General features: G+C 35.0%; 4 protein-coding genes across 17 annotated transcripts; 3 read left to right on the plus strand and 1 right to left on the minus strand.

Moving 5' to 3' along the window:
* The first annotated feature begins 22,121 nt into the window (after positions 1–22,121).
* Positions 22,122–27,836, plus strand: LOC148252963 (uncharacterized). The gene is made up of 4 exons (XM_088208493.1): positions 22,122–22,438; positions 22,531–22,690; positions 27,577–27,639; positions 27,735–27,836. Exons 1-4 carry the CDS (start codon positions 22,122–22,124, stop codon positions 27,834–27,836), a joined length of 642 nt encoding a protein of 213 aa, XP_088064619.1.
* On the plus strand, positions 27,258–37,843 carry LOC110826204 (auxin response factor 19-like). 3 transcript variants are annotated; one of them, XM_088208307.1, is made up of 13 exons: positions 27,260–28,118; positions 29,509–29,621; positions 29,743–29,838; positions 31,368–31,424; positions 31,522–31,677; positions 31,782–31,866; positions 32,382–32,472; positions 32,560–32,724; positions 32,806–33,001; positions 33,339–33,477; positions 33,707–35,715; positions 36,765–36,955; positions 37,041–37,843. In XM_088208307.1, exons 1-13 carry the CDS (start codon positions 28,076–28,078, stop codon positions 37,216–37,218), a joined length of 3,519 nt encoding a protein of 1,172 aa, XP_088064433.1. In that variant the 5' UTR covers positions 27,260–28,075; the 3' UTR covers positions 37,219–37,843. The 3 variants fall into 3 exon arrangements, with proteins under 3 accessions (XP_088064432.1, XP_088064433.1, XP_088064434.1); XM_088208306.1 differs by having other exon boundaries at positions 27,258–28,118; positions 32,560–33,001; XM_088208308.1 differs by lacking the exons at positions 27,260–28,118; positions 29,509–29,621; positions 29,743–29,838; positions 31,368–31,424 and having other exon boundaries at positions 31,552–31,688.
* Positions 37,844–38,070: 227 nt separating this feature from the next.
* On the minus strand, positions 38,071–40,238 carry CPN20 (chaperonin 20). Its single transcript, XM_088208309.1, has 6 exons — positions 40,078–40,238; positions 39,531–39,715; positions 38,930–39,109; positions 38,680–38,835; positions 38,468–38,545; positions 38,071–38,349 (listed from the first exon to the last, which is right to left on the minus strand). The coding sequence occupies exons 2-6, from the start codon at positions 39,711–39,713 to the stop codon at positions 38,176–38,178; spliced, it is 771 nt and encodes a 256-aa protein (XP_088064435.1). The 5' UTR covers positions 39,714–39,715; positions 40,078–40,238; the 3' UTR covers positions 38,071–38,175.
* A 3,305-nt stretch (positions 40,239–43,543) lies between these two features.
* LOC110817695 (uncharacterized) lies at positions 43,544–55,953 on the plus strand. Of its 12 annotated transcripts, none has more exons than XR_015813047.1 (4): positions 43,544–44,060; positions 48,911–50,166; positions 55,189–55,490; positions 55,782–55,953. XR_015813047.1 is itself a non-coding variant. In XM_088206904.1 (3 exons), exons 2-3 carry the CDS (start codon positions 49,692–49,694, stop codon positions 55,829–55,831), a joined length of 525 nt encoding a protein of 174 aa, XP_088063030.1. In that variant the 5' UTR covers positions 43,544–44,060; positions 48,911–49,691; the 3' UTR covers positions 55,832–55,953. The 12 variants fall into 12 exon arrangements, 2 of the variants coding, with proteins under 2 accessions (XP_088063030.1, XP_088063031.1); XR_015813048.1 differs by lacking the exons at positions 55,189–55,490; positions 55,782–55,953 and adding exons at positions 54,467–54,537; positions 54,600–54,973; XR_015813050.1 differs by lacking the exons at positions 48,911–50,166; positions 55,189–55,490; positions 55,782–55,953 and adding exons at positions 47,284–47,354; positions 47,439–47,687; positions 47,998–48,481.
* The last annotated feature ends 8,168 nt before the right edge of the window (positions 55,954–64,121 follow it).

Here is a 64,121-nt window from a genome sequence, read left to right on the forward strand (position 1 = left end):
GCGATTCAATCTAAACCGTTCGTGCGCAATGCAATCTAGGTTGTCCGTGCGCGTTTTTAATCTGGATCGTCCATGCGCAGGGGAACGGATCTCAGCCGTTCGATCGCACGCACGCAGATCGCCCACGTGGCTCCCCCTCGCGTGGCCTCCCGCGTCAGCGTCTCTGCCACCTGGCGCATCCTGGTTGGTCGAGGCTGCTGACCGGGCAGCTAACGTGGCGTAACTTTTCTAAATTACATTTTGACCATCCGATTTCTGATTTTTCTTTCAAAAATACTCATATAACCCAAAATTTTACTAATTTTTTCCAAAATTATTTTTAATTAAATCTCTAATCAATTTTTTTACTTTTATTATTATTATTATTTTCATTAAATTAAAATAATATAAATAATAATTATATTTATATAAAAATAATAATAATAATTAATAAAAAAAATGAAATGTTGGGTGTTACAGTAGGAGCCCTAATTCATTAAATTTACTATAAATATATATATGTAACTATGTTTGGAACACGATCTAACATATACAACACATGAGTATTTTGTTCAACTCATGGTATATATTCTTAAGAGCGAAAGATCAGGGTTTTTAGTCTTGTTCTTTTTATTTTTTCTTTCACTTGACTCTTAAAATGTCTTGTATTAAAAGAAAAAAAAAAGATAAATTCAACAATATTGATGATATGTTAGCACAATGAAAAGATTGATAAAGAAAAATATAATATTAACCACCAGCAATCAATAATTTGGAAAGATAAAAAAAAAAGAAAGTTTTGGGGATACCCTCCAGCTTTAAAATGTGAATTGATCAAATTCAAATTGTAACCAGCACCATTAAAATACATTGCTGAAATCAATATATAAAATTAAAAGTACATAATACAAATTAAAATAAGAATGGAAATACATATATAATATTGATGAAGATGATAAGAACCAGTAACAAAGTTGGGAGGTCCCACAGCGCATCATGAAGGCTGAAAGTCTATGACCTCACATGGTCCAGATTAATTGTAAAGCAGCTTGAAGAGTTAGAAAATATAGAGAAGGATCTTAATTAAGTAATTAATTAATTAACTTAAATTTAACTATAATGATGACGTGTGAGGATCTCCCGCTTTTGCGGGTAGTGGACTGTCTGTTGCGTATAAAAAGGAAAATATTCTACTCCTTTTTTTTCCAACGTAATTAATAAGTTAATACAATATTAATTAAAAAGATAAAGTGCTATTTCTTTTTATTTTCTTTCTTATATTCTCAAATAAAACCATCCCAAGAGAAATAAAATAAATAAAAAAACAGTTAACTGTGGAAAATCTGAATTTAATTTTACCATTGCAGGAAACTATGGTCGCATGAAAATAAAAATTCTATTAAACAACTTGATTTAATTGAATAAATAATTATTCTTGTATAATTTTAGTATAGAGAGATTCGGTGTACTCTAATTTTTATCTGGATAAACTGAACTTCACCCCCTCGTGATGATGATATACATAACTCAAAATATTTTTTAATGGATACAACATTCAAATAATCTAACTCCTTTTAATAATATTTTTAATGAAAGACTAAATGAGATTTGATCATAAATTTTTTATGAAATATATTTTGAGCAAACCCATTCCCAATATTCCTTCATAGAATGGAAAATACTATAATGCATATGACCACTCTTACATTCTAATTACCCTTCCATCCTGCCACTATTATTAGGGATTAATCATAGTCAGTTGAGTAGTTAGTAGTTAGTTGTTGTTAATTATTTTATAATTACAAAATTCTTAGCTATAAATTAGTTAATTAACTACCGTCAGATTCTTAACTACAGAATAATTAACAACAATTAATTACTAATTACTCAATTGACTATAGTTAATCTCTAATTAAAGTTTGTTGACAATGGTTACTCTAATATAAATTAGTAAGTTCAACATAAAGGAAAAACTGGACTCATTTTCTTTTTAGATCCCTAAGACCATCTTTTCTCAAAGTTAAAGAACACATTGTCAATGTTCCCTCCAAGTGTATTCATGCTTCCACCAACATTAAGTAATAATGTCATTTAAGAGGAATAAAGTAACCAAACACTTGAAATGTGGCAAGTAAATCATAGAATCACAAGTTAAGACAAATATGTCATATCAATGTACATAGAATTAAAATGGTGAACAAAATTTCACTAAGATATTACATTTTCTCAAGACATTTGTTACAAGCTGACTAGGAAGCCAACTAAATAGCAAACTCCAGCCTTAGTTTATTGATTACTCATATTACTCCATTGATTTCTATATATCCACTTATTGCAATTAACCGAAAGGAAAACATCATGGACTCTCAAGGTAAGGTGCATTGCTAAAGCTATTAAGTAAATGAATAATCACGAAATACAAGGATCACTTTCTCTCTACGTATGTTATATAGAATATAAGTAGCATCAGTCCATAATTATTCTTAAATATTGGAAGATGTGATATGTTACATTTTTATCTTAATTTTAAATAAAATTTGAGTTAAAAATAAATTTATGAGTTAAGTTTTGATGCAGGTTGAATTATTGAAGAAAAGAGAAAAAATAGGCCGAAAAAAAGAAGAAGCCAAAAGCCAAACTTGAAGCTTCCAAGCCCAAAACCGTGGCAACAGCCTAGCACCAACATCTGAAACGTTTCCATTTTGATACCTGAAAACCAAAAGCCAACAATGAAAAAATGATATTGTTTTGAAGAATGAAAAAAATATATGCAAAACATAAATAGGTGGTAAGTCTTTAAAGAAGAAAAGAAGTGAGGTAGAAAAAGGAAAAAGGGAGGTGTGTAAAAGAAGAAGACGTGCCTCTCGCCACCTACAAAGGGAACAGAACCTTAGCTAGTGAAGTAGAAAACTTGTGGAGAGAGACATAAATACTAGAGCGGCAATGAAAAGCATAAACAAAGATATTTAGCAAAGGAGAATCACAAAGACAAAGAAACGCGAATAGAGGAGACTAAGTGAGATCTGGGAAAAAGGCTTGGTCGGAAATAGATTAGGAGCAATATCCAAAGCGGTAAACTGGTGGAGTGAGCTTGCAATGCCAAACCGCAGAAGCAGCCAAGCTAAAACGGGAAGGCAAAGAACTTAGAGGGAGAAAGTGAGAAAGATATTCAAGTAATTTAATTTTTTTAGCTTTTAATTTGCATTATTTGGGGATAAAAGTTTTAGGATTTTCTTATGATACTTGAATGCTAATTTTTGGAATTTATTAGAATTAATTTTTTATTATTACATGATTATATTTTTCTTAATTATAATTACTGTTGCTCAATCTATCATGTCTGGCTAAATTTTCTTCGCCGGAGTGATTGATGTAGCCTGAATCAAAGGTAAATTTATTGTTTAATTTTTAGTTTTCTCCTAGTCACAATTTAGCAATATTGAACTTGATTCAAGCTGTGAGAATTGATTAAATCATAACTTTATTTTATAATTAATGGTTTTAAAGAAGCGGAAGTAAAATTCTATTAATTAGACATATACTGTTAAACATAAATTAAGATTTGAACATGAGTAAATAGTCAAGTTATGTGGAGAAATCGAATTATCACATATTTAATTGAATCAAAGTAATAATTATTATAAAAAGTTAGTAATTGTTAATTGATAGATCTAGAGAATACTAGAGAAAAACTGAAAGTACATTAGGATAATTTGACCATTGTATACGATATTAAATTTATTGCAAAATTAAAACACGAATATATAAAAGATTCAAGTGAAATCAATTACTCTAGTATGTTTCCGTTGATAAGTTATGATCAATTTAATTATCATGTTTTGTTTAATTTTTCTTTCATAAATTTAATTTTGATTTCTCGATAATAGTAGAATTTCTACAATTTTATTACTTGATACACAATTTCTATGGACGATACTCTACTTATCGCTTTATTAACTAAACAATTTTGTGCACTTGTGAATTCGTCTATCGAGATGCGTAAGAACTATATAGTGAAGTTAAAGTCGTAAGAACAATTTTATCTCCTAAAGGCCTTTTCTATAGTTTATCCCAATTTCTTTCAGAACAATTTCTCCAACATTTTATAAATAAATTTCCATGAGAATCTATTAATGACGTTAACCCCATAAAACCTAAAACTCTTGGACACTTAAAGGAATGTTAAAATGTTTATTATTAAATGACTACTGAAATAGAAATCCAAAAGTTCTAAATCCAAACTCCTATTCAAAAAAGGAAAATATGAAATGCCTAAAGCCTCCATGCCAATAAAAACAACAATCAACTTTCTCTGTAAGTTTTGAATTCTCAACCATTTGTCAAAACTAGAAAAAAAAAGTTTTTCTCCATATTTTAACAAGTACTTTAATGACCAAGTCTCTACATGCATGATGTTTCTCCAAATAGTATAAACTTTTCAATCCTTTATAATTAAAAGCAATTTATCACCATCAAGGTGTTTTTTTAGTAATGGTTAATATCTAAACCTATTCTTTTTTCTAATTGCATCCACCCTAATTTCACTACCAAAATATCTTTCACCCATCATTCTCTCAAAACATTAAATTTATTTGGGGTTATTGCATTGGAACCTCAACATCTGCTAGAGAGATTATATTCTTATAAAACTCATATAAATAGAATTTCATGAATGAATGAAAATCATGTTTAGCAATGGTTAGATTTCATCTATTACTTTGTTTGAATAATCTATTTCTTATAACTTTCTCAAGGTTTATTTTCAAACAAAAGTTATAAAATGGTATATGGAAGAAAAACATAGTCTACAATCATTTTTATTTTCACCAACAAGTTTAAACACATCAAGGTTTTTCATCTTTAACTCAAAGGAAAGATTATAGAGAATTTCATAATTAATCTCCATCCTCAAGGATATTCTTCTCACTTATAAATTCCAAGGTGACATCCGACATTTCAAGCATGAGCGACAAGAGTTTACCAAAAGGTTGTGAAAAACTATTTTTGAACCTTCACTTTATATTTCTAACTAAATGTTATGATCTTATTATTTTTCTTCAAAATTAATGTGTGAATTTCTTATAAGAAAGAGACTGTGATATTAAGCTTAATAGGGACCAAATATAGAGGGAGTAGTTGTGCTTAAACTATTAATATGCATGATTCTAAGCTAGTAGGAGTCTAAGTCTATAGAGTTAGTATTATAGAAGGCACTAAAAAGGAAGGAAATTCCTCTTAACTAAGTCATTCCAAATGAAAGAAATTACTCTTAACCAAGTTATTAAATAATTACCCTTTTAGTCTACTAGCCATTAAAAATATAATATGTTGGATATATATCTACCCACTAAAAAGAATTATGTAGTTTTCATTTTAGTAAACAATCTCAAATCTTTAAAAAAGTAGTGTTTAGATAGGGTGTGATTGTCTGCAACTTTTTGTTGTAGTTTTTATGTTTAAAAGTATTAATGTGAGCTGTGAATGAGTAATTATAGGAATCAAAAAAATATTGTGCATAGATTAGTGTGATTAGTTTCTTCCAAATTAGGTTCATGTGTAGATTATATATAATCCTCTTTTATTTCATCTTTGACATAAAAAAAAAATATTTTTTTTTCAATTTTTCTTCTCTCTCTAATATGGTATCGAAACAGAGATTTTAGGGCCATAGAATTTACAATGAAAAAGAGAAAGAGGGAAAGCTGAAACACCTACCACTAAAATGCAAAGACACAAATGAGAGAATTTAATTCTCACAGAACTTACAACAAAAATGACACAAGCATTAAACCTTAATCAAACACAGAACTAGGTCTCAAGTTATGAATCTGCAACACAGATTGGAATTAAGTTATATGGCACCAATTATTCACTATGGTCCTAAATTGTCGAGATATCTATCTCAGGTAAAGATAAGTTGGGATACATACATAAAGATATTCCAGAGCCTCCACAAATAAATCTTGCATTTAAAAAATAGATAACAAAATACACAGTGCTAAAGGGATGGTTAGTTAGTTCTATGGATCCAAAGTTGGTGAGTAACTTTATTAGATTTTCAACAGCCGAGGTTGTCTAAGATAATATTGTTACAACGTACTTTAATGGCACTGATACATCACAAATATATGATTTCGAAAAAAGAATAATTTGACACAAAACAAGCATATGACTCAAATAAGGAGGATTTATAAGACATACTGCAATAATCTGCAAGGATTGTGGAAAAAAATCGATTTCACCAATCAAATCCTATTAAATGTGATATTAATATACAGAAATATAGCTCAATCTTATAGTAGGATAGAGTTTATACCTTCTTAGAAAGCTTTGATGATCGTGTTAACAAGATTCAAACAGATGTACTCCAGATACAACCATTCCCAACTGTGGACAAATTAATGTGTTAGTCTTAAGAGAGGATTTTAGGCAATTCATAATGATGGAAAAGGAGGATACCATATCTGGTGATGCTATACTTTTAAAGGGAGACAAAAATCTCAACATCAATTATCTTTCCGTCTACCTTTAAATGAAAAGCTAGTTACAAAACAAGTTGCAAAGGGAAAAAGAATGTTGCACACATTATGGGAAGATGAAATATACCAAAGAAACATATTTTAAATTGCATGGTTATTCAGATTGGTAGCATGAACTCAAAGCAAAGAAAAAACATGAAATAAGTTGGGGAGACAATCTTGGTTATGCAGCTCTTATGAGAGTATAACATCAACTATCTCTTATACCATAATAAGAATTTTCTAGTGAAAAAATTGCTTAGAATGTGTTGGTAATATTAGAGATAATTGTGCAAATAGTGCTTAAAGTAAGAAAAAAATAGAGAAGAATGAAATGTGTTTTTATGTAATATATGTTTTTTATTTTATGTTGTATTTAATGAATTACAAACACTTATTTATACAAGTAAAGGATAAATTACAACCATAAATATTTCTACCGTTATAAATATTTTATATTTTATATTTTATATTTTATATTTTATACCATTTAAATTTTGTATAATCTAATTATAGTAATTATGAAATAATGGATGAGGAATTTTCTTTATTTTTTAACACTCATTCTTAAAGAAATTTCTCTAAACACAAAGTTTATTTCTAAGGAAATCAAACGTCTTTTTTGGAAGTGCTTTAGTGAATATATCGGCTAGCTCTTCTTCTAAGTTGAATGGACTAGACTGATTTTTCCTTTACCTTTAGCTTCTCGAATGAAATGATATTTAACTTTAATATGTTTAGTCTTTCTATGTTAAACTGGATTCTTTATAATAGTTTTTGTTGACTTACTATCACAAAATATCTTGGTGGGTTATTTTTGAATTGCACACATTTCATATAAAATTCTTTTTAGCCAAATTATCTGATTTACTGCAACACATACTGCTATATACTCAGCTTCGGCTGTTGATTGAGCCACAATATCTTATTTTTTACTGAGCTAAGAAAATATACCAATTCTAAGTTAGAATACATAACCTGAAGTACTCTTCATATCATCCCAAGATTATGCCCAATTATTGTCTGAATAACCAATCAACTCTGAGTTTTTAATAGGATGGTACCAAATTTCATAGTCTGAAGTTCCTCTTAGATAGCAAATAACTCTTTTAACTGCTTGTAGATGTACTTGGGTTGGCTTATGCATAAATTTAGATAACATACTTACAGCATACATCATGTTTGGCCTTGTTATTGTTAGGTACAATAACCGACTAATTATACTTATGTATTTCTTCGTATCAGCATCTCCAAAGTCATCTTCTTTAGAAAATTTACCATTTTGGGCCAAGGGTGTTGAAACAAGCTTGCAATTTTCTATTTTAAAATTTATTAAAATATTGTTGCCATATTTCTTTCTTATATATAAAGATCCCTTTATTAGTTTGATTGATCTCTATGCCAAGAAAGTAATTCATCATACCAAGCTCAGTCATCTCGAACTGTTTCGTCATATCTTACTTGAATTCTTTTATCATAGATGGATTGTTACCCGTAATAATAAGATCATCCACATATAGTGAGAGGATAAGAATATTTGATTCTTCTGACTTAATATACAAAGTGGCTTCATTTAGACTCCTTTTAAACTTTTATTAAATAAAGCACGTATCAATTCGACTATACCATGCTCGAGGAGCCTGGTTAAGACCATATAATGCCTTTTTTAGCCTTAAAACATCATCTTTTTTCCCTTAATCTCGAACCATAGGGGTTGTTCAACATAAATTTCTTCTTGAAGAAATCCATTAATAAAGGCAGACTTCACATCAAGTTGATAAATCTTCCATCTTCTTTCTTGCTATCAGAACAACAATAATTATGATTGTATCTTATCTTGATACTTAGAGCAAAAGTCTCGTTGTAATCCATGCCAAACTGTTTTAAATGTCATTTAGCTACCAATTTGGCTTTGTACTTTTGAATTAAACCATCTAGATTAAGCTTTGTCTTAAATATTCATTTCACACCCATAACACTTTTATTTGGTGGTTTTTTTTATAGTTCCCATGTCTGATTTTTCCCAATCATGCGAATTTTTTCCTTCATGGCAGTTCTTCATTCTTCATGTTGAGATACTTCCTCATAGAAATTTGGTTCATGAGTTGCAAAACAACAAAACTCATATTGTTCACCATCAAGATCAGAAATTTATTGAGTATCTCTATATAATTATGACAATCTCTAAAGCTTCTTAGGTGGTGTGTCAGATAAACTCTCATACTCATATCTAGGAGAATCAGTATCGTCAAAGCCACTACTAGAATCTTCCTGAGAATGTTGAGTTGCTTGGTTGACTAGTATTGATGTTGGTAATGAAGCTTCTTCTTGTTAAAATGGTTAAGTTGTGATATACTTTCTATCAATAATATTATGCTCCCAATTCCAAGAAGCATTTTTATAAAATAAAACATCTGTATTAACTTGAACTTTACAAGTATATGGGTTGTACACTCTATATCTTTTTAACTAAGAACTGTAGCCAAGGAAGATTTATTTATTTATTTTTTCATCAAACTTATGTCGTTTTTCTATCGGTATATAGATGTAACAAATACACCCAAATAATCTTAAGTGATGAACATATGGTTTATGTTCAAACCATGCTTCAATAGGTGTACATCCTTCAACTATTTTCATAGATAGCCGATTTTGGAGGTAAATTAATGTATATACTACTTTAGCCCAAAACTTGTTAAGTAAACCTTTATCCTTTAGTATCGATCTTATTATATTCATCATAGTTCTATTCTTTTTTTCTGATACCCCGTTTTATTGTGGAGTATATGGAACAGTAAGTTGATAATGTATACCTTCCTCATCACAAAAATTATTGAATTATGAGGACATATACTCCTTCCTATTATCACTTCTAATATTCTTAAGCTGGTAGGAACTTTCTTTTTCAACAAAACTCTTAAATTTGTAGAAAGTTTTGAAAATGTCAGACCGATCTTTCATGAAATAGACTCATGTCATTCGAGAGTAATCATCAATAAATAAGATAAAATACCTGATATTGTCAAGTGAAGGGGTTTTCATAGGACTATACACATAAGTATGCACTAACTCAAGTTTCTTTGATGCTCTCTATACTTATCCCACTGGAAATGATTACCTTGTTATTTTTCCCAGTTGACAACTATTACACATGTCACTTGTCTCTGAAATGACAGAAAGACCTTTCACCATATTTTTCTATGAAAATAGTTTTAAACTTTGAAAGTTACTGTGTCTACAACACTTGTGTCATAATCATGCTACATCATCCATCTGAATATACATTGATTTTTCCCTTGTAGCATACTGTAATTGTATAGGAAAACATTTTTATTACATTTTCACGCAAGCAATTGAGTTTTTCTTTGGATCAAATATTGAACAAGAGTCATCTTTAAACTAAAGAGAATATCCATACTATATTATTTATGGAACACTAAGTAAATTATAATCAAAATTTGGGATGTATAAGACATCTTTTATCAATCTTGTGTATTTCTTTGTCTGTACAACAATAGTACCTTTGCCTTCAGATTTTACTATGGCTTCATTGCTCATTTTAATAGGAATTTTAGCTAACATATCCATTTCACCAAAAGCTTGAGAACACTTAGTCATATGATTAGAGCATCCACTACCAATAAGTCAATCATCTTTCTGTCCAGATATGTTCTGATAAGCATAAAACTGTCGATCTTCTTCATCCATAATCTCTTACACGCTTGCTCGTTGCCTTTAAAATTTGCATTGGTGTTCCACGTGACTAACTTTCTTATAAAAACTACATTATGACTTTCATTTATGCCAACAATTCCTTTCTTCGTGATTTTATTTTTTACAAATTTTACAAATTTTACAATAAGGTAATTTACCTTTCTTGTCTCCTTCTTTGCAGCTCTCCAAGTTGTATTACCTTAGACTTTTTATTTTCATTTGTTCTTGAGGATGAATGTTTATGCTTCAACTGAAAAGCTCATTCTAAAGATGTTTCATGTCTTCTTGACATTTTATTTTCATGAACTTGAGGAGAACCAGTAAGTTTTGATATGTTTACCATGGATAGGTATTTTGATTCCTCTAGGATAGTTACCATCATCTCAAACTTTTATGGTAAACTGACCAACATTTTCTCCACTACTTGTTGATTAATAATGCTATCACCATATCCCTTTAGTTGATTTACAAGCTCTATTGCTCTTAAAGAATAATCTTTGATGGTTTCTCCATCTCTTACTTCCAAATTCATAAACTCACGTCTTAATTATTGAAGCTTGACTATTCTTGTCTTTTCTATTTCTTTAAATTCATTCTTCAAGATATCTCATACTTATTTTACTAAAGTGGCTTTCATTATATGTGAAAATATTGTATCTGAGGTGGCAAGATGAATTTTGGCTAATGCCTCTGTATCCTTTTTTGGCCAATTTATGGTAACTGAAGTTGATGTATTAATATTACTCTCAACACTTAGTATACCATTTTCTACTTCTTCCCATAAGCCAGATACACGTTAAACAACCTTCATTTTAATACTCCAATATTCATAGTTTTCTCCATTAAAAAAGGAAAAGATTTGTTATTGGGTTGTGTTTGCGAAAGGCATAAATTATATTGTATTATATCCTCCTAGATCATTGAGACTTTGATACCACTTATTGGTAATATTGGAGATAATTGTGCAAATAGTGCTTAAAGTAAGAAAAGAAACGAAGAAGAATGAAATGTGTTTTTATGTAATATATGTTTTTTATTTGCTGTTGTATTTAATGAATTACAAACACTATTTATACAAGTAAATGATAAATTACAACGATAAACATTTTTACATTTATAAATAATTTATATTTTATGTCATTCAAATTTTGAATAATTTAATTATAGTAATTATGAAATAATGGCTGAGTAAGTTTTTTCTATTTTCTAGCAAAATGACTAAGGTAACTTAGGTTATGTTTTTTCGTGCTCTAAAACGGGGAACCATGGTGGTTAGACCATTAACTCTGGGGCAACTGACCATATGTCATTCGATCCTTATGACTTCTCTTAAACCACCCAACTAAAAGGGATATGCATTGGCAATGCCAATGGAGTAACATATCTAACAACATATGTTGGAAAAATTGTTTTTTTACCTTCTTTTTCACTACTAAACACTTTACTAGTTTCATCACTTTCTGATAAATTGTTATCTATAGAAGAAGTGACTGAGGAATTGAATTATTATGCTCTAATGTATCCTAACTTCTATTTATTTCAGAATATTCTCACCAATGAGATTATTGGTCGTGGTGCTAAAAGAGAAGGGTTATATTAAATAGATGATTTTAACTATAGTAAAGTGAATAATATGCATTTTGCATTAGTCAAAGAAAATAGATTTGGTTATGGCATAATCAGTTGGGGCATCCCTCATTTTAATATTTGAGATATTTATTTCCAAATTTATTTATAAATTTTAATGAGTAAGATTTTAAATTTAAAACTTGCATTCAAGCTAACAGTCATTGTGAACTTTATCTGGTCAATTTGAATAAGTTTGATACTCTACTTTTTATCATTCACTTTGACATTTAGGGTCCTGCTCCTTACTATTTCTTCTAGTGTTAGATAGTTTGTAACCTCTGTCAATGATTATACATGAATGACTTGGTTATATTTGCTGAAGGATAAAAGGGAAATGTTTGAAGTACTTTTATTATTTCATAATATGATTCTAATACAATTTTCTGCTAAACTATAAATTCTTCGATATGATAATTGTGTAAAGTATGATAATGTATAATTTCATAGATAATTTCAAGAATATGGTTTGCATCAGGAGGCATGTTGTTCTTAAACACCGCAATAAAACAACATTGTAGAGTGCAAGAATAGACATATCTTAGAAATCACTCAAGCTCTTTTGTTAACAACATATGTACTTAAATATTTTTGGACAGATGCAATAATGACCATTGTATACTTGATAAGCCAACTATCATCGTGAGTTTCGAACTATAAAACTCCTCTTCAACTTTTAGCGAAACATGTGACATTACCATCAGTTCTAATGCTTCTTCTAAGAAAGTTTGATTATGTTACATATGTTCATCTACACAAAAATCAAAGAAGATAACTAGATCTACGTGTTGTTGGTTGTATTTTTCTTAGTTATAGAGCTCAAGAAATGATATAGATTCTATCATCCAACTATAAGACGCATTTATACCACCATGGATGTTTCTTTTATTGAATTAAAGAATTTTTTTACCCCTCAATCTTCCCACTCCTCTTTTTAAGGGGAGATGATGAGTGAAAAGCATAACTAGGAAAATTGGTCAAGCTTCAAAGAAACTTCAAATGATGTTAGGATGGGGGTTCAACCAAGAGTACTAATGATAATGCTAATAAACAAAGAGGAGAAATTAGTTATAAACTTATACCAATCTCCTAAGAATATTCCTGAGGTATAAGTTTTAAACTCTCTTCACAACATTTCTATTAGTTATAAATTACCTTTTAGGCATAATCGCGAGCAACGACCACATCGCTATTCACCCGATCATGGAACCAGCAAGTAAAAACATCCAATTGCAAACTATATCTCACTTAACAACTATTCAAACCTCTCAGATGATTAATTTATAACTTATATACAGATGTTATTCCTCATATAGTAAGTGAAGTCATGAATAAACCCAAGTGGATCTACGTGATAGAGGAAGAGATGAAACATTGTGGAAGAAATGATACTTCAGCGTTTATGCCATTAACTGAGGGAAAGAAAACTGTGGGATGTAGATGGGTGTTCTTTATCAAACACAAGGCAGATGGATCTGTTGAAAACTATAAACTAAGGCTCATTGTGAAGGGATACACTCAGAAATATGAGATAGATTATCAAGAAAACTTTCTCACCTATAGCAAAATTAAATATTGTAAGAGATTAATCTCCCTTGTCGCAAACATGGATTGGTCGTTGCACTAACTTGACATAAAAAAATGCATTTCTCCATGAGGATCTTAAGGAGGAAGTCCACATGGATATTCCATATGGTTTTGTTTCTTTGACATAAGGGTATATGGTTTATAAGTTATAAAAAGAGTTATGCAGATTAAAACATTCCCTTCGAGCATATTTTGGATGATTTATCATTGCAACAAGAAAGAATGGTTTTAAGCAAGTAATTAAGATCATATTCTCTTCTTGAAGCACCAATAAGGGAAGATAACAGCTCTAATAATCTATATTGATGATATAATAATCACAAAGAATGATAAGAAAGAAATCTCTAAATTGCAAAAACATTTAGCAACTGAATTTTAGATGAAAAATCTTGGGGAATTGAAGTACTTTTTGGAGATTGAAGTAGCTCGGTTAAAACGAAATATATTTCTATCCTAAATGAAGCACATGCTTAACTTGTTTGAAATAGGAAAGTTTGATTGTAGACCTACTGATACTCTAATTGCTCAAAACTATGGCTTGGGAGAATTTCTTAATCAACTCCCTACCAGTAAAGATAGGTATGAACATCTTGTGGGAAAGCTAACCTATTTATCTCATACACGAATGAATATTACTTATGCGGTGAGCTTCGTGAGTCAATTCATGCATTATCCTAGCAAATATCATATGAGTGTTGCAATTTGTATTTTATGTCACTTGAAGTTTTCGCTAGGAAAAGGACTGATGTTCATGAAAAACCAACATCTGCACATTAACGGCCATACAAACTCAGATTGGGCATGGAACATTACTGATAGAAAATCTACCTCTTGTTACCTCATTTTTGTTTAAGGAAATCTACTTACTTGAAGGAGTAAAAGATAAAAGGTAGTTGTTTTATCCACTACAGAACCCGAGTTTAGAGGTAGGGCTAAAAGATTGTGTGAGCTAGTATGGTTAAAAAGATTATTGGAGGAAATTAGGTATTCATCTGAAGATACAATGAACCTATTTTATAATAATAAGACAACCACATCAATAGCACACAATCTATTTTAACATGACTCCACTAAACATGTTGAAGTGGATTGACATTTCATCAAGCAAAAGTAATTCAGTTTCCCTTTGTGAAGTCAGAAGACCAACTAGTAGATATACTTATAAAGACTATCTCTAGAAATATTTCAGAACTCACTTAACAAGTTGGGCATTCAAGATATCTACATACCAACTTAATGAAAAATATTGATGTCCATTGTGAATGAATAATTACAGAAATTACAAAATATTCTAGTCACCAAGTTAGTTTTATTTGTTATAAAGCATCCAAGTACTTTTCCTAGATTAGTGTGATTAGTTTCTTTAAAATTAGGTTTATGCACATATTATATATAGTTTTCTTATGTTATATCTTTGACATAAGAGAAAAAAAAAACTTTTTTTCCAATTTTCTTCTCTCTCCAACAGAAAGCACTTTGTAACCAAATGGATAAAATCTACAACATTTTTTACCAAAACCAAAACTAAAATCTATTTGTAATAGGTATAAACATAGAAGCTAAAAATAGTATCTTTCAAAAATAGTTTGTGTTTGCAACATTTTCCAATATCATCTTTTAACTAAACTAAAAAAATTGCAAATTATTTTTTCTTTTGCTTTCTCTAAGTGCTATCGTCTACCACCGTCATCGTCTGCTACTATCACATGTTGTTATTGTAATATCTAGACTTAGAATTTAGCCCGTGATTTATTTTGACAATTTAAAAATAAATAAAAAATTTATTTATAAATTAAGTTATTTTTATTTTATTAAATTATTGGAAAAAAATAGGTTATGGATGTAATCGAAAATAATTTTAGGAAAAATGGGTAAAAATTTGGGTTTAGATGGTATTTTTGAAAGAAAAATTAGAAATAGATGGTCAAAATGCAAAAAAAAATTTCAACCTCGTAAGACGACCTACTCAGCAGCCTCGACGAACTGGAGCACGCCGCATGAAAAGACACGCTGATGTCGGCGCCACACTGGAGGCCACGCGGGCGATCCTTGTGCCCAGTTATTGGACGGCCCAGGATCGATAACGTGTGTGTGGACGGCTCAGATTCATTCCCTCCTTAAACACGATCGGACGGACGAGATCAACCGCGATAAACGATCTAAATTTATTCCCTCTTTAGGTTCGATCAGACAGACGAGATCAATCGCGATGAATGGCCTAAATCGACGCAGGATGGATATAAATACTTTGCATCGTATGAGAACCCAAAACCCTAGCCGCCAGCCCTACCGGAGAAGAAAAACCAGGCACCAAAGAAGGAGGTTAATTGCCAACCGTTAACCGCCGCCGCCGCACTGGAGCTACCACCGGCTGCCAAAAAAGGTAAAAATTCTCTTTACCCCATCAGAATTCAATTTTGAGCATCCTTGTGGCCAAATCAGAGCAAGAGGGATGGCGAATGAGCCATAAATCGCGAGCAAATCCTAGCGAAGCCGCCACGGCCAAAATCCAAAAATTCTTTTTTCCCTTTCCGTTTCACACGATTTTGCAGTCATTGTATTCACTATCATTTTCTGTGCAGGTTAGTCAAAGAAAGAATCTTAGTCGCGAAGGAGGACCGACAGAGCCGCCGCGCCCGAAGATCTCCCCTGCCGGTTGGTTCAGTTTTTGTGATTTCTTAGCTAACTTGGACCCCATAACGTGTTTTTCTGCAGAGATACTTACAAAACTAGTCAAAATCGGCCAAAACCGGCCAAAATTAGCTAGGCCAAGGTGAACTGCTACCGTGGGCGGTGGAGCCACGTCAGAGCACGGCGGCGTTGCCGTGCCGGAACCCAAAATTGGCCGAAAAGAGTTTTGAACACTGATTTTAGCTTTTGGGATATTTTTAGGTATGTGACGAGTGTTTTGGATTTCACAAGAAAAATTTAGGAAAGCTGATACCCATTAGGAGGCGTAGATAGCGTGATGTCTCGAAACACCAATTCGGGTAAGGATTCCTCACCCTATTTTCTGTTATGATAAATTGAGGTTTAATGTTGTATAATTTCATATTTTTATGAAAAATTAGAGAATTCTAAAAATAATTACAGGTCACTAGTGGAACAAGAACTAGTTAGTTCATGATTGTCCCGATTTTCTATTTATTTTCTTGTACTACTCTATTTGCTTGTAGTAATATGGTGCATATTCTAAATTTATTTTTTATATAACCTTATCGATTTATCTGATTTATTCGGTTATATACTGTCAGCATGAATGTAGGTTAATTGATCTATAAATTTAATATTTGATAGTGGTTTGCGTAGTTGATTGTTTTATTGATGGAAATCTTTATGTGAAAGACTTATTAGGTACCCAAAAACATGGCAGACTGACTTGGTACATAGGGAACTCTACCGTGAAGGTTACCTTAGTCGAACAGGACTAGGAAGTCCCTTACCGAAAAAATTTAGGAGACATAATTCACCCTTATACCGGACGGTGTATCGAGGTGATGAAATGTTTGGTCTTCATTACTGGACAGGGTATGGAGACGACCAGTTAATTATTTAGATTGGATATTGAGTTCACGAGTAGGGGAACATCTCTATGGACCCCAGGGGTACCAGTAAGCAAGTAAGAAAGGAAAGTTATCGTATCTTATTCTCTTATGCGTAAAAATAAAAAGTGGTATAAATATAAGTCTTCATAGATTATTTTTTGAAAAACTCGTTACGTAAGTACGGAATAAATAGTTTTCTTTATATTAAATGAATTTACTTCAATTAAGCCATTAGTTGTGTTATGATCTTTACCAATCTTTAGTTTTTCGTATCTGTTATTAGTATGATATTCTTACTAGAGTAGTGCAGTTCACCTTTTTATTAACCATTTCAGATCAAGAAGACCAAGATTCAGATCCCGATCAGTAAGAGGATTGTGAGTAGGTCACCACCCAAACTCCCTTCAAGTACTAGTGAAGGTTGTTCTATGATGCTTATTTATTGGCTCTTTTTTTTTATTTTTTAATTATCGTTTGTCTTTTAAAAATGATATTTTTGTAGCCCTATTGGACATTCTAAATTATTATGTAAGGAATGTAAACTCTAACTCTATTAATCGCTTTCGTATTTAAATTATAAATTCATTTTCTTTAAAGTTTCGGGTCTTTACAGTTGTCGTCCACAGTCCTCTGATAACACATTAGAAAAACTAAAAAATTAATTAAATAATTTTTATTTACTATATTATTATATAAATAATGGTTTAAAACTAAAATCTTCTTTTCTTAATTAACTTTTTTTGTTAAGTATATTTAATATATTATTTGTGTATATATACATCAATAAACAATATATGATATATATAGTTATATATATTAACATAATTATTATGTATATATATTATATATATTGTTGCATATTATGTCTCATATGTTTATATATATTAACATTCTTGTATAAATGATAATTTAAATTAATTTTCTTTAATTTTATGTTATTTTAACTAAATAAAAAACTTCTACTTCTAAGGTAATATTTCTATAACTATTTTTATTAACTGTCTACCATTTTTTTATTAAAAATGTCTTTGTTGAAAAACTATTTTAATAGTATTTCCACATTTTACAACATAAACTCTAGCCTCACACACTTATAGTGGATCTTGGTTATTTAAATTTTTGTAATTATTATATTTTTTTCTTTAATTTATTTTGCATCCATTATTTATTATTACTCTTGTGAAATTTTTAAAGTACATAAATCATTATTTGATCACCTCTTTTAAACCTCACCAATTGACCTAGGCATATTAACTTAGTAATTATGTGTTCCTATATTCTTATTAAATGGTTGGAAATAATAATTTTGACGAGTTTATGTTTTAAGCCGCTTAATCTATAAAAGAATACAACACAAATGAAAAATAAATAGAAGCAACTCTAAATTCAATTTGTATTTTGATTATACAATTAATCATCATGAGAAAGAAATCTTTCTAGTTTATCCTAAAAATTAATCAGGTTTACATTTCTAATTATTTGCATACCAATTATTATTTGTTATAATTATATTTAATTCAACAGATAAGTAAAAAAATCACTTGAAGGAAAAAAATACTCTCTCTTGGCGATATCTCTCTCACCGTAAAGGGCAAGGCATCGCCGTGCCCGGATGATAATCATTCGACCAAGAAGGTAATCAGCCACCTAACTCTAGATGGAGAGGCGGAGACAGAACATACTGCGGAGGAGAATATGGAGGAGGCTAATGATATAGATATGATAGAATCTAAGCATGAGGACTGGGAGACTTGTGCACAAAATAGACCAGACCCCAATTGAAGCTGGGGATAGAACAGGATATCCTTCAATGATAAACTTACAAACACAAAGTCCATAGAGAAGAAACAAGAGGAATTAAAATTAAGGAAGAGGATGTGATCCTTGCTACGACTGAAGACTTTCCAACGGTTGCATTCTCTAACAGGGTACACAATTACCTCTCATAATCCATGAAGAACTTGGTGATCATAAGATTACTAGGCAAAGCCATCGACTATCAGCCTCTACTCGACTGCCTCTAAAGCTTTTGGCATCCTACTTGCACATTTCAACTAGTGGACCTAGAGAACAATTTCTATCTCGCTAAATTCAGCGATTCCCAAAACTTCACGCACTCTTTCACTGGGGCCCACTGGGTCATTTACGAACATTATCTAACGATGAATCTATGGACATCGTCCATCTATGTCGACGATGATAGGGTGACATCAGTAGTTACATGGGTTTGTTTTCCTAGCTTACCAATTCAATACTACCACAAAAGTGTGTTATGATCGATTGCCAAGGTGATCGGAAGGGTATTGCGCATTAACTACAATACAGAAGCCACAAAGCAAGAAAAATTCACTCGATTGCCTATCTCAATTAATCTTACAAAACCACTTATATCCAAAATTCTTAATGAAGGACACTTATAAAGAGTGGAATATGAAGGCCTACCGACGATCTGTTTTGATTGCGGCTGTTATGGTCACCTCCGAGAATAGTGCCCTAAGACAGCCATGGCTGTTACTGTTGATGGGGGAAGAGCAACGGAAGAGACCAACAGGAAAACTCCATCGTCGATGGCACTAGAGGAAAAGTTCAAGTCGTGGATGCAAGTGACCTATCAAGAAAAAAGGAACAACAAAGAGGTAACATACCTACAAACAAGGAAATTGTCATAATCACCGGATGTAACGGTCCTGGATCATTATTTGACCTGATTGTCGAAATGGGGGAAGATGATTTGGAAGGCAATAGTTTGATTGCAGATTCGGTGAGAAAGATTATGAATGAATTAAATGCAGAAATGGCAAAAAATTTGAAGGAAGTTAATACATGAGCGATTAAGGAAGAAAAAAAAACAGAGCAATAAAGGGAAAACAATTAAAAAAATATGGGGTCCCTTCTGTTGGGTCAAGTCTAGTAATTAAAAGCCCATAGAGCCCTAAAGAGAGATCCAATGAGTTGGGCCAGGGGAGTAAAACGATAAAATGACCCAACATGAAGCAGCTCAACCTGAAACCTCTAGTGGGGATAATCTGGGCCTCCCAATAAGCTTCGGCCCGTCTGCCACTATCCAACACATCCGCACCCTGCTCGACCAGTAAAAACACTCCACGATTCGGATTGAAGATTGGGTCGGCCGGCATAATGAAACCAACCCAACTGCCCGCTGCAAGCTCTGACACATCCCCACTGAGCACTCGAAAACAGAAGCCGTCCAAACCTCCAAACAAATGCCTCCTTAGAATCAGAGTCAACAAAGCTTCCTGTTGTAATCTCAAGTTAAAGAAGCACCGCAAAAAGACCACGCTGGCTTTACAGCTTGTAGTCGAATCTGTTCTGAAGGGTATGCAGGTCGGTAAAGATGATGAAGGTGATGCAATCCTATTCTTCGTTGCCATCAGCAATGCTGACTGATCTGTTTCACTCCCTAGTTGCCTTGGTCATAGTCATTGGTTGTTTCTTTTTAGGTTGGTGTGTAGTTTCTTTTTCTCTATACTTATGGATCTTAAAATGCTCACATAGAATTGTCAATAAGGGGCAATTCTCACTTCAGACATGTATTTTAGGTTTTTAAGAAGCAATATAACCCTTCTATTATGACCTTATTTGAACTACGCATTATGGGGAGAAAGCTGATAGGACCATCCGTAAACTGAGCTTCAATTTCTCTCATCATGTGGAGGCTCATGGCTTCACTGGAAGTATTTGGCTTCTCTGAAATGACTCACTGTATGTTAATATTCTAGTGAATAATTTTCAATTCATTCATATGAAGATTCACTAGAGTGATAGATAGTCGACAGTCTTGTTTACCGTAGTTTATAGGAGTCACCAAGCGCAGAAACATCACTACCTCTGGACTCACCTTAGGCAACTCAGTAGAACCATTAAGGAGCCGTGGTTGATTACAGGGGACTTCAAATGTGATTTTGGATAGTTTTTATAGGAAAGGGGGTGTTACTAGAGGGAATAAAGGTTGCCCTTTATTCTTCTAGTTTATTAGTCAAAATTCCCTTTCGATAGTTGATGATGTGGGACCTAATTTCACCTGGAGGTTAAACACTCTGTTCCAACGCCTTGACAGTGGCATTACTAGTTTGCCCTAGTTAAACTCCTTCCCTAAAACGTTGGTGCAACACTTGGCTAAAATTTAATCTGATCGTAGACCTTTTCTGATTAATACCAGGGTGAGTCACTCGTAGTACCGATGACCCCCTTCGTTCTATTTCTTTATGGCCTAGCTTACCCATCCTGACTTTTCTAATCTAGTTTAAAGTAGTTGGAAGGGCGGTGACTCTTTCCAGGCCACCTTGGATAACTTTTTAAGACATACTAAAGAATGGAATAACACCGTCTTTGGTCATATCTTTGTAGGAAAAAACGTTTACTAGCTCGCATCGCTAGTATCCAACGGACGCTTGAACATGAACCTTCCTATTACCTCAATAAGCTTAAGGTGTCCCTCTACAAGGAGCTTGAGGACACTCTATTACAGGAAGAACTATATTGGATGTAAAAATCAAGATGTGATTTTATTTTTCTCGGTGATAAAAATACAAGCTATTTCCACGTGCACATTATGGCCTAATATAGACGAAATAAAATTGTTATGCTCTAAGATAGCACTGACAACGTGATTTTTAATGAGAATCAACTTAAACACATGGCCTCCGATTTTTTTTAAAGGTCTTTACTCAAAGAATATACGTAGTGGTCGCAACTTTAAAGTCTGTGGTTGATTTCTGGAGCTTACTACGGACATTCTCAATGCCTTGAGTAGCCCAGTCACTAAAGAGGATATTAATGCGGCCTTGTTTGATATGAAACCTCGCAAGGTGCCAGGACTGGATGGCTTGTATGTAGCATTTTTCTAGCACCACTAGGACATCATTGGGGATTCGATATGCAAGATGGTGATGAAAGTCTTTCGGGGAGATATAATGGCGAAAAACCTTAAAATAACCTTAATCATTTTGATCTCCAAGGTGGCGAAAGATCAACAAATATCAAGAATTTCTACCTTATCAGCCTGTTTAATGTTTCTTATAAGATCATCACTAAAGTCATTGCCAACAAGCTCAAAAATATTATGCCTAATCTAATTAGTGACACTCAAGCAAGCTTCATTGAAGGCTAGAGCATCTCGGATAATATCATTATGGCCCAAGAAGTTGCCCACTCAATGAGGCATAAGAAAGATAAGGTCCATTGGATGACTATTAAGTTGGACATTGAAAAAGCATATGATAAATTTAGCTGGGATTTTATTAAGGATACCCTCCAGGATGTTAGCCTCCCACATTCTCTCATTCAGGTTATCATGCACTACATCTGCTCAGGTTCCATACAGTTTCTATGGAATGGGAAGCCATTAAGGAGTTTACTCCCTCAAGAGGCATTCGTCAGGGCAACCCCCTTTCACCTTGCATTTTTGTGTTATGTATGGAGCGTCTCTCCCAGTGTATTGATTAGTTGGTTGGTAGTGAGGTTTGGCATCCTATCTTTCTAAGTAAGAGGGGACCCAGGTTATCACATCTCTTTTTTTCGAATGACTTGATCTTCTTTAGTGAGACTTTAGACAGTCAGGCGCAGTTTATCAAGACGGTTCTTGCCGAATTCTATGAGAGCTTCGGACATAAAATCAACATGACCAAAACTCATATCTTCTTCTCTCACAAAGTTACTGATGGTGAAGCTCACCGTATTAGTTCAACCTTTGGGTTTCAGGTTCTAGGAATCTAAGCACTTATTTAGGCGCCTCTCTGCTCTATGGTAGGGGTCACCAAGGATACCTACAAATACATTCTTCAAAATGTGGGGAGAAGTTGTATGGGTGGAAGGCTACTAGTCTATCCATGGCTGTCACTTAACGTTGGCCAAGTCAGTACTTATGGCTATCCCCGCTTACGCTATGTAGACCACCATCATCCACAGCTCGCTCTATGATAAAATTGATCGGTTTGTACATGACTTGATATGGGGGTTTTCTAATAATGTAAAAAAAAAAAAAAAACGAACCTTGTTAATTGAAAAGATATGTGTCGGCCTACCACCCATGGGGGAGGTGGTATTCAAAGCCTCAGATCACTGTCGATGATGGTACTAGAGCGAGATTCTGGGAGCATAACTAGCTAGGGGGCTGTGGTCCTCTCAAGTTTCTTACTTTCCGACCTATCGATGATACCCATGGGGTAAAAAACGTTAGGGATCTGATGACCCTGAATGGTCAGTAGGACTAGAACCATTTGCAGAGTAGGGTCCCAACTAGGATCCTTCTTCAGTTAGCGACTGTCAAAGTCCCATAAATATGGTGGTGGATGCCTTGTATTTAGGTCTTTCGTTTTATGATAAGTTTTCTGTTAAATCCGCTTATAGTATGCTTACTGACATCTCTCCTCTTTTTATAGATAGCAGGTGGAATTTAACGTAGAAGTGGTCGGGTGCACAACGAATTTGACATTTTCTCTGGCTAGTCTTGCGGAAAGGCTTATTTACAAACGAGGAGTAAGTATGCAAACATATGACAGATGATCCGGTTTGCACTGTCTGTGAACTTTGGATTGAGGACATTAATCATGTCTTGAGGGAATGCCACCATGCGAAGGGTCTCTAGCAGAAGATCATTCTGTAGACAGCCGATCATAGCTTCTTCAACACATATTTTGATGATTAGTTATGTGCTAACTTGTAGAATAAACATAACTGGTGTTCGTCATTCCAAGACTGGAAAATTGTGTTTGGCATCATTTGTTGGCTTTTTTAGAAGCAGTGCAATGCGTTCGTTTTTTTTGTGGGAGGCCCCTTAGCTTAGAGGAATTGAAGTACGAAGTTTTCAGATTGACTAAGTATACGCTCCAGGTTTATATCATTGAGTCTACTATCTTTAGCCATCACGCCCAGAAGAAGGAGAAGCTCATCAGTTGGACACTGTCGCCCAAGAATTAGATCAAGATCAACGGAAAGTTTGATTGAATTTTTCACCCAAAAATCAATATTCTAATTCTCTTTTCTAATAATTATATAAAATATTATTAAGCTTTAATTAAAAAATAAATTTATTTTTCAATTTATTCTTTAATCTTTCAATTTTTACAGATAAATTTTTAATAATTGATTGATTCTTAATTTATCAGTTGAAAATACATATATCTTCATATATCATTAATCTTATGACAATCATATATATTATAAAAACTTAATAATACAACTATCACATAGATTAATATATTTTATGTTGTTTCAGAAGTTTGAGTCTCATTTATTAAAGACTATATTTCAGGTTTTGTGTGAATCTAATATACGTATAACTGATAATATAGCTGTCACTTGGTGATGATGTGCAAAATATATTTTTTTTAACATAAAAATATACTAAATTAACAATTTATAAGAAAAATATAAAAACTAATGACTTAAGAAAAAGTTCTGAACCAGCTTAAAAAAATGAATAAAAAGATCAAAGACTTTTTATAATTAATCTATATTATTTAGCAACATATAAATATATGATTTGATGTATTCAAATATTTAATTAGTAATTATGTATATAATAAAATTAAATTTTTAATATTTTATTCCATTTCAATTTTTTACTTGGAAAAAATTAAAAACTATTTAAAAAAAATTTAGAAATTGAACTATTAAAACATTAACATTATAAATTTATTTCAGACGCATAATTTCATCCAAATAATAACCCAAAAAAAAAAAAAAAGTGAGATAATCTTAGAAACAATTTAAAAGATAAGGTTTAGTAAGTTCAAAATTTGAAAAATTAAAAAAGAAGAGCTATCAATTAACAATAACCAACACATAACAATGTCATTTATACTCTGTTTTTCTCAATTCCATGAGTTGGACCTTTTCTTGTTTATTTGGCATGTAGAAAATTTGAACCCAATGCTCTAATCAACACTGGAATTTCATTTATGACTACTGCACAAGTCGACAGGTTCTATTGTGGTTTCTGGATTTGCACTAACACTTGTACAAAATTAAAGAGTTAAAATAGGAATAACTTAAAAAATATTTTGATGGTCTTCTCTGGTGCGGCGGTCTTCTACGGTAGAGTATCTTCTCTCCTCAACCAAGACCATCGTTTGAACAAAAAAGTGAAGATCTTCTCTCTCGACGGTCTTCTCCGGCACGGTGGTCTTCTTCAGCGCGGCGGTCTTCTCCAGCCCTATGGTCTTCTACGGCAGACGTGGTGCTCGTCCACACGGCAACGCAAACGGGTGCTCTCTCTCTCCCTCAAGTGAAGCCGAAGGTGGTAGTCACCTTTCAACATTTTTTCTTTCCACTCCTCCGCACAGGCAACGAGTTTCCCACTCTCTCAAGTTTGGCTTTGTTCGTGCAAGTGAATCTGCAAGCTTTCTGCACCTCGCTCATTTTTTTTACACTCTCTCACGCTTCCTCTGGGCTGCCTCAAGAAGTGTGATGTTCTAGAAAATTATTGTTTTCTTTTTTTTATTTAAGTCACGGACTCAAATCTTTTAATATCTTTTTCTTTTTCTTTTTCTTTGTTTTATTTTTTTCTTTTTCTGTTTAAGTCAAATTAATTTTATGTATTTTAGCAAATAACTTAAACTTCTTCTGTTATAACATGATATTATAGTTTTAAAAATGAGTGTATACAATTCATACATAATATTATAAAATAAATTTTACCCAAAAAATATTATAAACTAAACTTTAACAAATGATAAATGTCAACAATTAATTTAATAATTTTATTTTAAACTTAATAATAATAATAAATTATTATGATGCCCCTTATTTATTAGGAAAAATTTCATGGCAATCTTAATAATTTATTTAAATAATATTTATATATTAAATGAATGAATAGTTTATATTAATAAAAGATTATTTGCTTACAAATTTAACTAACACTTGCTAAAATTATTTTTCTTCAAGGGTTCAAGATGGAGAAAATATTTTATTTTTAAGATAAACTTTGTTTTAAATAATTTTTATCAATATCAATTATTAATTCATTTAAGAACTTCCATGTATGGTATTATCATCTAATAAACAAAATATGGACAAAAATTTTGCATTATTTATTTCAAAACTTTAAAAGTTGTATAAAATTATTGTAGTCGAAATCATTTTATATATTTAAAAAACTAAATTTAAAAAAAAAAATTATAAAATCTAATTGTAAAATGACAAATAATTCAAAAACTAAAATAGTCATTTGCTCTTGAATTTAACATACACATTTAATAGAAACGATTAAAGTGTATAATAATTTGTAAACAAGTGAAATTTTTTTATTCAATTTTTAAAAATAAAGTGGGTCTTATATCAAATTTCAAGTGATTTCTTTTTTTTTTAGATACAAAGAAAAAAAGACAAACACAATAAAGCAGAACATAAAACACGATTAGATATTACACATTCTAAACTAAAAGACCCCAATGATATCCTCTATAATGATGTTCAATAGTTTCATAAGAGGGTGTTGTAAGTGATATGATTCAAGAGATAAGTAAAATGTTTGATTCGCCAAATAATTAATACACTGATTTCTTTCACGATAAATATATTATATCTTAATAATTTAATCTTTTATAAATTAAATTTTAATAATCAAAATAATGTTAGAATTAACATTAATATATATCACTTCATTATTAAAAATTTTATTAAAGACTTGAATGGCAAGAATATTATCCATATTTAGAATAATATAATACGATTCTAGGTTTCATACTATCGCAAGGCCATCCTAGACCTTCCATAGCTCAACTTGAAGGACGGAGCAAACGCCACTATTCTTGAAATGCCTCCCAAGCCACTTAACATTACTGATCACAACAACACATGCAATCTCACTGTTACCTAACAAGCATTATAAAAGATGTAGAAGGTAAATCTTGGGTCACAATTTTTTTTAAGTATTATAAAATATTAAGATTATATGTTTAGGAAAATGACATACACCATACAATTTAATTTGGAGTTATTTATAAAAGAAAGGAACTACTTTGTTTTAATAAGTAAAGCTTTTTTTTTTTGTACTCAATAAATATATATATATATATGTATTACTCAAGTATGAATTTTCTCAATTAGAAAAAGAAATTGTATGAATGACATTAGCACCTTTAATTGTAGGCTGGGACCTGAAGGTCACTTTTGTAACAAAAAATTGTAAATAATGATATTAACACCTTTAATTTGATTTTTAATTGAATGTGTTAAAACTTAAATGGGAATATATATATATATATGTGTGTGTATAAAATACACATTATTATTTATTTTTTTAACAGTGACCTGATTGCTTTCAGTCTATTATATGTCGGCTTGTTCAAATAAACAAAAAAAGCTGTCTCTCTGCTTTTGCTTTGCTTTTTGTTTGGCCTCTGAATTCCCGGCGACAAGTCTGTTTCCTCTCATCTTGATACCGGTGTCCAACTCTCTTCTTCTCATTTTCTCCATTTGCCGCTCATATTGACCTCATTTCTTTTCTTTTCTTTTCTTTTTCTTTTTTTTTGCAAAAATTAATCAAACTTTTCTTTCCCCTCCCCACTATTTTTTGAAGGGAGAAGTTGTTTTCACCTACTGCTGGGTTCATGTGATTTTTGTTTGATTATTAAGTTCAGGAATTCGGATTTCGAGGTGGAATTGGGATTGAAAATGGAATCTACTGTGTAAAGCGACGTTTTGTTGGGTGCTTTTTTTGTTGGCTGATTTGAGAGTTTCAGCTTTTGAAAAGAACAAAACTTCTGATCTTTTGAGTTAATTCTTTTGTATGGAATAGTTCCCTTCTGTGGAAATATTCTGCGAATCGGAGCTGGTAGCTGAGCTATGGCTGAAGAAACTTATCAGAAAGGAAACTTCTGCGCTCTGTTTCTCGTTTTAAGTTAGGGTTTTAGTTTATTGAACGGAAATGGAGTGCTTATGTACTGAGAATCGAAGGTTTTTCTTTTGAAGAACGGGGTGGATATCTTAGGAGAAGATATCTGATGGTTATTGGAATTTGGTTCAAAGCTGAACCTGAGTTTCTGATGGAAACTGTGTGGTAAATGTTAGTAGTATCTCAGGGAAGAAGGCAGGTGATAGAATCTGTTCAGAAGTTTTAATTTTGAATATTCTGTAACCATGAAGGCTCCATCTAATGGGTTTTTGCCAAATTCTGGAGAAGGTGCGGAGTCCTAACTTAATTCTTTCCTTTAATAGTCTGTCTGCTTCATAAATTCCGGTGAACTCGTTAAATTCGTATGTGCTTGACGCCTTTAATGCCGTTTCTGAATGCTCATAATGCTGATTTAGAAAGTGTAACACCTAATTTTTATTTTTAAACGTTGGGTCCTCTACTGACGAGAGTCCCCTTCGTCTTCGTCCACTGAAAGCTTATGTCTTTCCTGAGTTATAGACTTGTTCTTCTTTGGATTTGTGTCAAAACTTGGTTGTATTCACCTGAACTAGTTTGCCAAAGGCACTTAGTTGAGTATGTAAAGTTTGTATATTCTACTGCAACGTGATATAATAGCTGGGTAGACTGATATGTATTCACCCGATCTGGAGTCCTGGTAAATATATATGCTTCTTGTCCTTATTGATTACCTAATAAAGGTGGTCTATAATTTTCCCAAACGGATGACTTATGCAGCTCAACCTTTCGTAGTAGTTAATTGTTTATTTTTCATATGGCCATATTCTCTTGATTCTACCAAAACTTTTATATTTAGATTTGGTCGGTGTTTGGACCAGTTGTAATTTGTGCTAGGAGTTTTAAAAGTGTTATTAAAATAATTGTTCAGTAAAAATGCTTGTAGTAAATAGTTATAAAAGAAACTCTCACTTTAAAAACGCAGAAGCTATGTGTTTGATGAAATTAACTTGTAGAAGCTTAAGTAAAAATTTTTAGTAAAAGCCAAAATTATTTTCTAAAAGCTACATATTGTAACTTTTGACTTTAAACTTCAATTTGATTGTTACAAAAAAACACTTTGATTTACCCACTTGGTTATAAAAATGCTTTTCCAACGCGAAAACTAAAATTAGAAGCTGAGCCGGACACCTTCTTCACTTTCAGTTGCATATGTATTGCCCCGTGCTTGTTCATTTTAGTGTGAAAGCTTTGTTTGGTATATTTGTCACCATATTGTGCAAGAAAGTATTTTTTCTTAAATTGAAATATGCACAAAAACATATCTTTTTCATTAAAAAACTTTCTGGTGAAGTTTGATTTTTTGTGCATTATGTACTGTTATATTGGTATCTAGTAGAAGGTCTTTCATTCAACTCTTGTTGCATAATAGATTTCAGGATTATCTATTATTTGTCAACATAGGGTGGAAACACAAGTAATCTGTTCTGAGTTAAAAACAAAAGTAGCCAATTGAACTGTGCTCCAGTTCCTTGAATGTTATGTTACTTTTACTGTCATGAAGGAATTGTGTCTTTTTCTTCTGTCATTATAGAATTATAAGACCAAAGATTTACAGATTACATTACTTTCCTTCTTTTGAAGAATTATAAATTTTTGGGTTTTGTTTGTAAGTGATTGCTTGCTGCTTGTTTGAAAACAGGAGAGAGAAAAAGTATTAACTCAGAGTTATGGCACGCATGTGCTGGACCTCTGGTTTCTTTACCCCCCGTGGGAAGTCTGGTGGTTTACTTCCCTCAAGGCCATAGTGAGCAAGTAGGTTGCTTTGTTGTCTTCATTTGTTCTAGAAGATCAGTTATTTCTGAATTCTGCTTCTCAAAAAAATTATTTCTGAATTCTGATTTTGTGGCGGAATTTTCTTGTTCATAACTTTCAGGTTGCAGCATCAATGCAAAAAGAGACTGATTTCATACCCAGCTACCCTAATCTTCCTTCCAAATTGATTTGCATGCTTCATAATGTGACATTGCATGTATGATTTCAACTTCCATGCAGACTATTTTCCGTAATAAATATAACATTTATCATATGATTGCTAATTGTTAAATCTGTAACGAGTCAGTTGCATATCTGTGCCATAGTTATCAGGATGACTCAACCTCCTTGCAATCTATGTACTGAATTTTTTGAACTGGTTTGTGGTACAGGTCGATTGGATTCATTTTGGTTCTTAATCCGGATCTCTAAAGTTAAGGGCCAAGAATTAGGAAGAAATAGGGGCAATTGGTATTCTAGGATTCTAAACACTGAGAGGAAAGAGGTGTGCAAAGAAGAGTAAAAAGTTTATATCTAACAACTTCCTCTTAACTTGAGATTAGTTGCAGGGGGAAAAGGAAGAGGTAGGGTCCAAGTGAAGGGGAGGGATCCATGAAACAACATTTTCTTTCTTGGAACTTAATATATATTGGTGATTTTCTTTGAGAACCTTTAATACATTATCTCAGTTTGTTAGGACTTTGTAACATGAGTATTGATATTCTTGTTTCAGCTATAAAAAAGATCTGAAAACCTTAGACTCTTCTCATAGAAAAAGAAAGAACTAGTGGAGCAAAATAATGAACCTAATAAGAGGTTTATTGGAACTTCAAATCAAAGTTATGTACTATGTCTAATATGTAGCCCTTTTTATAATCTCTGCATTCAACCATGGTTCTAGTGCAAGTCGCATGCATTTTTCAGGAAATCTTGATTCAGGAACACATAATTCTCTAAAAGTAATGAGGAAAACTGCTCAATAATAAAGAAGAGTTACGAGACCATTTGGATCATCTTTTTTTTTTTCTCCTTTTGTGCTTTAAGTCTATATGGCTTTTAGTCACAATGAGCTTTAAATTCATAATGCTTTAAGCTTGAAAAGTGTTTGGATAGTTGGTTTCATTAACTGATTTTTAGAGTTTAAAAAAGCTTTTCAAAACTGTGTTAAAATTAGTTGATTTAAGCAAAGTGTCAGTAAAATGACCAAAAAGACAACTACTTGTTCTTTTAATTACAAAATATCTAAGTGTTTTTGTTGTGCCAAAGATGCTTTAAAAAATAAGTCTGTCAACACCAAAAGTTTATTTTTAAATTATTAAAGTATTAAAGTATACCATTTGGATATTTTTGACTTTTTGCATAAGTGTTAGTCATGTTTCTCTTGAAATATTAGTTATGTTTAGTAGGTAGAAATTGATAATTAAAATTCTTAACTGAGAGGTAATGGTATGGTTGTAATCTTTTATTTTGATTTATGGCATGGTGATTTAAAATGAGGATCAAAGTGACTAAAAACTTAAAATATAAAATGCTGGTCCCAGGAGCTTCATATTTTGAGCTAAAAGCTCATTGGCTTTTAACACTTTTGTTCATTCAAATATTTTATGATCTTCTTTTAGGCTAAAATGTGCTTGAGTACCCACCCTTGACCACAAAAAAAGCAAATTTGAACGCTTACTTAATGATAGAACTTACAATCATTTTCTTGATGTGGTAAAATAATTACATTATCCATATTTGACTTAGGCTGATCCTGAGACAGACGAGGTCTATGCACAGATGACCCTTCAACCTGTAAACAAAGTAGGTCTGCCACTTTGCAATTTGGATTTTTATTAATTTATTTGTTATCCATATGCAACAATTCAGAGATTCATTGTCTAAAAGATCTGTTGTACAGTATGATAAGGATGCTCTGTTAGCTTCTGATATGGGGCTGAAGCAAAGTAGACAACCGGCTGAATTCTTCTGCAAAACTCTTACAGCTAGCGATACCAGCACTCATGGAGGATTTTCTGTACCTCGACGAGCAGCCGAGAAGATCTTCCCTCGTTTGGTGGGTATAATGTATATCTTTATAACGCCTAACATAAAATTTTGGACTTCTGTTTGGTTCTTTACATATTCACCTTTTAGATACTTACTGATATAATTTGATAGGATTACTCAATGCAACCGCCTGCCCAGGAACTTGTTGCTAAAGATTTACATGACAATACATGGACTTTTAGACATATTTATCGAGGTATTGCATCTTTCAAAAGTTCTTTTTCTCTTTCAATCTGGTTTGTTTGGGGTTTTATTATGGCTTATTGATTTTCTTCCGGAATTTTGCTTACTGATGGTGCTAGATTGAATTTTTGTTTCATCCTGCTTTGCCATATTGTTTAACCTCTCATTTCTTTATATCATACAACTTACTTTTGGATTTTACTGGAAAGAAAATAAATGAATTTTTCCTTTTTCCCTTTTTCACATGATCTAGATATAGAGATATTAAGCTTCTTTCTTTAAAAGAGTTTATATTGCTATACATTCCTTATTTTGTTGTTGCATTAAATGAAGGTTTTAAGACCGAAATTATTTAAAAATTGCATCTCTCTGCCTTTGTCCACCAAAAATGTGAATTTTTTTTAATTGTTTTATTCGCGAAATTTATGCCCCATGGGATAGTATTTGTGGGTTTCCAATTGCAACTTAGTCAAGTTAAGCTAATAGAAATGAGCAGAAGATTATGTTAAAATTGCATGCTGTTTGTAGGTCAACCCAAAAGGCACCTGCTGACAACTGGATGGAGCGTGTTTGTTAGCACAAAAAGACTCTTCGCTGGAGATTCTGTGCTTTTTATAAGGTATAAGATAGATCTCTGCTCGAATGAGATTCCTGGCTTGTTTATTATCTGTACCGTTACTTAACTGAATTATTTGGTTATGTGTAGAGATGAAAAGTCACAGCTTCTTTTGGGTATAAGACGTGCTAATAGACAGCAGCCGGCTCTGTCTTCATCAGTCATATCCAGTGACAGCATGCACATAGGAATTCTTGCAGCAGCAGCACATGCTGCTGCCAATTTCAGCCCATTTACTATATTCTACAATCCAAGGTTTTGTGTCATGTATTTGGCATCATGTTCTTTTTTTCTATATAGCTCACAGGCTCTAAGAAAATCTAATTGGTTTAATAGGGCTAGCCCTTCTGAGTTTGTCGTTCCCTTAGCCAAGTATAATAAAGCAATGTACACCCAAGTCTCTATTGGCATGAGGTTCAGGATGATGTTTGAGACTGAGGAATCGGGGGTTCGTAGATATATGGGAACAATTACTAATATTAGTGATTTGGATCCAATTCGATGGAAAAATTCACAATGGCGCAATCTTCAGGTATTATTTGGGCTTTTATGATGTCTTTGTGGATCAATTTAGTAATCTAGTTAATATTCCAGTATCAAAAAGACATTTCCTTCTACAACTAGTTTATGCAATCATATGCTGTTAATCACTCCCCTATTGTGGTGTCAACAGCAATAAAAACTTATTTGTTGCGTTTTAAATCTATGTTTTATTGGCAAAGTAACATGCTTATTAGTTTCTTCTTCGTGCATTCTAGCCTATCCAAGTGTCTGGTAGCTCTCACTTGATATATACTCATTTCAATTTATGACTTCTACTTATGAGATTAGTTATCTAATCTAGCTTTTCTTGCTGATATTCTTTCTAGGTTGGATGGGATGAATCGACAGCTGGTGAACGGCCAAGTCGAGTTTCCATTTGGGAAGTTGAACCTGTCGTAACTCCTTTCTACATATGTCCCCCTCCGTTTTTCAGACCTAAATTTCCCAGACAACCAGGGATGCCAGGTACTCAAAACTTCCTCCTTTTAAAGTACATGGTATCCAACTTCTATTTATGTACCAAGTTGCAACTAGTGGCCAGTTCTTTTTTTTCCAGTTAACTTAATTCCCTGGTCGAGTGTAATTCTCTCTCATCGTTTTAGACTCCTCTTGCACAGATAGTAGTTGAATTTGTGGGATACTCTGTTCAGCTTTACACCTGAAATATTTTTGTCTTACTAACTTGCATGGGCAGATGATGATTCTGATATAGAGAATGCTTTCAAAAGGGCAATGCCCTGGGATGATTTTGGGATTAAGGACGCCACAAGTTCAATCTTTCCTGGTTTGAGTTTAGTTCAGTGGATGAGTATGCAACAGAATAATCAACTTTCAGCTGCACAATCTGGATTCTTTCCGTCTATGGTTTCTTCAACTGCGATGCATAATAACATTGGTGTTGATGATCCATCTAAGCTATTGAATTTTCAAGCCCCAGCACTATCTGCCCCAAATCTCCTTTTTAACAAAGCAAATCCACTGAATCAAGTTAACCAATTACCGCAGCCACCTACTACATGGCCCCAACAACAGCAACTGCAGCAGCTCTTGCAGACTCCTGTAAACCCTCAGCACCAGCAGCAATCATTACAACAACAGCAACAGCAGCAACCCTTACAACAACAAAAATGGCAGCAACTGCAGCAACCCCAACAGCTGGCCCAGCAGCAACTTCTTCAACCACAGCAGCCACAGCAGCAGCAACAGCAACAACAACAGCAACAACAACAGCAGCAACAGCAGCAGCAACAGCAGCAACAGCAGCAGCAACAGCAGCAGCAGCAACAGCAGCAGCAGCAACAGCAGCAACAACTACCACAACAGCAACAGCAACAACAACAACAACAACATCAACAGCCTCAGCAGCAGCAGCAACACCAGCAGCAACAAAGACAGCAGCAGGTGCAACAACAGCAGTTGCTACTGCCAGCTACATTAAATAATGGTGTAGTTTCCTCTAACCATATCCCAAATCAAAATTTGCAGCAACAACCTGTATATTCTCAATCTCAGCTTCAGCAGCAACAACAGCAGCAGCCACTAACAAGCACAACTCAATCCTCCCAGAATATCATCTCTGCTAGTAAGGGCTCATCTCACTTGACGTCATTAGCACAAGACTTGCAACTTCAGCAACAAATTGAGCAGCAACCACCCTTCTTACCAAGGCACCTGCAACAGACACAATTGCAGCAATCCTCGCTGCATTTGTTGACACAAAATTTGTCACAGAGAGCTCAGCAGCCACAAGTTCAACAATTATCACAGCAAAGCCTCCCAGAGCAACAGCTTCAACTGCAGCTATTACAGAAATTTCAGCAACAACAACAGCAACAGTTGCTCTCTCCAGCGAGCTCACTCTTGCAGCCTCAGTTGCTGCAGCAACAGCAGCCTAGTTCACAAAATCAGCAAATGCTGCTGCCTCTGACCCAGAATCAACAACTACCGCTCAACAGTAACAGCTTTTCAACATCAACGCTCATGCAGCCTCCACAACTTCCTCTTAACCAGCCTCAGGGCCAGAATAAACCACTTAATGCTATCAGAGCCCACTCTGGTCTTACTGATGGAGAGGCTCCTTCATGTTCAACCTCACCTTCAACCAATAATTGCCAGGTTTCCCCACCAAACTTCTTGAACAGGAACCAACAAGGGCCAGCCATGTTGGCATCTGATTCAGTGGTTGAGCCTCCAAGTAATCTATTCCAAGAGCTTCAGAGTAAGTCAGATATGCATATGAAGCATGAGTTGCCTGGTTCAAAAAGTTCAGATCCACAGAAGTGCAAAGGTACTGTGACGGATCAGTTGGAGGCCGCCTCTTCCGGAACATCATATTGCCTGGATGCTGGCACCATCCAACAAAATTTCTCTCTTCCCACATTATGTTTGGATGTTGATATCCAATCACATCCGCGGAACAACCTGCATTTTGCAGCTAATGTTGATAGCTTGACACCTGACACCCTGTTGTCAAGAGGGTATGACTCTCAAAAGGATCTTCAGAACTTACTTTCTAATTATGGTGGCACTCCAAGAGATATTGAGACGGAGTTATCAACTGCTGCCATAAGTTCTCAGTCATTTGGTGTGCCAAGCATGCCTTTCAAACCCGGATGTTCAAATGATGTTGCCATCAATGAAGCTGGGGTTTTGAACGGTGGACTGTGGGCCAACCAAACTCAGCGAATCCGAACATATACAAAGGTTAGTTAAATCAGAATGTGTCTATCTATCATGTATCTGTTGGTTAATTTACTTATCCTGCAACTCTCCCGCGAACCTGATTGTGTGATTCACATCAAAGGACAACCTAGATAACATCCACATTAGAACCTATCTTAAGCTGAGAATGATCACTATTCTACAGCAGTGTCACCTTCTATGTTGCAAAGTTGTAGTGTTTTTTGTGAAAGTAATTATCACTTTAACAAATAGAAGCTATTGTGTTTGATAGAATAGTTATAGATATTAAAATAATCAAAAAAAGTCTAAGAATTATTTCATAATAAATAAATGTTAATAAAATTATATATTTTTCTGTAAAAATATATTTTAAAAATATAAAATATTCCATATTTGTAATAAAAATAAAATTTTATTTACATTTAAAAATTGAATTACCAAGTATTAATAAAATTTTAATATTTTCAAAATCAAATATAGGTTAATAAATTTGTGTGAGAATAATTTTGAAAGACTGTATATATCTTTTTTAAAGCAGAAGCAGTTTTTGAAAAGTACATATTTATATTCGTCAAGAGCATATTTTAGCTTAAGTGTTGATGAACTCTTTTTTCTTTGTGGTTGAAAAGTGTTTTGACACAGAAACTGTAGCTGAAAACTGCAACAACTTTTAGGAATGGAAGATGCAGGACTTAAAGCTCCCTATGGCTTACTATGATTTATCATTTTAGTCATAAAATATTCATTTAATAATCATCCTTTCTTTGGCATAAACGTAACAATTATTTAATATGAAACTTTGATGATTTGATATCAGGAAAGTTACTTTGCCCAGAATTCATATCTTGGGAATCTGTATTCTGGATGTTATTGGTGCTACTCTTACATCTTGTTTTCAATCTTGAAGGAACTTTGGCCTAGTTGCAATATTCCAGGCTGGGTGAACTTATGCGTCAATTCTTGGTCGTTTTGGTTTTTATATCCCTGCAGATTTAGTTAAATCTGAGAGATAGCTTCTTGTATTTTCTGTACCATAGCACTTAAGTTTAACACCAATTAAATCCTTGAAGGTTCAAAAGCGTGGCTCTGTGGGAAGATCGATTGATGTCACCCGTTACAAGGGGTATGATGAGCTAAGGCATGATCTTGCACGCATGTTTGGGATTGAAGGACAGTTGGAAGATCCACAAAGCTCTGACTGGAAACTAGTTTATGTCGATCATGAAAATGACATACTACTTGTTGGTGATGATCCTTGGGAGTAAGTCAAGGACCTTTGTAGTTTTCTTCCATTTTTGTGGGTTGATCATATGTTCTTTAACTTTTGATTATTTAATTGTTTATAGGGAGTTTGTGAGCTGTGTCCAGAGCATAAAGATACTCTCATCTGCTGAAGTACAGCAGATGAGCTTGGATGGAGATCTTGGAAATGTGCCAGTTCCTAATCAAGCATGTAGTGGGACAGATAGTGGGAATGCATGGAGAGGACACTATGATGACAACTCAGCCGCATCATTTAACTGATAAAACTACAACGTTGGGGTATGAGCAGTTTATCTGGCAACAGATTCAGATGGTCTTCGGCAACCTATCAAAGCCATGTCAAGGAAGACACACCAGGGAGCTAATCCATGATTGTTGCAACTTACCAGAAGAGCTCTGTTTAGTCTAACTATTCTAGTAAAAGTTAATCGTGGAGATTCGATGAAGCACTGGAGCCTGAGACCACAGATCAAATCAATAGTAAGGTTGCAACAATATATTCGAATCTGGACCAAAAATTTACCTTTTAACTTCGCCTTTGGTGTATCTGGCAAGTTAAGGAAAGTATCAGGAAAACGGCACCATGTAAAATATATAGCCATTGTTAATTGGAAGCCATATCCGACACTGTAAATGCTGTAAGATGGGAGAAGGTTGTCCACAGGTGGCATAGCTATTAACAAGCCAGATGTCTAACATCATTTTTGTCCGTCTTGCATGATGGATGGTCCTCCCTTTTTAGCAGATACCAGTTCCTTTAATGAAAGGAACCACACGATACTAACATTGTTGTAATGGTAGCATCTCATTGTATGGTAAATGTTGTTTGAATTACATTCTAATGGTGAGTGCCCTAATGATAGAATGAAATCCATTTCTAAGTCTACCTCTTTCTCTCAATATAAAAGTTGGAGTTCAAATTTCTTTTGTCCTGAATTATGGACCCAGGTTTTTTATGAGGTGTTTTTACCTGTTCTACTTCAATGTCGATTATCTCTCAGGTTCTGTAAAGCCGTTTAAAAAAGCTATAATTCATCCAGTTTTGACATGCATCAAAGATTTCTAAAATACATCTGCATAACCTATTGTCAGCCTATAGTGTATGTAGCGTGATTAAAGAAGCTGCAACTGATTATATTTCAAGTGAAATTACATTCAAAATCCATCTGCCAATAAGGCTGCTCAATCACAAGATCCCGCAACATAAAAGATAGACAACTAAGATAAAACAGCCATCACATCTGAAGCTCTTAGTGCGATGTAGTTAGTACCATCATTGCCCTTGAAATCATTCCCTGCATACTTGGAGTAGAGGACTGTGTTTCCAGCAGATACAGATAAGGGTTTTCTGTTACCTTCCTCATCAAGAAGACCAGGTCCAACTGCTACGACCTGTTATGGGCAAACACAAAATGTATCCATGGCTTTAATTTTATTGAAAACAACACTCATCCTCGGAGCAACAATTTCCTCCATCTCCTACAGTTATAAAAGGGATTTTATATCTTACCGTGCCAATTGAAGGCTTTTCTTTTGTAGCTTCTGTTAGCAGTAAACCTCCAGCAGTTTTCTCCTCAGCCTCAGCAACCTGAAATTAGAAATTCAAGGAAAGCCAACTAAAATGTAATTCTTATTTGTATACATGAAAAGCCAACTTTTGCAAATACTAATAATATAATCAAAGCACCATATTGATAAATTTCAAAAAAGGTAAGAACAAACCTTGATGAAAACTCTATCATTCAAAGGCTTGAGATCCTTGATATCATCTGTCTCAAGAATGCCAACAATATCATCCTCTTTGAGGATAAGGTGACTAGCACCATTGAACTCAACTTCAGTCCCTGCATACTTGGAATAAATAACCTGGGTGCCAGTCTACACCAAAAAAAATGCATACCGTTAGCGATGGGGATATGCAGTAGGAACACAAACCATGAAACTCCGACATCTACCCAAGATAAACTGTCACCTTCACAGAGATGTCCACTTTGGTATTTCCAATTGTTTTCCCCTCGCCAACAGCAACAATCTCACCTCCTTGTGGCTTTGATTGCGCTGTTGTTGGAAGTAAAATACCACCCTCAGTCTTCTCCTCCACATTTTTTATCTTCACCAACACTCTATCACCCAAGGGCTTAATTGAAGTATACTGCCAGATTAAAAGGAAATTATAGCAGATTATCACAAACCGCAATTGGATGATTTGCAAATTCAGGAATAAATGTTTAGCTAAACATAAGTTTACAAAAACTTATTTGACTAATCCTGTATAATCAGTCATTTTCCATCACAGCATTACACATACAAGGGCAAAACCAGAAATAGCCAGAGGATTCCAAAAGTAAAGGTAAAGGGAGTTTAGAATAACTAAAAAGATATTAAATATCAATACATCACTAATCCCCAGAATGTGCAGCCATAGGAGATAAGGACAACTAAAATAAATTAATCAACTTATAACCCAATAAATGAGTACAACATTGAATTAACGTCGCAGTTAAAATAGCTCTTCCCCTAGACGAAATCAAGAAAATTACAGGGAAAACGAGCAAATTAGTACCAGAACTAACCTTGGGGGCAACAACGGTGGCTGCTTTAACTACCAAACCACGAAACGACCTCTGGGTTAAAGCCCCAGTTCTCAACGTCCCAAAAGAAGCGAACTTGACAGTTGAAGGTCTTAGCCCTTCAAATGATGCCAAGTTCCTGGCTGACACTGTCACTGATGATGCCGTTAACTGAGCTGTTGCCATTTCTGCATTCAAATTCCAAACATTAGTAACATAACAAGACAAGTTACTAGAACAAAGTTTATCTTTCATTTCCGTATGTCGAACTACTATAGTAAACTTTAGAAGCCCCAGACATGCAAATTCTAAGCTGGACCTATTTCAACAATTTGCTTCAACCAAGTTCATGGTTTTCAAAGCAATGAAGCTGAAAGACTGCCAAGTAGAAGGAGACTTGCAACCGTCCAGTTCCATTGAAAAGTTAACCTCTAGTTTCATTTCCCTCTTTGAAATCAGAAAAAATCAAATTGGCAAAACGATGTACAAAGTCTAAGAGAAATTCTTACAGATAGAGAGCTAGAAAGTTATCAAAGAAGAGAAATCGCACCTTAAGAGGTAATTTATTTTATGATTACAAGGTTTCGGGAAGTCGATTTGGGGGCTTTATTGATGCGGAGGAAGAAGAGTCGAGAAGATAAAACCCTAGCAGCAGGGAGGGTTTTTATGAGATGATAAGAGAGACTTCTAGAATATTTTGGGTTGTAATAGGAGAGAGAAACTGAGGAACACGCGCCACGCCAGATAGCAGAGAGGCAAAGACAAAAGGGCTGGAAAGTTGGGTGGATCAACCCCGTAAGGCCACTTTATGACCCGGGATTCAAAACTGTGTGGTTATTTGCCTAGCCCATATTTAGTTCTCTAAAATATAAACATAGTTTCTATACTTTTTATTTTCATTAGATTTATTTTTTACTTTATTTTATATAAATTTAATTTTTATATTTTTAAATAATATTCCATTTAGTCATTCTTCGTTATTAAAATTTAATGCTATTTACTCTAAATATCATGTGTAAAATCTCTTAAATGTAATATCTTTTATATGTTATTAATTTACATCAAATGTCACATAATATGTTACATGATATTTGACGTAATATGAAATTTTTTACATATAAATAAATTTAAATTAATCTACATTAAAATAAAAATTTATATATTTTATCTAACTCCACTCCACATATAACATCTGACACGATAAAAAATTTGGAAACGTAATAATTAAAACTGATCCACATTAAAACAAAAACTTATGCATATTAGCCATCTTCACTCCCCTTCTCTCTTTTTTTAAATTTATCTCCTTCATTCCTTTCTCTCTCCAACCTCACCTTTTTCTTTTTTCTATTATCTCCAAGTATTCTCATATGCTTATCCGGAAAAGAAAATATTCAATCGACATACTGAGCTTTGATATACTTCGAATTCTGCCCCTGATTTTATATGAGTAATCAACATCACTTGATCACTTTTTTCTCTTCTCTTGTCGGCATAACATTTTTATTTTTTTCCCCAAAAGCTTATATATACAAATATACGTATATACAATTTATTAATTAATTTGAATTACTTATTCTGTAGGAAACTGATATGTATTAAAGATTATCTATAGTAATTTTACCTATTATATTATGAAGATGATAAATATCGAACCTCATCTATAGGGAATGTACCTATCATGTAGAAAAACGATAAGTGTTGAATATAATTTCTAAGGAATTTCGTGCCAATTTCTCAAAAGTAAAAAAAAAGAAGTTTTATATAATAAAAAAATATGACTTATATAAACTTTATGCAGCCAACAGTTCCACATTTTAATGGCCATTATGACCATTGGAATATGCTGATGGAGAACTTTTTGAGGTCCAAAAAGTACTGGTAACCTTCTGGAATAGTAAAACGAGGAGGTGCTATATTGACGAATATCCCAAAAATAAAGTTCGAAGCACATAGGTTAAAAGATCTTAAAGCAAATAAAAACTATCTTTCTCAAGCTATTGGTCGCTTGATTTAAAAACTATTCTTTGTAAAAACACTTTAAAGAAATTTTGTAACTCCATGAATAAAAAGTATTAGGGGACAACAAAAGTAAAACGAACATAACTTCAAGCTCTTCATCCTGATTTGGAGACCATGTGAAGACAAAAAAATAAATTTTAGATTATATCTGAATGATTATGCAAATTGTAAATAAGATGTGAATTCATGGCAAAAACTAAAAGATGTTATTATTGTTAAAAAGATAATTCGTTATATGATAACAAAGTTCAATTATGTTGTATGTTCAATTGAAAAATTAAAAGATATTGATGAACTTTCAATCAATGAATTATAGGGTTATTTAGTAATTCACGAACAAAAAATGAAGCAACAAACAAAGATGAGTAGACTCTACGAGTCTTATATGATAATCAATCTACACCATTAAAAAGATATAGTCGAGAAAGAAAAATGACAAAATCAACAAATGTGGTACAGAAACGTAAAGATAATTAATATTCTCATACCCGAGGAAGATGAAGAGATAATGAAAACAACCATTTAGCTTATTCAAAACCTAAGTTGGTAGACAAATCTAAAATTGAATGCTATAAATATCATAGGTATGATTATTATAGATCATAATGTTGAACTAACTTGTGGAAGATAGTCTAATTATAACATCCCACACAACCAGACTCTGAATTTTATAAAAGAAAACTAAAATTTGAAATAAATTAAAAAGAAAATTAAAAATATTAAGAATTGTAAATTAGTGAAATGAATTAGGTAATATTAAGGTTTGTAAATTAATACAACTAAGTACTTAGGAAATTAGAAAATATTTCATAAATTAATAAAATAAATTTATTTAGAAAATTAAGAAATTTAGAAATTAATTTTTAAGGAAACAGGAAATTAATTAAATTAAGTATTGTAAAATAAATAACTAAAACAATTTAAAAATAGTTTTAAACCCAAAATTAAATTAAATAGGAAGTTAGGGACTTAAACGCGGAAAATAAAAAAATTTGGGGGCTTTTTGGGCACCAAAATAGGGCCCAAGGACCCAAATGAAACAAAAATTCAAAATCAGGAACTTACTGCAATTATTGAAAATCCAGCCATGTTAGTGTGTGACGTGGCCATGGGGCCAATGGCCACACGCTGTGTGGCGAATACGCAAGTGTGCATACGCATGCGTGACATCTACACGGCGATATGATAGAGTGGTTTGCATGTTGCGGATGCAGATCGTGCGGTCAGGGATTCCTCATGCCAGGATTGTGATCTTGTGGGTGTTCTCGCCCTAGCCAATCCAACGGTTAGGAAGCCATCTACGCATGAGATCTAACGGTCTGTGTTCGTTGCGATTAGACGACTAGAATGAACTCTCGCATGGATCATGATCTAATGACCAAAAATACTTCCCACTCAATCCGATCGAACAACCTATATTGTATCTTGTTTGAAATTCAAACGAAAGACTAAAATCATGCATAGATCTTATTAAAGGATCGAGCTTTCAAAGGGTATAAAATGACCAAAAGACCATTAATTAAGCCCTAGATCGTACGACCATGATATAAGAGATTTTGGTTCAACGGCTGAGATCGCATCTCGATCGTGAATGGACGGTTTTGCCCCCCTGCGAAACTAACGACCCAGATTTCATGAAAGGAGATCTGATGGCTGAAAACTGACTTATTTAAGGAAAACCCCTCACATGGTTTCCTCTCACTTTGGCCAAAATGGCCGACAAGTGAGAAGGAAGGGAGATTACGCAGCCGTGATCTCCACCTAGAGTGAACAGCTTGCAGCTGCCACTACAAGCCAGAGGGAGGAGAAAAAGGGATCGGCACTGGCAATTTTATTAAAAAAAGAAAAACAAAAAAAGAAGGAAAAAAGAAGATGAAGGGGTTCAAGAGAGGAGAGAAGAGGGAGGAGCTTGCGATGGGCAATCATGAACGGGGAAGGAAAGAAAGGAAAGAGAGAGGAGAAGAAAGTCGAGGGAGAAGGAAAAAAGAGGGAAGATGAGTTGGAGCTCGCAAAGTGGCTATTGCCCGCGAGTGGGAAGGGGGAAAGAGATATTCATGAGCAACTGAGGTTGCAAGGTAGAGAAAGAGAGGAGAAATGTGAATGTGAACATGGGAGCCCGCATACGCAAGAGCGGCTGTGCCAGCGTGTTTGGGTGACTATTCTCACAAACGCAGACGGTTGTGCCCCAACAATAAGAATCCAGATCTGTAAACTTTGTAGGATCTGGTGTGCGTGGCAACTGTATGGTAATATCTAGGTAGCTGATCGCGTTGGGATGCATGACTTAGCTGCAGGTTGGCGTGCGACAGTGTGGGAGGAAACCTAGAGGCTGCAACCCGCGCCTCCTTCTGCCACTACTAAGATAAGTTTCGTTATTTTTGTTTTAAGTTTGACCGCATTGATCGGCCTCTAACCGATTTGATTTTCTACTGCAGGTTCCTTGATCTAATCCAACTACTTCGTATGACAAACCGAGATGTGTTTTATTTAGGAATCCCAAACTGATTCAAGGTAAATTCGAAAACCTGATCCTTTTAGACTTTAACACCGTTTAGTGTTAGATTAAGATTGCTCAATTTCACTTAATTAAATTAGGATTAAATTTGGGTTAAGTAGATTCATTTCGGTAATAAAATTAGAAATTTTTCTATAATCGGTACTTAGTTTCATGTATGCATAACGACATTGGGGAAGAACGTTCGAAGCATAATCATCTTTGGATGGTAAGTATATCTAGTAACTAAACTGAAGCCCCATTTGCATGTTTTTGAAAACAAAATGCATTCAAAATCAAAAGTTTAAGGGAAACTGAATAAATTTAAGAAATTGAGAAATGGTAATTAATAATCAAATTTCGTTAAATTAAAAAAATTGTAAAATAGGGATTTTATTCATGGTGTTTGATGCATGATGAAATTATGCATGTATTGTATTGATTAATCGTGAAAGTGATGATGATGAGTTTGAATGAGTTAGAATGGTATGCAGGTTGTATTAGAAATTATTTGTTCAGAATGAACAATTAACTAATAATATAAGATTTGTAAGAAAATGAAAAATAAATTATTAGGAAATGATTTAATGTAAACAAATGAATAAAATTCTAAAACTAAACAAATTAAAACATCAACTAATAAATTTAAAAATAAAATTATGAATTAAATTAAAATGGCTCATGGGAATAATTATTAAGTTGATCAAGATGAGAATGCAAGAAATGGGAGAGGATAAACATTTTAGATTGTAAGAATGAGATAGAATAAAAGAAATAAAAAGGAGGAACAATGAAGAAAATTTAGTTGGGTTGTAAATGGGTTTGAGAAGTGGGAATAAAATATCCAAAACAATCATAAATAAATTCAAACAACAAAGAAAATAAATCTACATTAAAAATAAATAAAACTTAAATTCACTTAAAAACAATATTTGCAAGTAATTGGGGTAATGATGAACAGCTAAGAGTTTAAGGATAAATTGGTTAAAAGGAGATGTTGGGAATAAACCTAATGGAACTAAATTATCACATGACACCTCTCCAAAACTAACTTAAATAATCAAATAACAAAACAACAAATAACAAATTTAAAATATAAAATTCCAATTTACTAAACATAACAAAATGGAATTCATGAGGAAAATTTATTGGAAATGAAAAGGAGGTAAATTGATAGAGTAGAGTACATATTGGATAAAAAGATATAGAGAAGTGTTACAGAGTTCGTAAGAATGTAATTGACATAGTAAGAAATGTGAAATGTAAACAAATATACAAAATAAATCAACACAACTAAATATCAAGCCACACAACTATATAATAAAACAAAAAGTTCAAAGAATTTTTCAAAATAAAATGTTTAATATACGTCATAATAGTATGACTGAAATTTAGCGGTGGGTGAAACCCTACCTATAGATAGATGAAAGCCCTTCCAAACATGGTTGAGATACATGTTCTCTTCTGGGCCACCAGGTGACGGATTATTGTGACTAATGTATGTGCATGATCTATTTGTGTGCCTTTTCAGTGAGGTAGTGGGAATCCAAATTCCAAAACAGTACTTGTTCTATTAGATACTACGCTTGCGATTAGAAATAACAATTGATAATTAGAGAAGAATAGTAGGAAACATAGAACTACGACCATCATCAAATAAAATTCTCACAAAACTTACACCCTAAGATGGTAAACTACAGTTAGAAACTGTTGATTTAAAATTCATGATTTTTTAAAAAAGATAAGAAAAGTTTTACATATGTGATTAATTGTATGTCGTATGCCGTATGCTTAGGGCGTAGTTTATTAGATGTATGTACTGAGCAAGTTATTTTGCTCACTCTATTTAGTTATATATTTTTTTTATATAAGAGAAGAACGATCGTAGAACGAATCGGGAGTTCTGTTTTTCACTTTATTTATGATAAGCTCTGTTTCAGTTTTGACTCTACATATTTCGCCACCTCATGATTGTAATTCACTATTACAATGTTATAAGGGATAATTAGTTAACACTTCCGTATTTTGATGTGTTATGATTGACTAATTTGAAGAATTACTCGGTATTTGAAGACTATAATTCTTTGATGGGACTGCAAGCTGTCACACTAATTTTTTTTAAAAAAAGAAGAAAAAATATCTTTATTACTAGCTCGCCAAATAAAGGAGCAAGGGGATGAAAAAACTTACCAGAATTTGTGGTACTAAGATCTTGGATGTAGCAACCATATGTGTGGAAACAAGTCAATCTTATCTAATCTAGACAAGTCATACCAAGATTCAATAAAGTTTGGAAACAACTTTAATGTATTAATTATGGAAAAATGACAGGTAATCATTCAAACTAAAAAAAGATAGTGTCATACAATTTATATAATACCATAAATTAATTTTTAATGTAATTTAGGATTTAATTATAAATATAATTTCTTAATTTTTTACTTTTTAATTTTAATTTAGAGTAAAAATAAAGTAAAATTGATGGAAGATTAAATTGAAAATAATTTTGGAGAAAAGAGGTGAAAATTTAGGTTTTGGAAGTATTTTTGAAAGAAAAATTGAAAACCGGTGATTAAAATATATTTAGAGAAGTTTCACCACGTAGGATGTCTGGTCAGCAGCCCCGACGAATCAGGACACACCGCGTGGTAGCGGATGCTGACGCCGTGCCACGCGGGGATCTGCGTGCTGGCGATCAGCCAGCTCAGATCCGTTCCTGCGCGCACGAACGGCCCAGATGCGTTCCCTCTCCAAACGCGATCGGACGGCCAGATTTGAACGCGTTCGGACGACCCATATTAGATTGCGATGAATAGTTCAGATTGGATTGCGATGAACGGTCTAGATTTATTTCCTATTTAATCGCGATTGGACGACCCAGATTAAACGCGATGGACAGCCCAGGTCAAAAGTGGATGGATATAAATAACCCCCATCCACACCAAATCCTAATCCTAGCCGCCAAATCCCCTAATCGGAGAAGAAGGCCTAGCCGCCGAGAATGAGACCGTCGCCACCAGCTGTCGCGCTGGAGCCCTTTTTTACCATTGCTCAAAATTTAATTTTAAACACATTCATGGTCAAATTGGAGCAAAAGAACGGCTGATTGGCTGGAAAGTGTGGGCAAAGCCCAACAGCGCTGCTGTAGATTATTCCACAAAATGCCTCCGATGAGGACTTTTTCGATTCCCGTTTTGCGTAATTTTTTTATTGTTTTGATCACCATTTCTTTCTCTACAGATTGACTGGAGCAAAATACCCAACTGCAACGTGAGCCGGAGGAGCCGCGGCACCGGAGAGCCCCGTCCCCGGTGAGTTTTGATTTTTTGGGCCAACCGAGACCCTTTAACATGTTTTCTCGTAGGGATTGATACAAAATTGGCCGAATCTGGCAGAAAATGACTGAAAACAGCTGACCTGATGTGGACTACTGCGACAGGCAGCGGCGTAGTCGTCGGATCACAGCAGAGCCACCGTGCCAGAATTCTAAAATTGGCCAAAATGGGTCCTGAGATTAATTTAGGGTTTGTTTGGGACATTTATAAGTACTTATAGCATGTTTTGATTTTTGAAGAAAAATTCAAGGAACTTAGGGACCGCTAGTAGGTGCAGCCAATAGTTTAGCCATTTGGGCATCAAATTGAGTAAGAATCTCTCACCCTATTCTATGTTATAGAATTAAAGTATAATTAACAATAAATACGGTATTTTGTATAATTTAGAAAATGTTCATGATTAATTTCAAATTGCTAATGGAGTTAAAATCGAAAACTATTTTCTATTGATTTTTATTGATTGTTTTTACAGTTTAAATGTATGATAGTGCCTTATTGATTTATTTTATACCTTTAAATGCATGTATTGTTGTTTTAATTATTTACGATTGAATTGAGAAATTTGAGGTTAAATGTAAACGGAAAACTTATGTGATTAAGTGACTGGATGAAATGACAGCCTTACTGGACATCCTAGGAGATGGTGGACGGACTAGGTACACTGGGAACCCTACTGTGAACGTGTCTCATACTGAACGGGGTATTGAGACTTGGTAATTGAGTACTCATATCGGACAGGGTATGGGGACGACCAGTTCACCCTCATTCCGGACGATGTATTGAGGTTTGGTAATTTGACGCTCACACTGGACGAGATGTGGGGACGGCCCGTAATTGAGAATATTAAAAGAAAAGTTTCATGCATAGCGGGACATCTCTATGAACTCCCATGGATATTAGCAGGCTGGTGAAAAAATGAGCAATTGTTGTTTGATGATTTGAATATGAAAGTATAATATGTGCTGTGTTACCAATTATATATGGGATCATGATATATATAATGTCATTGTTTCTATAGATTATTTTCTATAAGTGTCATTAGGATAAGTGGATGGTAAATAGTTTTATTATTGATAGATGAATTTGCTTAATTCAGTGCTCAATTAGTTGTTTTTGAGTTTTTTTTCTACCAACTTTCATTTCTTTGTCGGTGATATAGTTCGATGTTCTTAATAGGCTAGTGTAGCTCACTCCTTATTTAACTATTTTAGATTTAGAGCCCGATCTGCAAGAGGGTTGCGAGTAGAATACTAGTTTTCTTTATTTTCTGTTCATTTCCTTATTTATTTGTATTTCTTTCAAAAGGGTGAATTCTGTAACACTAATTAGTACTTTAAGTTATTGTGTAAGAAATGTAAACTTTGAACATTTATTTCGCTTTCGCACTTTAATTATCATTTATTTCTTTTAGAATTCGGGAATTGTTACAGTTGGTATCAGAGTCGTGTTCCTCGTACCCATTTCTTACACAAAATCCTTAGAAAATACCGAAAATAATGAATTGGCACTCAACATTTCTTTATAAAATGTAGGTACAGATAGATGAGGAGAGAAAGATCCCCATTAAACTAAGCAACCCATGAGAGTTCACTTAGAGAGGATGTTGATCGGTTATTTGAGATGGTGGAAGGACTTATTGCTGCTCAGCAGGCCCGAGAGGAAAAGAGGGAGCTACCTGACCCTCCCCCGTTGCCGCAAGTTGAGCCACTGCTGCAGCGGGAAGATCCCGAACCACTTTGATATGATCCTGCTCCTCCACAGTACCATCCGATACCACCACAGTATGATTTGATGCCCTAACCACCATATCACCTGGCACCACCACAGTACAATCCAGTGCCTCTACCGTATCATCAAATACCACTGCAGGGCCATCCAATCCATCATCAGCCCAGCCCAGTCCCTCATCCACGGGACCCAGCTCCTCTCATGATGGACTCAAGCTATATAGAAAGGTGTAAAAGACTAAATCCTTCTACTTTTGTAGGGGGATCCTCTTTTGAAGAGGCCGAGTTCTGGTTATTTGAGACAGAGAAGGCCTTCAAGACCCTCAGGATGATCCCCAAACAGAAGGTCATCCTTGCTACCTACATGTTAGTGGGAGAAGCAGATCGTTGGTGGCAACTCAAGTAGGCCACCTTTCCCTTTCCAGTTACTTAGGAACAATTCCTGACAGCCTTTCATGTAGAGCACCTCACAGAGTATCTCCGACATTTGAAGGAGATGGAGTTTGCACACTTGATCCAAGAGGACATGATTATATCAGAATATGCTCGCAAATTTCTGGAGTTGGATTGATATTCTCCTGAGAGCATGATGGATGAAGGCAGGAAGACTATAAGGTTCGAATGGGGTCTCCGTCCTAACATTAGACAACCATTGTTTGTGCTCGAGCTCAACACTTATTCGGCTGTTCTGGGCAAGGCACATTTAGCAGAGAGGAGCTTTTGCACATTCCTTCAAGCAGTAGGGAACCTCAGGCCCTCAGCTCCACACTGCAGATCAACACCTACTGCACCTGTTCAACAGAACAAGAGACCTAGGCCGATGACTCAGGCTCCCCCTCAGGTTCCAGCAGCAGGATGTGGCAAGATCTGTCAGTATTATGGCAAGGATCATGGGGACCGAACCTGCTATCGCCTCAACAACACCTGCCACATATATGGTAGTGCTCAACATTATGCAACGGAGTGCTCGAGGAACCAGAACCAAACTCGACCTCCTATCAAGGGCATAGCTTACAATCTCACTCAGCAGGATGTAGAAACCAACCTGGACGTGGTACAGGGTATGTACACTATATGTAACCATCTTGTTCATGTCTTGATTGATACTGGTACATCACATTCATTTGTTTCATATATTTTTGCATCAAAATTAGATGTATCACCTGAAAAACTTGATTTTGTATTATTTATATCTACTCTTGGGAGTAGGACACCACTGGGGGAGGTTGTATACAGGGCTTGTGTCATAGATATCGCAGATAGAAAATTGAGCGTAAACCTAATAGAAACTGACACGAAAAACTTTAATGTAATTTTAGAAATGAACTAACTAGTGGCGTATCACGCCACTGTAGATTGTTTTAGCAAGAAGGTTGTATTCAACCCTCCTAATGAAGAGTCATTTATAAATTAATAAAATCGTTTAACATTTGTTTTCCTCATGACAAATTTTCTTATTATCAAGTACTTTAACCCAACTATTTTCTCTAACTAGGCAAATCCAAGAAAGAAATTTGTATTAAAGAGATTTCGATAGTTCGAGACTTCAAATGTGTTTATGGATGAACTACCTGAACTGCCAGTGGACAGAAAAGTCGAATTCACCATCGACCTTCAGCCGAGCACCCAGCCTATTTCGGCGACTCCTTACCGCGTGAGCTGCGTTGAGATAGAGGAACTGAAGAAACAGATCACAGAATTGCAGGACAATGGATTCATCCGACATAGCGTGTTCTCTTGGAGTGCCAGAGTTACATTTGCAAAAAAGGAAGATGGGACGTTGAAGTTATGTATTGATTACAGAGGTCTGAACAGGATCACGATAAAAAATAAGTATCACATCCGCAGGATCGATGACCTCTTTGATCAGTTGCAGGTGCTCGGGTCTTCTCCAAGATAGACCTGCATTCAGGTTACCATTATGTAAAAATCAGGGCAGAAGACATTCCCAAAACATCATTTCTAGCTAGGTACGGGCACTATGAGTTCCTAATCATACCATTTGGACTAACCAACGCCCCAGCCATCTTTATGAACTTGATGAATAGAGTTTTCAGACAATTTCTAGATCAGTTTGTCATTGTGTTCATTGATGATATCTTGGTCTATTCAAAGAGCAGAGAGGAACATGTTCCCCATATAACTCAGGTTTTGCAGATTCTCAGGGAGAAGAAGCTGTATCCAAAGTTAAGTAAGTGTGAGTTCTGGCTTGAGTAGACTACCTTCCTAAGATACATCATATCAAAAGATGGAGTATTAGTGAACTCTGAAAAAATTGAAGCAGTGCCCGGATGAAGAAATTTGACATCGGTTAAGGAGATTCGTAGCTTTCTGGGATGGTAGGGTATTATCGCAGGTTTATGGAAAAGTTTTCTTGTCTAACTGCTCATCTGACTCGGCTTACAAAGAAGAATGTCATGTTTGTGTTGGACGAGAACTGTGAAAAAAGTTTTTTAGAACTAAAGAAGTGGCTGACTACTGCACCTGTGTTAGCCTTGCCGAGTGGATCGGGTGGATATACAGTTATAATGATGCCTCCTACTTAGGTTTGGGTTGTGTTCTGATGTAGCATGTGAATGTCATAGCCTATGGGTCCAGACAGTTGAAGAGTCATGAGAAAAACTATTACACCCATGGCTTAGAGCTTGTCGCAATTATCTATGCCTTGAAGACTTGACGCCATTATTTGTATGGGGAAATCTTTCATATCTATATTGATCACAAGAGTTTGAAACACATATTCACTCAAAATAATCTTAACATGTATCAGAGAATGTTGATAAAACTTCTCAAAGACTATGATTGCGACATCTTGTATCATCCGGGTATGGGCAATGTGGTAGCCGACGCACTCAGCAGGAAAAGTGCAGGTACATTAGCCCATTTGATGGTTTCAGAATACAGGCAGATAAGAGCCGCACAACAGGTTCGGCTTCAGGACATGAAGAGGGTCACATATTTGGGCCACCTGAGTTTTCAATCCTAGTTAATCCAGAGAATAAAGGAAGCTCAGTCCGCCGATTCCACCCTAGCAGCCCTCAAGAAAGATGCAGAACGGGAGTTAATTCAGAATTTCGAGTCTCTGCCGATGGGTTAGTCAAATTCTAGGACATAGTGTATGTTCTGGATGACAGTGAGTTAAAAAGAGACATTATAACAGAGGTTTATAACTCAAAGTTTGTCATTCATTCCGGAAGCAGTAAGATGTACCAAAATATCCAATCTCGATTTTGGTAGAATGGAATGAAAAGAGATATAGCTGACTTTGTTTCTATGTGTTTGGTATATTAGCAGGTCAAGGTAGAGCACTAACGCCTAGGTGGGCTACTTCAACTATTACTGTTTTTGGAGTGGAAGTGGGAACATATCACCATGGATTTCGTGACAAGATTACTTAAGGCATGCTCAGGACGTTATGCCATCTGAGTAATTGTGGACCGGCTTACCAAGTATTTCTACTTCTTGGCTATCAGAATGACCGATTCTTTGGATAAGTTGGCAAGAATGTATATCCGGGAGATAGTCAGATTATATGGAGTGCCAGTGACAGTAGTATTCGACAGGGATCCCATATTCACTTCTCGGTTCTGGTCTAACCTTCAGCAAGTTATGGGAACGAAACTGTCCCTTAGTACTGCATTCCACCCTCAGATCGATGGATAGTCAGAAAGGACAATCCGCACACTTGAGGATATGCTCTGAGTTTGTGTTCTTGACTTCGGAGGCCATTGGGATAACCATCTACTCCTGATAGAGTTCGCCTACAACAACAGCTACCAAATAAGTATTGACATGGCTCCTTATGAGGCGTTGTATGGCCGCCCATGCAGATCGTCAATATGTTAGGAAGAAGTGGGTGAGACATAACTGTTCGGCCCAGATATCGTAAAGGAGACTACAGCCAAAATAGTTAAGATCAGAAAGAATATTCAGACGGCTTAGAGCAGACAAAAAAGTTATGCGGACACCCGAAGGAGAGATTTAGAATTTGAGAAAGTCGATTGGGTGTTCATTAAGGTCACTCCTTTCAAAAAAATTAGTAAGTTTGGCAAGAGGGAGAAACTAAATTCCTGGTTTATTGGGCCATTTGAAATATAATTGGTACCGCCGCCTACAGACTAGCACTGCTTCCAAAACTTTCTATGGTCACAATGTGTTTCATGTGTTCATTCTATGTAAGTACGACTCGGACCCCTCTCATGTCTTGGCCCACAAGCCTCTTTCACTCCAGGAGAATCTGTCATACGAGGAAGTACCGGTCGGTATTATGGACTGAAAGAGTAGATTACTCCGTAATCGGAAAATTCTTTTTATTAAGGTCCTATGGCAGAATCACATACCGAGAAAGGCCACATGGGAGGTATAATCAAACTTTAGAGCTAAATATCCTCAGCTGTTTGATTGAGAGTGAGAGAGACAAATTTGAGAGACCAAATTTCTTTTAAGGAGGGAGGGTGGGAGAGTTGTAATACCTTAAATTAATTTTAAATATAATTTAGGGTTTAATTATAAATATAATTTTTAATTTTTTAATTTTAATTTAGAATAAAAATGAAGTAAAATTGATAGAGGATTAAATTGAAAATAATTTTGAGAAAATAGGTAAAAATTTGGGTTCTGGGGTATTTTTGAAAAAAAAATCAGAAATTAGGGGTCAGAATATAATTTAGAGAAGTTTTGCCACGTAGGATACCTGATCAGCGGCCCTGATGAATCAGGACGCGCTGCATGGCAGTGGACGCTGACGTGGTGCCATGCAGGAGGCTACGTGGGCGATCTGCGTGCGCGCGATCGAACAACTCAGATCTGTTCCCGTGCGTACGAACGACCCAGATGCGTTCCCTCCCTAAACGTGATCGGACAGCTATATTTGAACACGATCGGACGACCTATATTAGATCGCGATGAACGACTCAGATTGGATCGCGATGAACGACCTAGATTCACTCTCTATTTAATCGCGATCGAACGGCTCAGATCAAACGTAACGGATGATCCAGATCAAAAGCGAACAGATATATATAACTCCAATCCACACTAAACTCTAACCCTTGCCGCCAGACCCCCTCGCCGGAGAAGAAGACCCAGTCACCGGAAACGAGACCACCGCCACCTGTCGCCGCGCCGGAGCCTTTTCCTACCGCCAAAAGAGGTGAAAGTTTTCCCCTTGCTTAGAATTTAATTTTAAACACACTCGTAGCCAAATCGGAGTAAAAAAACTGACCGATTGGTCGAAAAATGTGGTTTAAACCCAACGTCATCGCCGCGGGAAATTTTACAAAATGTCTATGATGAGGCCTTTTTCGATTTCCGTTATACGTAATTTTTTTACCGTTGTGATTACTGTTTCCTTCTCTACAGGTTGACCGGAGTCAAACACCCAACTGCAACATGAGCCAGAGGAGCCATCACACTGGAGAGCCCCGCCGCCCGTGAGTTTTGATTTTTTGTATTTTTTAGACCAACTGAAGTCCCTTAACATGTTTTCTCACAGGGATTGATTTGAAATTGGCCGATTCCGGCCAAAAACGACCAAAATAGTTGACCTGAGGTGGACCACCGTTGCAGGCGGCGGCGCTATCGCCGGAGCATGGCGGAGCCACCTTGCCGGAATTCTGAAATTGGCCAAAATGGGCCCTGAGACTGATTTAGGATTTGTTTGGGATATTTATATGTATTTATAGCACGTTTTGATTATCGAAAAAAATTTCAAGGAACTTGGGGACCGCCAATGGGCGCAGCCAACAGTTTAGCCTTTCAGACATCAAATTGAGTAAGAATCTCTCACCCTATTTTCTGTTATAGAATTGAAGTCTAATTAATAATAAATACGATATTTCGTACAATTTAAAAAATGTTCATGATTAATTTCGGATTGGTAATAGAGCCAGAACTGGAAACTATTCTCTACTAATTTTTGGTGATTGTTTTTACAATTTAAATACATGATAGTGTCTTATTGATTTATTTTATAGCTTTGAATTCATGTATTGTTGTTTTATGTATTTACGGTTGAATTGAAAAAATGGAGGTTAAATATAAAAGGAAAACTTGTGTGATTAAGTGACTGGATGAAACGACAGCCTTTCTGGACATTTTGGGAGATGGTGGACGGATCGGGTACACAGGAAACCCTACCATGAACGTGTCTCATACCGGATGAGGTATGGAGACTTGGTAACTTGGCGCTCATACCGGACGGGGTATGGGGACGGCTCGCTTCATCCTCATATCGGATGGGGTATTAAGGTTTGGTAATTTGGCGCTCATACCGGACGAGGTATGGGGACAGCCCGTAATTAAGAATGTTAAAGGAAAAAGTTCATGCTTAGCGGGGACATTCCTATGAACTCCCGTGGATACCAGAAGGCTGGTGAAAAAAAGGGTAATTGTTATTTAATGATTTGAATATGAAAGTATAATATGTGCTATGTTACCAATTATATATAGGATCATGATACATATAATGTTATTATTTTTATAGGTTGTTTTTTATAAATCTCACTAAGGTAAATGGACGGTAAATGGTTTTATTATTGATAAATGAATTTCCTTAATTCAATACTCCATTAGTTGTTTTTGAGTTTTTTTCTACCAATTTTCATTTCTGTATCGGTGATATAGTGTGATATTATTTCTGAGATAGTATAGTTCATCCCTTATTTGACCATTTCAGATCAAGAGGATCAGGATCCAGAGTTTGATCCACGAGAAGGTTGTGAGTAGAGTGCTAGTTTTCTTTATTTTTCGTTCATTTCCTTATTTTTTTGTATTTCTTTCAAAAGGGTGAATTCTGTAACACTAATTGGTACTTTAAGTTATTGTATAAAGAATATAAACTTTGAACATTTATTTCGCTTCCGCACTTTAATTATCATTTTTTTTTTAAATTCTGGAGTCGTTATAATTTATGATATCCTTTACATTCTTAGATTTGAAGACAAATCTTCTAAACTTTGGTCAATTGCAAGAGAAGATGTATGAAATTCTCATTAACAATGGAGTATATCCGGTTCAAAATGATAATTTAGGTTTAATCACTCAAATTAAAATGACTGTTAATAGAATGTTTCCCTCTCAATCTCAATAACATACAACAATCATGCTTCTCACTAAAGTAAAGAAATGAAGCTTGGGTATAGCATTTTTATTATGGCCATATTAAGGTGGACTAAAGACTCTATAACAAAAGAATATGCTAACAATTCTTCCTCAAATTTCACATCCCTTACAACTTCTATTATTTATATTATTTTGAAAGAAAATGGAGAAAAAAATAAGAGCAAATCGTGTGAAAACAATAAAAAAACTTAGAGCAAATAGAGAGGAGAAGCTTGGTGGGATCCATATTATCATTGGTGGAGGGTAATCTCCAGGGTCAAAGTTGAAAAATTCAAGACTTGAATCCTTAATTTTATTTTTATTTTTATCTTTTATTGTATTCTAAAATCGATCTCCTAAATCTGGCTTGTAAATATTAGATTTTTTTTTAAAAAAAAATAGATGTCATAATGATAGGTTTGCATTATAAGTAGATCCCTAAAATATACCTGCAAATTCTAATTAAAATTATTTATTTTAATTAATTTCTTTATTTTTTAAATTAGAATTCTTTATTTTTAATTAAAATTCAAAAGTTAAAGTTGATTTCAATGTAATATGATTTGATGAAAATATGTTATTTTAGTATATTTAGAATTATGTTAGTGATATTTTTATTTTGTACTTTACATTACAAATACAACTTATCTAATATATTCATAAATTAAATATATAGACATGATTTACTTTATAAATAACATATTACTCATGTTAAATATACATTATTAAGTTAAAATATTTTCATATTTTTCAATAAATATAAAAATTATAGTATAGTTGTTAAGTGGATATATATAGTGTATGTGTATATATAATATTATATATGAATTATTAAATGTTCATAAATCCAAAATGATGGTATGTAATCCATGAATATCATTATATACTGATTTGAAGTTAAAAATAAACTAAAACATTTACTTACACAAGTATTTTGGTTTCCATTTCATCTACAATTATTAGTCAGTCAGTTTTTACGAACATAATTTCTGTTTTCTTCTACTGAAAATAAACTGTAACATCTATAATTTAGTTTATTGTTAATGAATATGAATTTATGATATGTTCTATATTGCTGATCGTGCATGAAGTTATTATCTGTATGATATTATTACCTCTATAGTTTGTTTTCATAAATTTCACAATGGTAAGTGAACGGTAAATAATTTTACGACTGATAAACGAATTTGCTAAATTTAGTGCTCCATTAGTTGTTTGATTTTCTACCAACCTTTACTTTTGTGCTGGTGATATAGTGTGATATTCTTACTAGGTTAGTGTAACTCATCCCTTATCTAACAATTTCAAATCCAGATCCCGATTCGCAGGAAGATTGCGAGTAGATACTAGATACTTTCTATTTATCATTACTTTTCATATTTCTCGTGTTTCTTTCAAAGAATTCATTCCGTAATGTTTGTTTAGTACTTTTAAGTTATTGTGTAAGGGATGTAAACCTTAACTTTTTATTTTTCTTCTGCATTTAAATTATTATATATTTCCTTTTGGATTTTCGGAGTCGTTACAGTTGGTATCAGAGCTGTGTTCTTCGGACTCATCCCTTACACAATAATACTTAGATAAACACCAAACCAATGAATTATCACTCAACTCTTCCTTGTGAAATGCAGGTACAGAGAGATGAGGAGAGGAAGACCCCCACTAAACTGAGCAGCCCAGGATGGTTCGCTTAGGGAAAATGTTGACTATATTTGAGATGCTGGAGAGGCTCATTATTGCTTAGCAGGGCCGAGAGAAGAAGAAGGAGCTACCTGACCCTCCCCCGCTGCCACAGGTTGAGCCACCACTGCAGCGAGAGGATCCCGAGCCACCCCGGTACGACCCTACTCCTCCACAATACCACTCGACACCACCACAGTATGATCCGGTGCCCTAGCTATAGAACCGCCCGACACCACCACAGTACAATTCGGTGCCCCCACCGTATCAGCAAGTACCACCACAGGACCCCCTAGTCTATCCTCAGCCTGGCCCAGTTCCTCTTCCACGGGACCCAGTTCCTCCCACGATTGACCTAGGCTACATAGAGAAGTACAAGAGATTAAACGCATCTACTTTTGCAAGGAGATCCTCTTTTGAAGATGCCGAGTATTGGTTGGTAGAGACAGAGAAGACCTTCAAGACTCTAGGGGTGATTTCTGAGCAGAAGGTCACCTTTGCTTCCTACATGCTAGTGGGAGAAGCAGACTACTGGTGGGAACTCAAATAGACCACCCTACTTGTCCCAGTTACTTGGAAATAGTTCCTAACAGCATTTCATGCAGAATACCTCCCAAAGCATCTCCGACATCTGAAGGAGATGGAGTTTGTCTAGTTGGTCCAGAAAAATATGACGGTGTCAGAATATGCTTGTAAATTCCTGGAGTTGGGCCGATACTCCCCTGAGACGTTGTTGGATGAAGGTAGGAAGGCTAGGAGGTTCGAGTGGGGTCTCCGTCCAGAGATCAGACAACATTTGTTTGTGTTGGAGCTCAGGACTTATTCGGCTTTCCTGGCCAAGGCACAGCTAGTGGAAAGGAGCTTTCGCACCCTCTCTCAGGTAGTAGGGAACCTCAGACCCTCAGCTCTACCCCCCAGACCAGCACTTACTGCATCTGTTCAACAGAACAAGATGCCCTGGCCGGTGATCCAGGCTCCCCCTCAAGCCCCGGTGGCAGGACGTGGTAAGATTTGTCAGCATTGCGGCAGGGATCATGGAGACCGACCCTGCTACTGCCTCAACAACACCTGTTGCATATGTGGTAGTGCCCAACATTATGCAAGAGAGTGCCCAAGGAACCAGAATCAGGGCAGACCTCTTATCCAGGGTAGGGCTTACAATCTCACCTAGCAGGATGCTGAAGCTAACCCGGACATGGTACAGAGTATGTACACTATCTGTAACTATCTTACTCATGTTTTGATTGACACTGATGCATCGCATTCATTTGTTTCACCTATTTTTGCATCAAAATTTAATGTATTATTTGATAAACTTGATTTTATATTATTTGTGTCTACTGTTTGGAGTATGACACTATTAGGAGAAGTTGTCTACAGGGCTTGTGTTGTAGAGATAGCAGATAGAAAATTGAGTGTGAACTTAATAGAATTAGATACGGGAGATTTTGATGTAATTTTAGGAATGAATTGGCTAGCGGTGTATCATGCCACCATAGATTGTTTTAGCAAGAAGGTTGTATTCAATCCTCCTAATGATGAACTATTTACAAATTAATAAAATCATTTAGTACTTATTCCTTGATGGCAAATTTTCTTATTCGTCGAGTACTTTAACCATATTGTTTTCTCTAAGTAGACAAACTCAAGAAAGAGAATTATATTCAAGATATTGCAGTAGTCCGAGACTTTTCAAATGTGTTTCTGGATGAACTACCCGGACTGCCAGTGGACAGAGAAGTCGAATTACAGCCAGGTACCCAGCCTATTTTCGTTGCTCCTTACCACATGAGCCGCTTTGTGATGGAGGAATTGAGAAAACAGATCACTAAATTGTAGGACAATGGCTTTATCAGACATAGTGTATCCTCTTGGGGTGCTAGAGTCACTTTTGCCAAAAAGAGAGATGGAATGTTGATGTTATGTATTGATTACAGAGGGTTGAACAGAGTCACAATCAAGAACAAATATCCCCTTTCCAGGATTGATGACCTCTTCGATCAGTTGCAGGGTGCGCAGGTCTTCTCCCAAATAGACTTGCGTTCAGGTTACCTTCAGGTAAAAATTAGGACAGAAGACATCCCCAAGATAGCCTTTCGAACCAGTTATAGACATTATGAGTTTCTGGTCATACCATTTGGGCTAACCAACACCCCAGCCATCTTCATAGATTTGATGAACAGGGTCTTCAGCAAATTCTTGGATCAATTTGTTATCGTATTCATTGATGACATCCTGATTTATTCAAAAAGCGGATAGGAACATGCTCACCATCTAGCTCAGGTTTTACAAGTTCTCAGAGGAAAGAAGTTGTATGCAAAGTTGAGTAAGTGTGGATTTTGGCTTGAGTAGACCACTTTCCTGAGATACATCATATCAAAGGATGGAGTATCAGTGAACTCTGAAAAGGTTGAAACGGTGCTCGGCTGGAAGAAATTGACATCAGTTAAGGAGATCCGTAGCTTTTTGGAAATGGCAGGCTATTATCGCAGGTTTGTTGAAGGATTTTTTAGTCTAGCTGCTCCCCTGACCCAACTCACAAAGAAGAATGTCAAGTTTGAGTAAAATGAGGACTGTGAAAGAAGTTTTTCAGAACTAAAGAAGTGATTGACTGCTGCACCTGTGCTGGCCTTACCGAGTAGATCGGGGGGATATACAGTTTACAGTGATGCCTCCTATCTAGGCTTAGATTGTGTTTTAATGCAGCATGGGAAGGTCATACTCTATGGGTTCAGACAGTTAAAAAGTCATGAGAAAAATTATCCCACCCATGACTTAGAGCTTGCCGCAATCATACTTGTCTTGAAGACTTGGCGCCATTTTTTATATGGAGAGACCTTTCAGATCTATACCGATCACAAGAGTTTGAAATATATATTCACTCAAAAAGATCTCAACATGCGTCAAAGAAAGTGGATAGAACTTCTTAAGGATTATGATTGTGACATCTTGTATCATCCGAGTAAGGGCAACGTGATAACCGATGCACTCAACAGAAAAAGTACAGGTATATTAGCCCATTTGATGGTTTCAGAATGCAGGTAGATTAGGGCCACACAACAGGTTCGGCTTCAGGATTTGAGGAGAGTCACATGTTTTGGTCATCTAACTGTTTAGCCTGAGTAAATTTAGAGAATAAGAAAAACTCAGTCAATTGATCCCGCTCTAGTAGCCCTCAAGAAAAATGCAGAACAGGGAGTTAGCTCAGAATTTCAAGTCTCCGCCGATGGGTTGCTTCGATTCTAGGATAGAGTGTGTGTTCTAAGTGACAGTGAGTTAAAGAGAAGCATCATGACAGAGGCCCATAACTCAAAATTTGCCATATATATCAGAAATACTAAAATGTACCAAAGTATGCGACCCCAATTTTGGTGGAACGGGATGAAAAGAGATATAACTGACTTTGTTTCTAAGTGTTTGGTATGTCAGTAGGTCAAGGCAGAGCATCAGGACCCAGATAGGCTACTTCAGCCATTACCAATCTCAGAATGAAAGTGAGAATATATCCCCATGGACTTCGTGATAGGATTACCTAAGGCACGCTTAGGACATGATGCCATTTGGGTAATTGTTGACCGACTTACCAAGTCTTCCCACTTTTTGGCCATTAGGATGACCGATCTCTTGGACAAGTTAGCAAGAATGTATATCCGAAAAATAGTCGGATTGCATGGAGTGCCAGTGACAGTGGTGTTCGACAGGGACCCCAGGTTCACTTCTCAATTTTAGAGTAGCTTTCAGCAAGCCATGAGAACGAAATTGTCCCTTAGTACTGTATTCCACCCTCAGACTGATGGACGGTCAGAAAGGACAATCAGTATACTTGAGGATATGTTTCGAGCTTGTGTCCTTAACTTTGGGGGCCATTGGGATGACCACCTACCCCTGATAGAATTCTCCTATAACAACAGCCACCAAGCGAGTATTGGCATGGCTCTATATGAGGCGTTATATGGGTGCCCATGTAGATCGCCGATTTATTGGGAAGAAGTAGGCGATAGAAAACTGTTCGGCCCAGATCTGATAGAGGAGACTACATCCAAAATAGTTAAGATCAGGAAGAATATTCAGACGGCTCATAGCAGGCAGAAGAATTATCCAGACACCCGGAGGAGAGATTTAGAATTTGAGAAAGGCAACCGGGTGTTCCTTAAGCTCACTCATTTAAAGAGAATTGGTAGGTTTGGCAAGAGGGAGAAACTGAACCCCTGATTTATTGGACCATTTGAAGTCTTAGACATGATTGGTACTGCCGCCTTAGACTAGCACTGCCTCCAGAACTTTCTAAGGTCCACAATGTGTTTCATGTGTCTATGCTACGCAAGTACAACCTGAACCCCTCTCATGTCTTGGCTCACGAGCCTCTTCCACTACAAGAAGATCTATCCTACGAGGAAGTACCGGTCGACATTGTGGATCGAAAGAGCATATTACTCCGCAACTAGAAAATTTCCTTTGTAAAGGTCATATGGCAGAACCACACACCGAGGGAGGCTACATGTGAGCTAGAATCAGACTTTAGAGCCCAGTATCCCCAGTTGTTCGATTAAGAGTGAGAGATAAATTTGAGAGACCAAATTTCTTTTAAGATGGGGAGAGTTGTTACACCCAACTAAAATTTTATTTTTTTATGTTTTTTATTAATAAATATAATTTTTTAATTATTTAATTTATTTTAATATATTTTGTTTTATTTAATTTAAGAAAAAGTTGGGTAAATTGATAAATGATTAAATTAAAAATAATTTTGAAAAAAAGATATGAAAATTTGGATTCTGAAGGTATTTTTGAAAGAAAAATTAGAAATCGGGGGTCAAAATATAATTTAAAAAAATTACGCCACGTCAGACGCTCGGTCAGCAGCCCCGACCAAACAGGACACGCCAAGTGACAGAGGCGCTGACGCGGGAACCCACGCGGAGGGGAGCCACGTAAGTGATCCGCGTGCGCACAATCGAACGGCTGAGGTCCGTTCTTGCGAGCACGGACGGCCCAGATTCACTCCCTATTTAATCGCGATCGGACGGTCCAAATAAAAAACGATGGAAGGTCCAGATAAAAAGTGGATGGATATAAATAACCCAATCCGCACCCAAACTCTAACCCTAGCCGCTAGAACCCCTCGCTGGAGAAGATAACCAAGCCGTTGGGGAGCCGACTACTGCCACCCGCCGCCGCACCAGAACCCTTTTCGACCGCTAAAAAAGGTAAAAATTTCTTCTTTTACACAAAATTCAATTTAAACCCACCCATAACCAAATCGGAATAAAAGAACCGGCCAATTAGACAAAAAACACCACCAAAGTCTGGCGCCGCTGCCGTAGAGAATTTCACAAACCGCCTCCGATGAGGCCCTTCCCAATTCCTGTTTCATGTAATTTTTTTACTGTTGTGATCACCATTTTCTTCTCTACAGGTTGACCGAAGCGAAACACCCAACCACAACGTGAGTTGGAGGAGCTACCGCAACGGAGAGCCCCGCCGCTAGTGAGTTTCGGTTTTTTATATTTTTTTGACCAACTGAGGCCCTTTAGCGTGTATGCTCGCAAGAATCGATGTAAAATCGAATGAATTCAGCTGAAAACGGCCGACCCAAGGCGGACCATCGCTGCGGGCGGCGGCGTCGTCGCTAGAGCACGACAGAGCCACCGTGTCGGATTTCTGAAATTGGTTGAGTAGGCCCTGAGACTGATTTTTTGGTTTATTTGAGACATTTGTAGGTACCATAAGTGCGTTTCAGTTGCCGAAAAAAAATTCAATGAATCCAGGGACCGTCCGTAGGCGCAGTAAGCTATTTAGCTTTCGGAGTCAAATCAAGTAAGCACCCCTCACCCTATTTGCTATCATAGAATTGAAGTTTAAATAAATAAAAATACGGTATTTTGTACAAATTAAATAGATGTGCATAATTAATTACGGATTGCTAATGGAGCTCGAACCGGACATTGTTCTCTATTGATTTATTTTACAGTCTAAAAGCACGATGATATCTGGTTTATCTATTTTAAGGTTTAAATACATATATTACTGTTTTACTTGACTACTGTTTGATTTTGAGATTTGAGACATGATTACATTACCGGATGCATGTTTATTTGTTTACGTGATTATATTTGATTTGGTAACGGAGACTAAAGAAAAACAGAAAAGGGGTGTGGTCAAATAAACAGATAAGACGACAACCTCAATAGATATTCTAAGAGATGGTGGATGGACCGGGTTCATAGAGAATCCT

Source organism: Carica papaya, chromosome 7 (genome assembly GCF_054855325.1).
Source record: "Carica papaya isolate Zhongbai chromosome 7, ASM5485532v1, whole genome shotgun sequence".
Classification (NCBI taxonomy): Eukaryota; Viridiplantae; Streptophyta; class Magnoliopsida; order Brassicales; family Caricaceae; genus Carica; species Carica papaya.

Bases quoted from the DNA above. Each gene is read 5' to 3' on its own strand.
- LOC110826204 (XM_088208306.1), top strand. From the start codon at position 28,076: ATGAAGGCTCCATCTAATGGGTTTTTGCCAAATTCTGGAGAAG. The intron at 33,002-33,338 runs GTATTATTTGGG...TATTCTTTCTAG, and splicing joins CACAATGGCGCAATCTTCAG to GTTGGATGGGATGAATCGAC. The intron at 33,478-33,706 runs GTACTCAAAACT...TTGCATGGGCAG, and splicing joins CAGACAACCAGGGATGCCAG to ATGATGATTCTGATATAGAG.
- CPN20 (XM_088208309.1), bottom strand. From the start codon at position 39,713: ATGGCAACAGCTCAGTTAACGGCATCATCAGTGACAGTGTCAGCCAGG. The intron at 39,110-39,530 runs GTTAGTTCTGGT...TTAATCTGGCAG, and splicing joins CCACCGTTGTTGCCCCCAAG to TATACTTCAATTAAGCCCTT. The intron at 38,836-38,929 runs GTGACAGTTTAT...TTTTTGGTGTAG, and splicing joins AAGTGGACATCTCTGTGAAG to ACTGGCACCCAGGTTATTTA.
- LOC110817695 (XM_088206904.1), top strand. From the start codon at position 49,692: ATGATGGATGAAGGCAGGAAGACTATAAGGTTCGAATGGGGTCTCCGT. The intron at 50,167-55,781 runs GTATGTACACTA...TGACCATTTCAG, and splicing joins CAACCTGGACGTGGTACAGG to ATCAAGAGGATCAGGATCCA.
- LOC148252963 (XM_088208493.1), top strand. From the start codon at position 22,122: ATGGCCCAAGAAGTTGCCCACTCAATGAGGCATAAGAAAGATAAGGTC. The intron at 22,691-27,576 runs GTTCTAGGAATC...TATTAAGTTCAG, and splicing joins GTTCAACCTTTGGGTTTCAG to GAATTCGGATTTCGAGGTGG. The intron at 27,640-27,734 runs GTTGGGTGCTTT...TGTATGGAATAG, and splicing joins ACTGTGTAAAGCGACGTTTT to TTCCCTTCTGTGGAAATATT.